Genomic DNA, 72,089 nt, shown 5'->3' with positions numbered 1-72,089 from the left:
CTGGTGAACCCTCACCTAAGTCTGGAGTTCTAGGGGGGATCCTGATGGGGGTTGAGGGGGTGGGGCCAGCAGTGGAGCAGTTGTGGAGGGAGTGGGCAGCCCCTGGTGGATTAACTGAATTTCACAGAAAGAGTAGAACCACCATGGGAGGCCTGGGGGGCTCGGTTGGTTGAGCATCTGACTCTTGATTTTGGCTCATGGTCTCAGGGCTGTGAGACTGAGCCCCGTGTCAAGCTCTAGGCTCTGTGCTCAGTGTGGGGTCTGCTTGGGATTCAGGCTCCCTCTCCCCTCCCCCACTCCTGCTCACTCTCTCCCAAATAAATAATCTTTAAAAAACGGGGAACCACCTGAAAACCTTTTGGTCAACTAGGAGGGGACGCCAACAGTCAATTAATGATCACAAATAACTTATAATGCTGAGTAAATTGCTGAAGGCCAGAAAAATCCCCCACGTGAAATCACAGAGAGGTAAGGGAGTATCACGCATTGTGGGCAGAATGAGCCATTGAAGGGATTCTCGCAGAATGGACCTAATTTCGGGTGATGTGATAATCTCGGTAGATAATGGGAATTCAGTGAGCTAGAGTATCTCTCTGCTTCTTTTGAGCATTTGTGGCTTCTCCATAAAAACTGTCTCAGAGAAAACCAGCTCATTTTATAACCATGTATTACAGTTCTATTTGCTTCTATTTTTTTTCCCAGTGAAATCATACACGAAGTAATTATTAATAGCTCAATGTCAAGACAGGAGGAAGTATTGATCTGAAGAAAGCACTTTTCTCAATTGCTACCAGCTTTGGAAATTGAAATTGACAACAAGCCTTCTGATTCTTGCAAGAAATAACACGGGAATCGATAAAAGAAGGCTCATCAGGGCCTGAACAAAGAAATGGGTTGGGAAAGAAAAGCTGAGACAGTAAATGAAAAGTGGCACAGTCGGGTGTTTGAGTGGACAAGAGTGTCAAGGAGAGAGGCTCCCGGCACCACGAGGCCCGGCTTGGATGCCCGAGGGAACACTGCTGGGGCCCACTGGTCATCCATAGGGGCGCCACAGTAGCCTTCCCCAGGGGTGCTGTCGCTGTCCTACCCAGGGCTCTACCCTGAAATCTTCTCGGTAAATTCCCTGCCTTGTCGGGGGAGCTGGGGAGCTGCTCCCTCCACTCCCAGGAGGGTGCCTGGAATCTGTTACAGCAAAACTTAGTGATAAAAGAAGGTGGCCTAGGGATCCCTGGGTGGCGCAGCGGTTTAGCGCCTGCCTTTGTGGCCCAGGGCGCGATCCTGGAGACCCAGGATCGAATCCCCCGTCGGGCTCCCAGTGCATGGAGCCTGCTTCTCCCTCTGTCTATGTCTCTGCCTCTCTCTCTCTGTGTGTGACTATCATAAATAAATAAAAATTAAAAAAAAAAAGATTAAAAAAAAAAAAAAAAAAAAGAAGGTGGCCTAGCGCTTTCCCAGGTCAGAGAAGGAAATCTGCAGGTCTCACGTGCTCCTAAGGTAGATGATGCGGGAGCGGTAAGGCAGGAGGGGCTGCTTCCAGGCTGTCCTAACGGGTCCTGAAATTCCAAGCTGGTTCAGTTAATCCCCATGCAGCTGGCTTCCAAAACCCACCACCGATCTCAAGATCTTTTGGCTTTAAAACTCCCATTGTCTATAGAAGTTGGTGTGAGCTTTTAGAGCCATGTCATTAGGCGGGGAGGGAAAAAGACTATTCTTTAGAGCACTTTTAGATTCACGGAAAAACTGAGCCAAGTCGAGTTTTCAGACTCCATGCCCACGCACTGCTGCCAGTGCTGGGTTTTGTTACAATGGAGGGACTGACACTGATGTGTCACCATTGTCAAAGTCTGTAGCTTGCATTAGGGTCTGCCCTGGGTTTGGACAGGTGTGTAAGGACTCTGCACCCACAGAGTAGTTTCCTTGCCCCCGAAATCATCTGTTTGTGTAGGAAGAGGGCAGCTTGTGGGGAATGCAGAGAAGAGCATCAGGGTCAGAGATGCATTGGAAACGACCAGAGAAGAGGGTGGATTCGGTTCCCCCATCCTTGGGGGGGCCTTTCAGGCCAGTGCCACAGCCAACTGTGGGTTCAAAGGACAGGGCTTTCTATCTGTTCATTTCTTATAGTCCCAGTGCCTGGCACATAATAAATGTTCAATAAACGTATGTCAGATGAACAAGCCAGGCTTAACATAAAGAATAGGGAATTTAAGTTGAGGGTGAAGGCTTTCCCAGCCCTGATTGTTATCAGTTCCTGGAACTGATTACGAAATCCTATCTCTGCAGGAAACCAAGCCTCTGGAGCCAGCCCGATTCAACACAGATTTTGTGAGTGTTAGAAATAAGGGGTGTTTGGAAAAAAAAAAAAGAAATAAGAGGCATTTGGGACTAAACAACTGGTTTCTTATATTATCTAGTCTAGGGAAGCAGCAGAGGGAGGCAGGGGCGTCTGGGTGGCTCAGTGGTTGAGCGTCTGCCTCCGGCTCAGGTCGTGATCCTGGGGTCCTGGGATCGAATCCTGAATCAGGCTTCCCGCAGGGAGCCTGCTTCTCTGCCTGTGTCTCTGTCTCTCTTTGCGTTTCTCATGAATAAATAAAATCTTTAAAAAATTAAAAAACGGGGGAAGGCAATCCAATCAGAAAGGTGGAAGTATGCTCAGCGGAGCTGCCCCCAGGCTGGCTGAGCATGAGACTTCCCAGGAGAGCCAGCCTGCAGGCCCCACCCCAAGCCTTCCCAATCAGGTCTCTGGGGCTCGCTCTGGAATCTGCCTTTAAAAAAAACAAACCTTCCCCATGTGATTCTAATGATCATCTGGTGGGTTCGCCAGATGCTGGTATAGAAAAATCATCAAGTAGGACGTTTTAAAAACAGACTAATGCCCATCCGTTTAAAGTGATGTTGATATAGTTCTCTGGAGGCTGGAGCCAACTTTATGCTGGTAAATCGAGGCAGGTCTGCTGGGGTGGGTGAGAGTGCTCCTGCCCCCTGGCAATCTGCAGATTAATTCCCACCCTGAGCACTACCCTCCAGAGAAGCAAACACACATTTCAGGGAGATTATCCTGAAATCCACCTGCTTTGTCTCCTGTAGCCTCTATAACGAAGTACCACCACCACCTGAGTGGCTTGAAACCACACACATTTATTTGCTTACGTTTCTGGAGGCCAGAAGTCCTGGTGCTGGCAGGGGTGGGGACTGGTTCCTCCTGAGATTCCCAGGGAGAGCGCCCTTCGTCTCCTCCTCCTGCCGTGGGCAGCTGCTGCACACCCACCTCCTCGTCTTCACAAGCGGATCGTCCTCTCCCTCCCTTCGAAGGAAAGACACCTGCGTCGCTCCGAAGGTCGGCCAGGCCTCCAGGGCCCTCTCCATCTCAAGGCCCTTAGTTTGTTCACAACTGCAAAGTCCCTTCCATCACATCAGGAAGCAACCACTGGTTCCGGGACTTAGGATGGGGACATTGTGGGGGTCGCCGGCCAGCCGGCCAGCCCCCCATCGCGCCAGTCCGGAGGACCCAACAGACGCCGGCAGTTCACAAGCTCATGTCCTGAGCGTGACTCCAATGAGCCGCGCCGAGCGGTGAGCATTTTATTGGATGGGGGAAGTGAGCTGCGGAGCCCGGGACAGGGCTGGGAACGCAAAGCCCGGGGCGGGCAGCAGGGGGGCCAGTGTCACCGGCTTGTGCAGGGATGTGTCCGAGCTAGAGGCGAGGCCGCTGGACTCCTCTTGCGAGCCTGAGGCCACCGGCGCGGGTGCCGGGTGCAGGGTGCCCGGGGCCAGAGACACGGAGCCACATGTTCCCGCTGTCAGCAGGCGTCATCGCTCGGGCCTGTGCATGGGGTTGGCTCGCTGCTCAGCGCCCAGGTTCCACAACGGAAATCCTCGATTGTTGCTTTGTGTGTTTTGTCCTTTTAACCCAAAGCCACGCTGCTTGGAGAAACCGCGCTCTTGGAGGTGCGCAGGCGGCGCGTGGCCCAGAGCGCAGGTTACAAGTCACCGTGGGGGGGCAGGCAAGGCCGTGGTCTTTACAAGCACCTCAAGATGGTGATCAGAAAGTCTTAAATCGCTATCAAAAAAGAGACTTTTTTTCCTCCTTAAAGCAATAAGGGAATAATATTTTTGTCTGGGACACCAAATAAAGTCACAGACCATGAAAACCTCCTCTGGGCAGCTAATGCTTGGGGCCGATTGAGAATGAGCGGCCGCAGCCCCTACCCTGAGCCTGTAGGAATTTGCTCTCTCTCCGTGAGCTTTCCAGAGGGAAAATGAGCTGTGGGGCTGGTGTGAGGCCAAGAGGTACCCGGGGACGTTATCGCCACCAGGGCCCCTGGGGCAGGGGCCAGAACCTCAGCAGCCGCTGTCTCGCAGGGGACAGGGGAATGCAGGGGTGCTGACCTGTGCGCCCCCGCCTCGCCGGCTCCATCCCGCCCCCTCTGGCCACTCTCAGAGGAGATGCGCCCCACGTTACACCGAGACCTGACCAGCCGCACTGGGGTCCGTGCGAGAGGCCCGCAGAGGCGACGAGGACACTCACACGTCCGCTGGCCGGGTGGGTGGCCGTGAACCACAGCCAGACCGGATCTGGTGCCCGGACTTCATGGCCCTGTACTGCCCTGCGCAGGTGGATTCACGTCGTGTCACCCGCATGCTTGTGAGCCTCAGACTCCCGTCCGGATCAGGTGCTGTCCCCATGAGGGGCCCGGGGTGCAGAGCCTGTTACACAGCCCAGGCCCAGGGCGCCCAGGGTCTGGCACAGATGTGTGCTTGGGTGAGAGCCAACTGGGTGGCTTCCTGGAGCCTGAGACGGCGTTGGCGTGAGCCCTGCGGTCCGGGTCGCTGCCTACGTGCCCGGGACCCGACTTGTTTCCTGGCTGGAGATGGTCATTGTCTTCACACAACATGGCGACATGAGGACCATCATGTCAACCCAGTCTCGGTGTCAGATACTCCCCCAGCGTCACCAGCTCTGAACCTGAGGAGCTGGGCCCAGAGCCCCTTCCTCCAGTTGCCCACTGCTGCCTGTTGCTGGGGGGGGGGGGAGGCTCTGGTCTGCAGAGCTGCTGCTCGGCGCCGGGAGGGGGTGGGGGGCGGCAGGGGGGAAGAGCTGCTGCAGCCCCAGGGCTCATATAGCCCAGATTCTTGTGTCCGTGTGAAGTGATGTGGTCTGGAGGCTTTATCTAGCAAGTGGCCATGTGGCTGGACACCAATGACAACAGTGGAGAGATGCTCTGGGGTCTGGTCCTTGTCCAAGTCAAAGGGCAGGAAGCTGGGGAAAGTAGAGCCCAGGCCGCAGGGCCCTGAGGATCCGCCTGAGAAAACACACGAGGAAGGATGACCCCGTCTGCAGCATTACTGAGTCCCAGCAGTCGGCGGCCCGCAGAGCTTTGGGGGAGGCTCCCGTCCCCCCAAAATGCAAGGCTTTGTCCAGAGCACACAGTGAGCCGTTCACTATACTGCGTCTGTCTGCAGGGAGCCAAGCGTTCTTCACAAGGGAACAACCTACAACGTCCTGACGATCCACCCAGCCAGGTCCTCGCAGGAGGGCAGGGGTGAGGAGCCTCCGGAGCCTGGTCCAGGGCACCCATCTGCTCATGGGGCTCCACCCTCACACCCTCATCGCCTTCCCAAGCCCTGGCTCCTAATGCTTTTGCCTGGGGGTTCGGCTTCTAGGTATGAATTTTGAGGGACCCTAACAACCATTCAGAGTGATATCCTCTTGAAAATGCTAATCCTCGAAGCTTCGGTCCTGAGACAGGCACCACGGCACCATTTCCCCACTGCCTTCCCCACGCGGCAGGTGCACCTTGGTGGTTGAAGACTGGTCTGCACTGGGAGGCTGGGGGCTGCTCGGCTCCTCCGGGATCCCCACTAGCCTCTGGGGTGCAGGCTTCCCCAACAGCTTGGGGCATGAACCCAGGTTCTTTCTCTCTGTGCTCAGAGAGAGGGGATGATAGTGAGTACAAGGCAGCAGATCCTTGTTGGTCATTCTGTATTTTTTCCCTCCCTATATTGATAACCAGCAAAAGAGGTCTTTTGGGTGCTGTTACCTGTTAGTGGTTGTTACTGCTTTTTGTTTTTGTTCTGCACCCTCAGGGGTTGGGACAGGGTGCCCACATCTTGGGCCACCAAGCTGGGGGGTTCTAGAGAGGGCAGGAGAAGTGCATTCCCAGTGTTGAGCCCCCTCGGTGGGTGGGGTGGCGGTGGAGACCGGGGCTCCCAGGAAGGCAGGACTGTCAGTGTGACAGCACCCCATGGAGAGCCGTGATGACAGCCAGCATGGGATGAGGGGTGCAGAGGGGGGCCTGTCCCTTGGGGCTCAGCCATAGGACACAGAGCTCTGTGGAGGGCTGACAGGGGCTGCTGGATCCCATGTAGCAACCCCACTCATTGACGAGCCCCGTGGACATTCGTGCTTGAGGCTTTGCTCGAACTTACCCCATGACTCATGTCTTGCCTCGTGGCCACAGGGCCGGGAGCTAACCAGTGTCCTTGGACTGGGGAAGGAGTGGGCATCGTCCTGTTGTCCTGTCGCCTGAGCCCCTGGGTCAGCAGGCGCATAAGGAGCTGATCAAAATCAATTGCTGGAAAATGCTTCTAAAGGCTCTGTCCCTCCCTCTTTCCCGGGGCCCCCACACTCTCTACCCCACCCATCTCTCCTTTCTTCTCCTTCTTCCTCCCCTTCTCACTTCTCTGCTCCCTGTAAGGCCATAAGACTGTCACGTGGGGACAGGCTGGGCACCCTCCCCCGCCAGCTCCTTTATCCTGGCTTGGGGGGGCTGCCCTGCAGGACCCGCGGTGGGAGAAGACACCCCCACAGTACGCAGCCCTGGGAACTGGATACCCTGCACAGCGGTGGGCCACCCGCCTAGAGCCGCTTCAAGCTATTTGGGTCATCAATTAGATCAAACGAGGCATTATAGTCCAGTGAATGGCAGGCTCTGAATAGATGTGAAAGTCGCTTTAGCTGGAGTCCCAGCGTCCCAGAATCCAGGGGTCGGAAAGGACCTCAAGCCATCTGTCTAATCAGATCAGCTAACTGCTGGAATTCCCTCCAGCAGAATCCCTGGTCCTCAATACCTGAGCTTCTCGAGCACCCAGGAACTCAATACCAAGCAAGGGGGCCTGGGTAGGGTGTTTTAAGTGGTAGAAAAATTTCTCAGATGAGTCAGAATCAGTTTCCTTGTAGTTTCTATCCATGAATTTTATTTTACCTCCGAGGCCATGCAGAATAATTCTCCTTCTGATTCCATAGTCCTTTGCTCAGCAAACCTTCAGGAGGTTCCAGAGTGCCCTAGTGGCCAAGAACAGGGGCTCTGGACCCAGACAGACCTCAGGCAGAACTCCCATTTCCAGTGAGTGACCCTGGGCAAGTGACTAATGTCAGTGGGCACCAGGCTCTGCATTTTTAAGTGGGGGTTGAAGACATACCTACTTCCAGAAATTATGTGAGTTGTAGGGGACATCTGGGCAGCACGTGCAAGGAGCAGCTGCCTGTTGCTTGAGCACCTACATGGGGCCTGGCACAAGGTTGGATTCTGGGATCCAAAGGAGGCATAGAGGCTGCCCCTCCACCTGCCCAGTGGAGCCCTGCAGCTGGCAGGCTTGGAGAATAGACTATGGACGCCTGGACAGCATCTTTGGGTTTCTGCTTTTCAAGCTGGACTTGGTTGTTCTATTAATTGAAAATCCCAACTCTGACCTGTGAACTTGGACTTTTGGTCAACACGACATGGTGAGTGGAGCTCATATAGGAGACCCTCAACCCCACCCCTGACCCGCCATCACAGGGTGGCCATGCTCCAAACAGAAAAATGCTGGATAAAACAACAACAGGGATGCCTGGGAGGCTCAGTGGTTGAGCGTCTGCCTTCAGCTCAGGGTGTGATCCTGGGGTCCCAGGATCGAGTCATGCATCGGGCTCCCTGCATGGAGCCTGCTTCTCCCTCTGCCTGTGTCTTGGCCTCTCTCTCTCTGTGTCTCTTGTGAATAAATAAATAAAATCTTAAAAAACAAAACAAACAACAATAACAACACACTTAGAAATGCAGATCCAGGCTGAAAATTCTCCAGAGCCAAAGAGAAGGGAACTCAAAGCCACAGCTGAGAACCAGAATGGAAACTCCGTGGTGTGACAGGTCCTCAGAACTGCCTCACCTGCAGTGATGAGACCACAGGCGCCCTCTCTCCACTGCCGGTCCCCCACACTCAGCGCAGGGAAGGAATCTGACATTCATGGGGAACCTGGGAAGGCTGTCCCATCTGTGAGCAGCGTTCAGGAAATTCTGTTTATCTGCTAGGGGATATGGCTCAGAAGCGCGCCTCTCCCTCTGGGTCATAGGTGGAAACAGTCATCAGGGGTCTGGGCCACCCCACCTGAGAGGTGCAGATGCCCTGAGCTGAGAAACTCACACGGGAACCTGGTCCAGCAACGGTGAAGCCCAGGGCATCCTGAAGGACATCCCCACACCCCGGGCAGGTGCAGGGACTACATGTGGAAACCGCTTACACTGCAGTCGACTTCACGGCCAAGTCATACGCATCCTGCAAGGCAACAAGGTGCTGTGGGAGCACAAACAGATGCAGGGGTGAGGATGAAGAACCTCCCTGGAAGCCCGGGGAAAGAGCAGTCTGGGAGAGACGTCGATGTACATATCCTGGAAATCCCAAAACACAGGAGGCATTGAACAGCACAGGAAGACCCAGGAAGAATGAGTAGAAATTCTAGGAATGGGGAGTATGGTTATTCCAAAGAAAACTCAATAGATGGCAGCATGGTATGCTTGATACCATTGAAGAGAGGGCTGATGAATGGAAGAGCTGGAGAAGTCCCCTTTCTGCTCTGACTGCCATTTTGTCAGACAAAATGAAGACCCGGAACTCCTGCCCATGGGATATGCCGACTGGCTGGGACGGGATGACCCCACAAAAGTTCCTGCAGAAGAAAGGAGTGCACAGAATGGGCAAGGTGAATTTGAAGAAACAAAAGCTGAGAGTTTTTAAAATTTAAGGCAGTCTTCAGGGTGAAGAAGCACACAGTGTCCCAGCAGGAAAAGTGAAAACACCTCCACATTTAGATTCACCATCATCAAACTGTGGTATATGAAAGGAGACGAACTTTAGCGAGAAGTAAAGCATCATCCCTTTATAAGGGATGATGACTCAAAACAGGTTTCTCATCAGTAATAAATGCCAGTAAATAATGCTGAGAGAAAATAATTGTCAGCCTGGAGTTCTGTCCTGAGCTACCTTATTAGTCAAGAACAACAGTGAATTATTTTACTTTTGGTCTAAGACCTTTACCAGGCTAAGCCCTTTCTGAAATAATTACTACAGGGTGTATCCAGCAAGAAGGGAATGGGACTCCTGCAAGACAATAGGACAATTTGTTAAAAAGAATGAATTGGGGGAAACTTAAAGTGGGATTAAGACAATAAACTAAAAATAATGTGGAAAATGGAGGGCAATGGGGAATGAACACATTTTTAGGGGGTGGTTTTGTTCCAGAAAATTATAGGCATTTTAACTAAATTTGATTTCTAATGTGAAGAATGAACTACAGGAAGATTTCATGGGAACCCTACTGTGCAAGGGGAGAGAAGGAGACAGAAAAAAAGAAAGAAAAAGAGGAGTGGGGAGAGAAAGGGAGGGAGGGAGGGAGAGAGCAAGAGAGAGAGAGAGAGAGAGGCATTTATCTTAGGTACTGAAAGTTAAAGGACTTTAGAAGTTCAAGTCGCCCAGACTTTCTGGGGAGAAAAGCCAAGCTTCACCCTGTTATTAAAATTAGAATTCCAGTCTTTTGTCTGGGTAATAAATATTCAGATGGATGCTGACCACCCGGATGCAACTCAAGGGAAATGTACGTTGTGTTCCTTTAGCTCAGCTAGAGAGGATGGCCGCATTGGTGTTCACCCTCACCAGGATATTTGTGGGAGCCCGGGGCATGTGTCATGGACATTTTGGTGGAGGTCATTTGAAACTGGGAGTCACAGTGGCTCACCAGAGGCCAATCCATGCTAACCACATTCTGAAAGAAGCTGTGACCACTAAGCAAACAAGAGAGAGGCAGTCACCAGATACTGCCATCAATGAATTGGATGGAATCAGCATTAGATAATCAGTCAGTACACTACAACTCTACACTGTCTTATTTGCCTTCTCTAGCATTAATACTTGGTAAACTCCCCGAAGCCAGAATCCCCTGGGTTGGAAAAGGGCAAAGCTCCTCCTGATGGCTCATCATTCAGAACAGTTTGATTCAGAGCAATCCAAGCCGGGGTTCTGTGGCGCGTGGAGTCTGCCCAGAGAGGGAGATGCCTCAGAAGTTAACATTCAGAGCTTGTGGGAATAGAATAGAAATAGAAACTGTAACTTCCCCACCAGGAGAGAAAAAAAGAGAGGAACTAAGGAAAAATTGACAAATCAACAGAAAATAGAAATGCAGAAGAAAAGGAACCAAATAGAAAGGAAGGTGAATAGGGAACCAAATGCCATGCAGAACGTAGCCCACGTGGTACTGAATGGGGGATGGAGCCATGCGGTGTAACATAAGAACGAACAACAAATAAAAATCATAAGAGCTGGAAGAAAGTAATAAAACTGTCATTTTTTTTTTAGTAATATGATCGCATATGTAGAAAACTGGAAAGAATTTAGGATTTAGAAAACTCAGGAGAATTTAAGGATAAAAAGAATCAATCAAGAATTAATTTTAATTAATATAAAATGTAGCCTTTTTGTGAGAGGCAACATGATTAGAAAATGTAATTGGAGGCACATGGGTGACTCAGTCTGTGAAGTGTCTGCCTTTGGTTCCGGGCATGATCCTGGGGTCCTGGGATGGAGCCTTGCATTGGGCTCCCTGCTCAGCAGGGGCCTGCTTCTCTCTCTCTCCCTCTGCCTGCTGCTCTCCTTGCTCATGTTCTCTTTCTCTGTGTTAAATAAATACACTACAAATAAATAAATAAAATATTTTTAAAAAAAGAAAAGAAAGTGTGATTGGTGGAGATGCTGTTTATAATAGCAAATCTGCCAACAGGACACTTAGCAATAAATTCAATAAGATGTGTACACCCTTTATGAAGAAAATCATGTAATTTTAAGGACATAAAGGAGACTTAAGTGTAAAGACCTGCAAAGACCATGTATCCAAAGACATAAATATGTCAATTTTTCCTCATAGTTGCTACTGCTGTGTAAAAAATCTCTTTGAATTTAGTGGCATAAAAACCAGCCATCTTTTTATGCTCATAGACTCTGTGCATTATGGTCTGGAAGGCCCAACTGTGGGCACCGCCCTCCTTCTGTGAGGCAGGGAGTCCCATTTCCAAGCTGGCTCCTTCCCTTGCGGTCTGGCGGCTGGTCTGAGTGTGGTCCTGAGCACCTGCATGTGGCCTTGTTGGGACTTGGCCTTCTCATGGATGCCCTGGGTTCCAAGCAGGAGCCTGCAGATGGTATTTGATCCCAAGGTAGAAAGTTCTTGGTCTTCATGGTGAAGAACATTCTTGTTACTGATAACCCTTTCATGCTGTGCTGTGAAAAATGTAGTGGTCCTGAGTAGCAAAAGACAATGTCCTGTTTATACCACACACACATACGTAGCGATGAGGGGTCGGAACCCTGGTGCTCAGGTGCTGTCTGCCATCTCCTCATGGCATGTTTTTATTTTTCGCTCTCACTCCTCCACATGAGTAGGTGTCTCTGTGCATCATGAACCTAAATAGTCTATTTATCTTCTTGATTTGTTCAATTATTATTTGAGATAACATTGTGTACTTATTGCCTGTCTTGGAAAACACAACATGCATGGCATGAAGCCACTGGAGGGAAAGTGACAGTGGCGTTTCTAGAAGGAGAGTGACAATGTCCATGCACGCTGACTATAGGTTTATGGTTCTCGCGATTGCTCTCTCAGAGCGGAAGGTACTACACAGAATAAGGGTAGAAAACATGCAGAGAGAAGCAAGCCTTTCTACTTATTGCCTGGAAATTGAGAAAACGTGTAGTCAATTGTTCATGTAATAAAATGTCCTGGGTTAGTGCAAAATTGACTATTTCTCAGCGGAAGTCATCCTCTTACCATCCCTTCATGGTTACAATAAATATGTATTTGAGAAAAGTCCTCAACATGAGAAGACTTAACTTCCTACCTTTTAGAAAAACTTAAAGATAAAGTGGCAAAATGGCACAAATTAAATGAATTCTTTTCCAGTTGACTTTTGAATGTGATGACACAGCAACTTTTAAAAACTGCTGATACAAAGGTCCAACTAGCACAGGAAATGCCGAGTCATCCCCGGACGTGAGAAAATGCCCGTCAAAACCACAAGGAGGGTCCTTGACTGGCTCCGCCGGTGGAGCATGAGACTCTGAATTTCAGGGTTGTGAGTTTGAGCACCATGTTGGGCACGAAGCCTACTTAAAATTAAGAAGCCACCGCGGTGGGACACCATTCTACACCCACTAGGATGGCTACCATACAACACAACGGAAAATAACCAGTGTCAAGGGGACATGGAAACCCTGGCCTGGCTCACATGCTGCTGGTGGGAGGGCAGCCATGCAGCCTCTGTAGTAAAAGGTTCAGCAGCCCCTCCACGTGTGAGACAGTTACTGTATGCCGCAGCAATTCCACTCCCAGGTACATGCTCACAAGAATTGGAAAAAGGTGTTAAAATGAATACTTGCACACAGAGGTTCATAGCAGTGAGATTCACAACTGCTATGAGGTAGAGACAGCCAAAATGTCCATTAGCAGGTGACAGTGAGACACAGCATGGGCTCTCCCCACAATGGGATGTCGCTCGGCCATCAAAAGGGATGAAGCACTGTCACACGCTACCATGAGGATGAGCCCTGAAAATGTTATACATGGAGGAAGCCAGATACCAAAGGCTGCATGTCGTAGAGATGCCTCTCGTGGGATATGCCCAGAGCCAGCAAATCCAGGGGGACAGAATTGCGGGGGTGGTTGGGGAGAGGGAGACAGGAGGGACGGCTGAACGGGGTAGGGGTTTTATTTTGGGGTGATGACAAAGTAACTAGTCACCCCTAGTAACTAGTAATAAAATCAAATCTTAAAAAAAAATCAAATCTTAATTTCATTGAAGGAGGGGTGCACTAGAAAGCAGAGATACAGTATTTTTCCATCACGCAGCTCAGGGTAGACGAAAGTTCCCTGGACAGGCTCCTCCCGGAGACGGTGCCTTCCAGCCGGGCTCTGGACACTGGGCTGCATCAGAGTCAGAGTGCAGAGATACGGCTGCTGTGCCTCCTGCCAAACGAAACAAAAAATACAACCCTCAAAACTAAAAAACAACAACAAAAAAAGCCCCAGAGATATATTTCATACACACAGAGCCTGATTTTTGGGAGCGAGAATCCTCTGGTAGCCAGGGTCCACGGGCTCCCCTGAGAAGGCTGGTTCCATCCCCATTCTGTGGGGGCAAAATTTCCAGATGTGGCTGGGAGTGAAAAATGGGCGTCATCCCCTTTTCAGAAGAGAGGCAGCGGTGGTGGAGGTGGGAAGAGGATGGGGGCCGGGCAGCGAGGGCTCCGGGCCCTGAGGAGCTGGGAGGAGACGGCTGTGCAGCTGCTGCATGGGTCTCCCCTTCTGGAAATGTGTCCAGGAGGAATCAGAGCCCCAGGGGTGCAAGTCTGAACACTGTGGCTAACCCGTTTTCTCCGTGGCAATGCCCCGCTCTTTACCTGCGGATTTTGTTCTGCCTTAAGACTCCATTCCAATGGGAACTCCGTGGGAACCCCTCAATGCTTGCCCAGCCAGAACCCACCCCACTCGCCTCAATGGCTCATAGACCTTTCTGTAGCTCCTCACTGACCTTTGTTAGGTCAGTAATCACAGGGTTCTTGTGTTCACTCCACTCCCGCCTTCAGGCTGGAATAAGCACATGCATCAGAGACTGTTGGGCTGGTCTGCAACAGCCATTCTCTCCTTCCTTAAAAATAGAATCTTAATTTTATTGAAGGAGGGGTATACTTTTTTGGTCCTTTCCCACCTTCCTCATTCCAGATGCCCGGAAAGCTTATGTGATGACTGGACTTCCAGCAGCTCTCTTGGATAATTAGGTGTTCTTGAATACGGAAGTCACTGGTTGGATAGTGAAGCAGAAATCTTCAGGGTGCCTGGATCTTATCATCATGGACCTGTCATGGGCCATCATGGACCAGTCTTGGACTGCTTATGGACTTGCTTCACATGAGACAGGAATACATATATATGTCATGTAAACCACTATTATTTTGGATATTTCCATTATATGCAGCCCAAGTTGAATGTTTAGTGGCACACTTGCATATTCTTGCACCCAAAATCCTCCCACAAATTCCAGAAGCATGGATGAGTAATGTTCATTTTACTGAACGTCGGAGAAGGATGTTATGTTATTGCAAATCACAAGAATTCCAAAAATCCCCTTGAAAACACTTCTGTTTTTTTGCCAAAATTCTTTCCCCAAAGCAGTGATGTCATCCCTATTCTTTCTCACTCATGCCAGATCTCTTGAGCTTAACCCACCTTTCACTCCCACAACCCACCCTCAAAGTTTTGTCAACCTACACACTCTAGCCCCGTCACCTGCTGAGTAGGATGAGACCACCAGTGGCTCACCAAGTATGTCCCCTGGGGCCTCCAGTCATTCTTCCACAGTTGAGATTATAATTACTTCTATCTTTGCAGCCACTACCCTTCCTAACCCCCGCCCCTGCTCACATGATGGGGTCCCTCAGTGTGCAGAACTCTGCATGCATCTACGTATCCCCAGTGCCCAGCACAGCACCTGGTACACTATGGCACAAATCATGGGCAGCGTTCTCCTCAATCCACCTGGTTGTCTTTTTTGTGGTCACACCTGCCACTGTAGCCTCCACAGTAAATGAAGTCCGCTCTGTATTCGCCACATAAAGAATCTGCTGTACCAAGGTTATACCCTGAGTCACTGGGTGTTCTTCACACCTCTTGACCTACACTTAGGGGGCTGTATATTGCCTCCTTTTTGGTTCCCTTCTAAATAGAGTGCAGGATGGGAGGACCAACTTCAATTGTTTTGTGAGCTACAAATATTGAAGCTAACGTGTATATAGGCTATGTGTTTCTTGTGGGCTTTGCTCTGCGCTTTCATTGGCTTTATCCCAAGCCTCTTGGGCAGTTATTTTTGGCTCATTCAGTAATTGGCTTTAAATCAATTTTTTCTGTTCCAAGTGCTTAATATAGGGCTTGTCCACATGTAGTGTTCATGGTATTATTGGGAACTGTCTCTTGTAAGTAAATCTTTCTGTACCTAATCAGTTGTCTCCTTGTGGGTGCTGTATATACTCCATTTGCCTAGCCCAAAAGAGAATTTTTTAAAGATTTATTTATCAGAGAGAGAGAGTAAGTGCAGGGAGAGGGTCAGAGGGAGAGGGAGAGAGATCAGAGGGAGAGGGAGAGAGAAAATCTCAAGCAGATTCTCTGCTGAGCGTGGAGCCTGACACGGAGCTTGAACTCACCGCCCAGGAGCCAAAACCAAGAGTTGGATGCTTAACCGACTGAGCCACCCAGGTGCCCTGGCCAGGGGCTAGGTGTGGGGTATTCAGGCTGGTGCACTGGTCACAGGAGACTCAGACTGTTTCATATCTTCTCTCTGATTTCTTCTCTTTCTGTATAATTTCCCACTGTTGCTGTAGCAAATAACCACACACCTAATGGCTTACCACATACTTACACACTTAAGACAACCCAGATGAATTGTCTTACAGATGTGGAGAAGTCTGATATGGGTCCAGTGGGCTAAAATCAAGGTGCCAGCAGGATTGTGTTCCTGCCAGGGGCTCTAGGGGGAACTCTGTTTCCTTGTTTTCCCCAGCTTCTAGAGGCCACTCAGGTCCTTGGCTCATGGTTCCTTCCTCTTTCTTAAACCAAAAACATGCTACCTCCAAATCTCTCTCTCCCCTCTGCTCCATCCTCATGTCTTCTCTCAGCCTCCTGCCTCTGTCTCCCCCTAGAAAGACCCACCCAAATATTCCAAGATAATGTCCCTAAGATTCTTAATCACATCTGCAAAGTATGCCATATAGGGTAGCATATCGTTTCTGGGAATTAGGACCGTGCGGCCCTCATTCTATCACCCCTCCCTGACACTCTGAGACCCAGAGGCAAGTCCTGCATTGCTTCTTGTAATTTTTGCCCCTCCCACCCTCAGACCCAACACAGGCTCTCCATCCAGTGCCCGGAAGATGGTCAGGCGTTAAGTCTGATAAAAAGCTTCTCTTGGCCGTTGCTTACGGCTGCACTGTCTGCAGAGAGCCCACATCCCTCCCTCCGCTGCCATCCTTGTTTTTATCTTGATTTCTCTATTATCAACTTCCATCTCCTTTTTGTGTTTTTTGATTGCATGAGAAAACTCCAGAGCTTAGCAGAGTAAAGTGATGGGTAGGGTGCCCGCCCGTTTCCTCTGGATCTGTTCCCCCCCATGCAGCTGTGGGCAGGGAGGGACGAGGCAGTTCCACCGTAAGTGGGGCGGTCTGGAACTAGATTATTTTAAGCACAGAAATGTGCTAGAACTTCAAATCATTGTTGCATCTGCTGGCTTTTTCCCCTTTTAGGCTGGCTTCTTTAATAGTTCTCCGATCTTCCCTTGAAAAATAATAGCCTCTACATAACTCTGTGGCTGGAAACACAAGGTGAGCCCACTAAGCCCACCAGTTGTTTAGGAAATGTGAGTTTTAAGATTAGGAAGAAAAAAAAAAAAGAAAAGAAAGAAAAGAAAAGAAAAGAAAAGAAAAGAAAAGAAAGAAAAGAAAAGAAAAGAAAAGAAAAGAAAAGAAAAGAAAAGAAAAGAAAGAAAAGAAAAGAAAAGAAAAGAAAAGAAAAAAGAACATGTTGCTTGGGTAGCTGGAGATCCTCAACAGGAATGTATGAACACTATTCTGTCTTAAAGGTGACAGTTTCAGGCAGCCCCTGTGGTACAGAGGTTTAGCGCCGCCTGGAGTGTGATCCTGGAGGCCCCGGATCGAGTCCCATGTCGGGCCCCGGATCGAGTCCCATGTCGGGCTCCCTGCATGGAGCCTGCTTCTCTCTCTGCCTCTCTCTCTCTCTCTCCCTATCTCTCTGTGTGTCTCTATAAATAAATAAAAATATTAAAAAAAAGAGGTGACAGTTTCAAAGCCTAGGAATTTTCACTAAAAACAAAATCCAAAGTAGTTCATAGTCCCTCTTTTTTACCTTAAGTTTTTCCCCACATCTCAAAAGATTCTGCTTTTATACAGCGAACTATGGGGGTGGGCGTGGGAAATGCACACACACCCCGGTTCAAACCCTGAGCTTGACAACAGCAGTGAGTACAGGCAGAGCCAGCCTTAGGTACTTCTACAACTGCCCGAGCTTCCCTGGGAAGGCCCCGCCTGCCTGGAGGTGGTGGGTACCCTGGTCCCAGCACCAGCTCCGCGGCATCACCCAGGGACTGGGGAGCATGTGGGTCCCGGCCCCAACTCAAAGGTCCCTACAGCACAATCAGGGGGTCTGGTCTGCGGGAGCTGTCATCCTCAGGGCCACCTCTCATGGCTGAGTCAGGAGATTCAAGAGCAGGATCCTTCTTCCCGCCTTTCCTCACCCATGTGGACACATTAAATTCCGCAATTAGCAATGCATTCCTTTTATATATTTTTAAAAATATTTTATTTATATATTCATGAGAGACACACACACACACACAGAGGCACAGGCAGAGGGAGAAGCAGGCTCCTCGCAGGGAGCCTGACGTGGGACTCGATCCCGGGTCTCCAGGATCAGGCCCTGGGCTAAAGGCGGTGCTAAACCACTGAGCTACCTGGGCTGCCCGACATTCCTTTTATATTAATGATCATCTACCCCTTTTTAAAATAGATGAGGTTAAGAAACACTGTCACTTACGTTGTGCTCTTTTGGGGACCTGCCAGGGCACCCCTCAGACCAGCAGCTGTTTTGACTGCATAACTGAGCAAAAAGGGTCACAGCTCCAGCACAGGATACTTTGAATCATTTAAAAAATATAGGACCTTCTAAGCAATACTATTTTAATGTCTGGCAGGAGATGTAAAAGTATGAGGAGGACAGGATTTACCGTGTCAGAGGAAAATAATACAAGAGATTTGCACATTCTACCTGTGACAGTCTACTAGGGTGAAGGGTTTCCTTCTGTCGCTAATGGCGTGGACAGTTACAGAGCGTGACCACTTGATACTGGGTTATACTCAGTTTTGTGCTGAGGAAGTGCCTCCTACATTTTACGCGCACAGTCGAACCTGATGGAAGGCTGTGAGCGTTCCACTCTCACATACTCCATGTGATTTGTGGGAGTCACCTAGCTCGGCTTGTCTGGAGCAGAGCCACCTTCTCATGGAGAGGTGCTAGAAATAAGTATCTTAAAAGCACTTAAAAGTGCCTTTTGCAATTGCAAGGTGATCTAAGTCACGAATGCTTGTTAATCATTATTTCCCCCAGGCTCTTAATATCTCCAGGTGCCAGAGAAATGCAAGATTAAATTAAACATTAGCAACTACCTTAAGTGCTGCATTTTCAGTGCTGACACATTAACTGTGGTATTTCAAGTTGGGAAACACGAGACCAATATATATAAATTGGAATCCTAAGTACTCAACTGTGCTCTCCCTGGGAGCTCTTATAATAGATGGAAGCAGCAATGCTTCTTGAGGATATGCCCAGAGATCTGGAACTGGGCAAATGTTTCCCAAGTCGAACAAGAGAACATGGTGTGTGTTAGAGGCTTGTAGCATTTTTTTCTTTCCTTTGTGTTCTCGTGGTTTTGGAATCTGTCCCTCTTTCTCTCGTAGTGGGGGCTGCAGCCCCACGCTGGTGTAGGCGAGGGCCCTGGGCTTTAGCGGTGCCCCTGAGCAGACACCTGCCTCCCCCATACCGGCCTATTGTGATATTGTTTAGATCAGTGTGTAATATTTAAACTATTAAATATTTAATAGACTGAAGAATATTCATCAATGAGCAATTTGCTGTACAAAGTTTTGTTTTCCTTGAACTTAATAATTTTTTTTACTTATTTGGCTTTCATGTTTTTATTATGAATTCAGCCTCAAACTCTTCTCCATCTGTCCAAATCTCCTCTCAAGACACGTCAAAGTGCTGATTTCATTTTTCTGAGCATGCCGGAGACCTCTGCTCTGCTCGGGTCTGATGGTTGCCTGCCAGCCAGGTGAACAGCTCACACCTGGGAGCGCCCTTTGTGGGCCCTCTGCAGACTCTCATATCCTTCCTGTCCTGGGTTTCTTACTTCCTGTGTCCCCCATCTTCCACTTTCTCATTTTAGGGGAGCACATTTCCCAGTATTTTTCCAAGTAAGGGAGCGTGGGAGTTAATTTATTTTACACCTTGCATGACTGAAATGTCTTGATCTCTCTGACACATGGGTGACAGTTTGGCTGGACACAGACTTCTGAAGCAGAAATTTAATTTTCCTTCTGAATACTGGAGAATTGACTTCATTGCCTTCTAGCTTCCACCGTGAGCTGCGAGGTTTCCTGATCGCTGCCTGTGTGAATGCCACCTATTCTCTCTCTCTGGACATTTGTAGGATGTTTTTATTTGCTTCCAGTGTTGTGAAATTTCAATCATCATGTTGGGTGCTTGGTGGGTCCTTCCAGTCAGGACACTCATGTCTTGTACTTCCAGGAAATTTTCTTGAATTATTTCTTTGATGATTTCCTTTCTTAAGCATATTGTTTGCATTTTCTTCCCAAATATTAGGTTTCCTGAACTTCTTCTCTCATTTCTTATCTTTTCTCTTCTCTTCCCATATTTTTGTTTTTGCTCTATTTCCTGGAGATTTCCTGACTTTTACCTCCTAATACTTCTACTGAGTTCTCCATCTTGCTGTCACATTTTAATATCTATGAGTTCTGTGTTGTTCTTATTCACAGTTAAAATATTTTCCCTCATCTCTTTGAGAATACCAACGACAGTACTTCTGGTTCTCTTCTTCCCTCCATGCGCTTGTCTCCTCTGTTGGTCTTCCTTTCATGTCAGATGTCACAGATGTCTGGCGAGCTTCAGATTTAAAGATTGGGAACTCAGGGGATCCCTGGGTGGCGCAGCGGTTTGGCGCCTGCCTTTGGCCCAGGGCGCGATCCTGGAGACCCGGGATCGAATCCCACGTCAGGCTCCCGGTGCATGGAGCCTGCTTCTCCCTCTGCCTATGTCTCTGCCTCTCTCTCTCTCTCTCTCTGTATGACTATCATAAATAAATAATAAAAAAATAAAATTAAAAAAAAAAGATTGGGAACTGAGAAGCTCTGAGGATCTGAGTGGGTTCTGTGGATGTAGGGTTCACTGTGGGGAGATCTGTTGAGCTCTGCCACAGGGGAACCTGTGATGCTGATATTCATGTTTAGGAATTTCCTCTTGAGCTGGTCAGCTTCCCCAGAAAAATCTTTTTCAATCTCTTGCCTGGGGGACTTAGTTCTAGGAGAAAGGCTGATGATCTCTGTACCCATCACTGTTCTCCAGAGAAGCAGAGCCAATGGGATTAGCGTAAGTATATTCAGAGATTTATCCTAAGGAATTGGCCTTTGTGATTGTGGGCTTGGCATGTCAGAAATCCATGAGGCAGGCTGGCAGGCTGCAAATGCAGGCAGGGTTGATGTTACCATCTTCAGGCAGGATTTCTTTTCTTTTCTTTTTTTTTTTTCTGGGAAACCTCAGTCTTGCTCTTAAGGCCTCCAGCTGATTGGGTGAGGCCCATAAACATTACCAAGGGTAATCTGCTGTATTGAAAGTTGACTGATTGTAGGTGGTAACCACATCTCCAAAATACCTTCACAGCAACACTCAGTGTTTGATTAAGTAACTGGAGACTGTGACCTAGCCAAGCTGACACATAAGAGGAATCACCAGTCTTCCTATCTGATTATGTTGTAATTAATTCATCAATAAATAATAATTAATTAATTCAATAAATATTTATTGAGCAGCTAGTCTATTGACTCGGCCTTTAACCCTGTCTTTGGTGTGTACCCTGCTCTCTGCTGGGCTTGGTGCCTCACGGAACAGCTGTCCACATCCGCAGAGCAGAGAACCCCCGGCTCACCCAGGGGATGGGGTGTCAGGACATCTGGACGACAGAACAGGGAAGGAAATGGGTTTGCATGTAGACAAACTTCTCGTTTTATTGCCTCACTTCACCCACTCCATCCCAGGCAGGCAGTGATCTGTCACCTGTCCAGATGCTTTTCAGATTTTAAAACCACATTGGTACTTGAGTCAATCAGCTGCTCTGTAAACACTTCATTAGTAGCCGTTCGCTGTTGATGCGACACTTCAACTGCTTTCCTGGCAAACAGGTGGTCTGTGCTCCCCAAACTCTGTGTGGAGAGCTTCACCCCCAAACTGGCATCTTCAGACTGAAAGTGTCAGTCATTGTATTCTGTTGGGGATTCGTGCCAGCGCTCTGGTGACCGTTCCCCGGGCTGATACCATTAACCAGCAGCAGCTGAAAGGCATTTCCCAGCTTCTGTCTGGACCCACACAGTAGGTCTACACACCCGGGTTTTGTGCATCCAGCCTCTCGGCCACCCAGGATAGAGTGGTACAGGGTAAATGCCCCTCAACTCACACAGACGTGGGGTGTCCTGCAAAGTTACATGGAAACGCCACTTCCCTAGACAATGCCCAGATTTCCCAGTCTCTGTATTTGCCTTTGCATCCACGCTCCGGCTCCCGTTTATCAAAACCTGAGCCGTTCTTCAGGGCAGGGCGGCCACCTTGCTGGGTCTGTGGCACTTCCTCTGCCATCTCAGGCCGCACGCTCCCTCTTAAAACATCCCAGGCAGGTCCAAGGCCAATGACATTTAAGGCTCCCTGGTCCAGGAATCTGAACGCCAGCAGCCTGCATGTTAGCCCCCAGCGAGGGGGGCAGCTGCCATTATGACCAGGTGGGTGGGGGAGCACCCAGGGCACATGCCAGGGCAGGTGTGAGGAACAGGCTTTGTCTCTCCCTCCTTGCCCCTGACCCCCCTCAGAGGGGGATGTGGGGAGGAGCAGAACCTGCCCCCTGCCCCCCCCCACTTTCCTCACCAGGCCTCCCCGACACACACACACACACACACACACACACACACACCCCATAACACCCGCCCCCCTCGGGCCATGATTCCAGCCTGCCCTGTGGGAGGAGGGGGCGGGGGCTGCCCATCAAACATGAGACTCACATCTTCAAACCGGTATGACTGTACCTTACAGGACACAAATGAAACTTTCCAAAAACTCGCGGTTACCCGAAAGCTGCGCAGCTGGACTAGGTGTCGGGAGGGTGGCTGCTGAGCCGCGGGCGGGTGTGGACAACACAGTCCGGGGCCGTTGAAGCAACAAGCTGAATCTGCTCCTCGGCTTGCTGCAGGATAGGCCACTGTTCCTGACTGCGGCTGCTCCTAACCCACCATGCCTGCGGGTTGGTGGGGGGAATGGCCTCCTCCAGCCTGCAAGCTCCCGTCCCCCCCAAACCAGCTGAAGCGGGGTGGGGGGCCCTCAGGAGCTCTCGCAAGGCCTGTTCCTTTGTTCCCAGGAGCCCCAGCCCCAGCCTTCAGGATCTCTTGGGCGGCGGCATGTCTTCTTTCTGCCTTCCTCCCTGGGTGAGCTCCCCGCAAACAAGGAGGGCGGCACTCCTGCTTCTGTGACCTCACGGAGGCTGTGGACAGGGGTGCGCCCTCCCCGTGCTGCGGGTGCGCCCGGATTCTCCGCGGCCCAGCGGCCTTGTCAGCCGCCCTCGAGGCCCAGGGCGCCACGGGCTGGGCTGACTCCCGGCCTGCGAACTACTGGGCCCGGCATGTGAGCAAGACACGGCAGTTCCGTTCAGAGCTGTTCCCTGCGGTTCGACAACAGGCAAGAAGATGGTCGCAGCCCTGTAGCGACAGCCTTCCCGTCCCGCCCTGCCTGGGCCTCGGGGGGGCCACGGGCTCGGGCTCGGGGTGTTCCCCCGCCCGGGCAGCCCGCGCGGACTCGGACTCGATGCGTCCTGTGGCTTTGGGAGCTGACTCGAGTCATGCGCTTATTTGCTCTCGGCTGTACTGAGGGCCTCGAGGTCCTGTCGCTCCTCAGCTGCATTCTCACCTGAGATTGGGCCCCCGAGGAGCCAGTCGGTGTTGGAAGTGCCTTGTACACACGGGCCCTGTCGGGTACTTGCGGAAGGACGAGGACGGGGTGCGGGGCAGGGCTTCTGCCTTTATTTCCCTGCACTGCCGCCTCGCACGGGCAGGTGACCGGGCCTGCGGTCAGTAGCCAGAGAGGAAAGGCGGTGGACTGTGGAGTGACATCCCCAGAGGCCTGACCGTGGGGCAGGGGAATTTAGGGGCACGGCCTCCTCCTCCCTTCGCCGTTTACTTCACAAAATTACCAAGTGCCCTCGAATCAGCATCCGGCCTTCAGTGAAGTCTGGAGCCCATCCAGGACCCCCCAGCTGGACCCCAACCCACCATCACCCCTTCTGTCCCACAGCGTGTCCCCACTAACCCCCCTCAGGCCACCCGGGGACTGCCTGTGCCCACCTGGACCTGTAAGCTTCCAGCATCTTCCTTTGCCCGTCCTGTCTGCTTCAGGAGGCCCGGCCAGCCCAGGCGGAGTGCAGCCGTCTGCACTGCCCACTAGGCTCTCCTGGCTGTGCCGTGAGTCAGAGCTGTGTTCCCACGTAGGCACACCCTGCAGAAGAGCGACTCTGGGTCACAGAGCTCACTCTCAGAGCCCTGTACCTATGGGGACCCCATGGCCAGGGCACCCACTGCAGCGTTGCAGGCTCGAGATCTCTCCGCATCAACACTGCCAGCATTTGGGGGGGGGGGATGCCTCTGCTGTCAGGGGTTGAAGGAGCAGCCTCCATGGCCTCGCTGGGTGCCGATCCCTCTCTAGTAATTTCCACCACTGCTTTCTTAAAAACACATTCTTCTCTGGATTTCTTCAACATGATCTCAGAGTAAGCCCTGTGGGATCCCTCGTCTTACCTTGTGCCAATGCAAACTACTGGATCCACCTGGGGAACAGGTGAGGGCTGCTCCACTGAAAACCACTAGCAGCCTTTGAGGTAACATGCAGACTACAGTGAAGATCTCTGCACTGTGATGTGAGGGACAGTGGCATCCAGAGCCCGGCCTCCCTGCAGGAGTCCCCACTGACGACCGCTGGCCACTGCCACCTGCTGGGTCCAGATGTGACAGGAGCAGGGCCAGTGGCCTAAGGACAGGGACACGGTCACTCGCAGGGATGCTGAGCTGTGGCCCTGGCTTGGCAGCCCCATGGGACATGGAGGTTCCCAATGGTCCTTAGGGACATCCAAGAACGTAGGACATCTTCTTTCATCAGGGCTGACGCTGAGTCAGGACTCGTGGAATTCAAAACCGGAACCTGATGGAGAAATAGAATAAAATGTGAGGGTTCAAACAGAACTTCTCAAGATATCCACAGAAGCACATGCGATCTTCTCAGATGTGCGACAGATGTGGCTAGAAATTTCCAGTTAAAGAGTGTGGGTAGACACCAAGGTTTTAAGTCCCCCAAGAAGAAATAAGCTTCAACAGAGAATAAAAAGTGCCCTCAGGCTGGTCTCGATTAAAGTTGCTGCAGGCTACCTCATGACTTCTTGACTGCTTTATAGCCTGTCCTATCTCACATCCTCTTTCCAAGGACAATGTTCTGGATGACAGGGAAAAAAACAACAAAACAACTCCCTGTTTTCTTCTGTTTAAATACTACTAAATTCCCTAGAATTTGTGACTTTAAGAACTTAGAGGAATTTAAACTACAGACTCCAAAATTTCTTCAGTTTTACCAGTTGTTCCTTTGATGGTTAGGTCATGAGGCAGAGACCTGTACACTGTTCCCTGAGGAGAACTTTGATGTAATGAAAGAGGATCTCATCTTTACAATGAGTTCTCTACAGAGACCAGTGTCCCAAAACTTAGGATTACAGTGCTGTGAGAACACTTTCCAGGCACCATTATGGCTTAAGAGCAGAAGGTAGGGGGGTTAGGAGCTGGCGTTAGACATCAATAGGCACCAATGCAAATTCAGGGTCTGCATTTATGTCCTAGCTACTCACGGCAGGTGAAGCAGAATCCACAATTCCCTGCTCATGTTCCCTGCCTGACACATGATTCTCTTCCCCATTGAAAACAGTAACAAAAGGTGATGCCCCTGGGGGGAGACCAGACACCAAGTTATTTGTATATATATATATGTATATATACAACTTATTTGTATATATCCTTATTGAAGACAGAATGGTAATTATGATTCTAATTATAATGGTAATTATAATTATAAAGTTCCTGCAATATCTTAAGAGGTAAGAGGTTGAATCAGTCTTTGAAGCTGAATGTCTTTTTCTTCTGGGAAGCCACCCCAATGGGGAGAGACCCTCTTCTGGGAAGGAGATGTTTGAAACCATGTGGCTCTGGCTCCAGGGAGGCTAAACTCCTCTGCATAACACTGTAAAGGTTGTAATTATCGTGGTCAGCGTCTCTTTTCTACAGACTGTGATTCTTTAGAGTGATTTTCTTTCCCAAATATGGATTTGGACTACAATGTGCCAATATTTTATTGCTTATTTTTGTGGAGTCGGTGCATAGTTCTTCACAAGCAGTGTCGAGAAAAAAATCTGCAGACTGCAGGAAATGCATGCAGGCCTGACCTCTTCACTCCTATGTACTGGAGAGAGATCACTGAAAAAGAAAGAAAGAAAGAAAAAACCCAAAGAAGTCAGATAAGGCATGGTAAGATCATCTAAAAAAGGGAAGGGAACCAACTGGGCTTGGGGTGGCCTCATGCACAGACCATATCCTGGGCTACAAAACAGGTCTTAATAAATTTAAAATGAATGGCCAGAGTAGCATTAGAAAACAATGACAGAGATCTGCAAAGGCCACAAATATTTGGAAATTAGAAGCTTGTTTAATAGCACGTGTATAGCACTGAACGCTTACATCAGAAAAGAGAAAGATCCAATACCTGTGATCTAAGCTTCCATTTTATCAGTTAACCACTAAGTCTTGGCACCTGGCAACTCTACTTTCTGGATGTTTCTTAACCAGTTTATTTCTCCATTTCATGCACTGCAGTCCCCTAAGCAATCCCCCGTCTCCAGTCTTGCCTTCCTCCAACCTAAATTTCCAGTCCCTCCTGGCCACCTGTTCTCCCTACTTTCTGCCTTGCATTTCAGCCCTGCTGATCTTCTCTGGCTTCTTGGAGTTCTCATGCCTTCCTCTGGGTCTTTTCTCACACTCGTCCCTCTGCCTACACCACCCTTACCTCCAGTTTACACCACTAAGTCCCCATCCATAGAAATATCCTAGCTTAGACGACCTAAATAAAATCTTCAATCAAAAAAAAAAAAAATATCCTAGCTTAAACTTCCCTTCCTTCTGGGAGCCATGCTCCTGCTATTGCTTCCATGATAGATCCTTGAGCTTCCTATGTGATAGCATTAAACAATCCTCAAAACATCTTGCATTGTGTCTCTTCCCCACTGGATGAGGGAACAGCAACCAGGCCCTTTATATTTGATATTGCAATATCTGGCTTCTAGCATAACTTCTGTGCATAGTACATGCTAAATAAATAGGACCAATAAAGTTTGTGCTTACAGGTTGATGAGGTCAGGATTTTTGGATTACAGCTTGTGGTCAACATCACCTTCCTGGCATCCACTTGCTCTTCCAGCTTGACAGCAGTCCTGAATTCTATTTGGGAATCTGCATAGTTCCGGGAAGCATATACTTACCCTGACTCCAGCAGTTACTTAAATATTCACCATTGAGAAAGTTGATAGGCTTGTGGCTTCAACTGTTTGAAGCTGCAATTTCTCAGTTAAATGAGTTATTGGGATTCCCTAAAAGGCTCCAGGGCCCTCCTGTTTCGTCATCTTCCTATCATGAAGGTGCCGGGTGACTGCTCTGGCAGTATTCCTGTCATGTTTCCTGGCAGGACTATTCAGAAGAATCTGGGCCATCGTCCAGTGCTCTAGAAAGAGCGTAAGCAACAACTTGGCACATGTCAGAGTGAAACATGCTTAACACCCTGAGGAGATGCAACAGATAAGAATAAAAAAGGAAAACCAATGTGGAATTAATCTAAATTTAAACAGTATCACTCCTTCAATATTTTTGCATGTATCCAGCAAAAGGAAATGACTGTCTGGCCAAAAGATAAAATGCTATGTCTTGCTCCATCTATTTTCCAAAATAACATGAAATGTCTTTTTACTGATAATACAAATAGTTCATGTTTATTATCAACATTTGGGACATTTTAAAAAGGCACAGAAAAGAGAAACATCACCTAAAACAGCATACAAAGTAACTACTGGTAATGTTCTGATACATTTCCTTGCAGAAGTTTTCATACATGTAATGCAGATGTACATTTTCATTTTTTATTTTTTTAAAGATTTATTTGTTTATTCAGAGAGAGAGAGAGGCAGAAACACAGGCAGAGGGAGAAGCAGGCTCCATGCAGGAAGCCTGACATGGGACTCGATCCCAGGTCTCCAGGACCACACCCTGGGGTGTAGGCGGCACTAAACTGCTGTGCCACCGGGGATGCCCACATTTTCCTTTTCAAAATTCAAATGCATGTTTTTGTATTTTAATAATAAAAAGTTGCTTTAAAAAAAAAGCAAGATGGGACTGTAAAGCAACAGAATGATTTTTTCCTTAGAATTATAATAATGTGAACTATGCCTACTCTGTGTATCTTGGTTCCCTCACTGTTGAGTTAAAGGAAGGAGACTTGTCGGCCAAGATCTCTTTCTGTTCTTACACTCTCTCATTCAGCACGGAGCAGGCTGGTTTGGAAAGACCTTGAGAGGACATCTGGTCTATCTCCATACTTTTAGAAGAATTGCCAGTTAATTAAAACCAGCCCAGACAAAAGTGAACCAGTTTGATTTGGAAATCCCACACTCCCTCTCCCCAGGAAGAAATTACACAGCCTTGTTATATGATTAAATGTCCGAAAATTCTTCCTTCTGACTTACAGAGCTGGTTTACACTTTGGTTTCAAACAATGGGACAACACATTCAGAGTTGGGAGGTTTGGGGAGACTAAGCCTAAATGGAGCTGCCTGTTGGAAATGTCATGGCTCCCAGCACCCAGAGAGAACACTGTACCTGTTCCTAGAGCACAACAGGGTGGAGGTGCCACAGGTAGCACGTATGTGGACGTGAATGCTGGGCTAATGTGCTCTTGGACCAAATAAAACGTCTGTCAAGTTAATGGTGCAAATACAGCGTTCAGTAATCTCTTAAGGGAGAACATGCCTGATGTGTGTCAATGTTCCTATACGGCAGGGACACGCAGAACTGTACGTTTCAACAGAACTATTTTCTGATAATGTGGAAGAAGCATTCTTACACAAGATCCCCAAGATCAAACTGCACTTGAAATCAGGTTAACTAGAGCTAAATGTAATCACTGTGTGACCTAACTGGGTGCATGCAACCTGGTGTATTGAATATCCTACTTTGTTATTTTCATTCTCAATTTCATCCAGTTATTTCCTTAGGGACCACAGAGCAATAGTAGGCAGCAAAGTAATGAAATGTGGTTAAAGAGAAGTAGGACTAAAAATACTTTGCTTTGTTTCATCTTAGCAGCCCCATATATAGCGTGGCTTATTTCAGTTTACAAAGTCCCAAAACTAGTTCTTAAGGAGGAAAAAGGCAAGCTGAATTTATTGCTGTGGGAAACACAGAGCTTGCTCAATTTTATAACATAGAAGTTCTTTGTTTTATAGATATGCCATGAATGTCTGGGTCATAATCATTAACTGCCATTTATAGTGGATGCCAAAGCAAGCCCACTGAAGTTCATGGGGACCTCCTGAGCTGGTACATGGTGCGGGTGGCACTGCACCGATGGCCCGACCAGCCCTCAGCTCGGTGGCATCCTCGTCGTCGTCGTCTACAAGGCAATTGCGTGGCCTGGATGAGATTAGCATGGGAATGTGGTGACACCAGATGCACTCTGGAAGCCTTAACCATGATCTCCAAGGGGACAGGCTGTTCTGATAAGTGAGAGAAACCTACACTGGTTTCTCAAATACGGTCTTGGTGCCATAAGCTGGGAGGAGTTTTGGGCGCTGGCCTAACCCAACTAAGAGTGATTCTCGAGGAAAACAAAGGAGAAAGGGCCAGGATTCCCCTCCTGTACTCCTCAGTTCTTGAAAGGCTTTTTCAAATGTCTGAGCTCCATGCATCACTGCCAAACCCTCCCTCCATCTAGATTCACTGAGGGGGGGTGAGAAGTGTCTAAAGGGAGCAAGTTTAGTGTCTAAAGGGGGCAGTGAGGCAGAGAAAAACCTGAGAACTGCTAATGTGAAGAAAGGCTGAGAAGGGTTGTGTGTGTTCAGAGATGGCTAATACCCATGAAAATGATCACGTGAACGTGTCCTCCAAATCCTTTTTTCTCACACACTTAGAAAATCTTGAAAATCGTGGCATCATGTGCTCTAGCAGGAAGAACACGGCCCTGAGCCAGTTATCTGGGTCCTCTGCGTCACAGACAGAGGCAGGGAGTGCCATGGGGCCTGACAGAAGGCCAGGGAGAGGAGGAGAGGAGGAGAGGCCACGAAGACACGAGTCCCTTGGGCTGGAAACGCGGGCTGCCAGGGAGGGCCCCTGCCCTGGTGTTGGGGGCGACAGCCCTCCCAGGGGAGCGAGCTTCAGTCTGTGGGAAGCACTGGTGCACCGCCTGGGGACAGATCTGGGGCTCCATCACCTCCCAGCACAGGGAGATTGGTGTTTCCCACCTGGCACCAGACTGAGCATCACAGATGTCCCCAAGCCCTGCGGCATTGGACCCCGGGGGCCAGGCCTCCCCACCCCCCTGCATGCTGAACGGTTCTCCTCTGGCACCACTGGACAGCAGGCCAGGGTGGCCGGCAGCGCGGCAGTCCCTGTCCCCTCTTCCGTGGTCCTGTTCTCAGGGGCTGGCCGGGCAGCGTGGCTTGGGACTCAGTCCTCCAGCATTCCCACACTGCACAGTTGGGTCTGTCGTCGACTGCTGTGTGGCACATTAACCCCGAAACTCAGTGGCTTAAAACCACTGTGAATATTTCTTTTTTTTTTTTCACTGTGAATATTTCTTTGCCATGCTTTGTGTGTCGGGATTCGAGTGGCGTGGCAGGGGACGTGACCACCGCACCCCAAGTAGCAGAAGGGAGCATCGCCGGGAGGCGCCTTGCAAGTTCCTAATAATGCTCCTGAGATATTGAATGAAGTCCATTTCCCGTCGACTCTCCTCCTCCAATTTGCAGTAACTGAATTCTGTGCCCCCAAACCCCATTCCCAGTTTAGCTTTTTTGTAACTATGTATTTCCTGTTTCTTTTTTTTTTTCCCCCAGCAGGGGTGGGGGCATTTCTCTCCTCTCTTTAAGGTTTACATGATGTGCTAGGACTTGGCTATTTAACACTCCTATTGCACAGTATGGTTACTTATATTGTTTTTCAAGTTAATAAAGGAATGGCTTTCGAATGCACTGCTGATCTTTATATTGAACCCCGAAGCATATCCATGAAATAATAAAAAACAAAACACCTTAGACTCATATTGGTCACAGGTAGCTGCCATGGAACTGCCCTCCTCGAATTTTCCTCAGGACAATCCCTCAGCATCCTCATTATGTGGATAAGATTGAATAAAACTAGGTTGGAAGCAGAGATTATAGTTTTATTTTTTTGGAGCTCACATGAATTGACCTTAGAACTGAGGTCCACAAGATAAATGATAACTGTAGACCTAAGTTCAATTCACTCTTCTTTTCACACTAACCATTTTTGGCTAAAACTTCTCAAACTGCCAGACCTAATTGGACCACTTCGTTCCACGCTGTAGCGCTGCATTTCTGTTGCCCTCTGCCCTTACCACTTAACCCACACACCTCTGTTGGGATTTTTTATTTTATTTTATTTTATGATAGTCACAGAGAGAGAGAGAGGCAGAGACACAGGCAGAGGGAGAAGCAGGCTCCATGCACCGGGAGCCTGATGTGGGATTCGATTCCGGGTCTCCAAGATCGCGCCCTGGGCCAAAGGCAGGCGCCAAACCGCTGCGCCACCCAGGGATCCCTGTTGGGATTTTTTTTGAGCCTGGTGTCTTCCTCTGCTGCCGTCTTGCAACCGCCCATCCCTGCACCCATGTAGAGCAGCTCATTCTGAGAGTCCTGGGCACCTGCCATACTTCAGAGAACTGTCAGATGCCATCCTCACAAACTACAGCCCCATTTTACTATCTTAGGGTCCCAAAGGAGAGTCCCTTCAGTCTTCTACACTCTGTGAAGGCTATCTTTTTCCATTTTATTTTCCTCTTTAAAAAAACAATCCTCTGTGTAATATAACACACACATTGAAAAGCACATAAACATGTAGCTACAGTTCAATGAGCAGTGAAGTCAATGCCTGTATTACTACCAGCCAGGACAAGAAAGAACAGATATCACCAGTATTCTAGAAGGACTGCCCTACCACCTACCTACTCCTACCAGACTCCCACCTCTCCCTCATGACACATCACTGTGCTGAACTTTTAAATGATAATGTCCTTTTACTTATAATTTTTACACTGTTCTTTTGCTTGATCTGGCTTGGGTTCATCTAACAGATGATCGGTTCATTTACTATACATTAAAGTTTGGTAAGAAAACCATTTTTTTTTAAAGCTCCAATGAAATTATTGTCCATCCATTGCTTTTTTTTTTTTCCCAGAGGCATATGTAGGTTGCAGAAACCTTTATCTTGCTTATGTTATTTTTAAGGATTATATGGTTGTCTGCAGAGAATTAACAATTATATCATCAAAGACTTCTTTGTCTAATATATTGCAGCCTTTAAACAACATCAAAAGGAAAAATAAAATATTATTGTGGCAAAAAAAAGTCCATAAACAATATGGTTAAATTTTCTGTTTTTCAACTTCACATGAATGGAAGCTCATTCACATTTTTTTTTTTTTAAAGATTTTACTTATTTATTCATGAGAGACACACACACACAGAGGCAGAGACACAGGCAGAGGGAGAAGCAGGCTCCATGCAGGGAGCCCAGTGCTGAATTCGATCCCGGGCCCCGGAATCACACCCTGAGCCGAAGGCAGATGCTCAACTACTGAGCCACCCAGGCATCCCTGCAGTTGTGATTTTGAGCCATGCTTCAACATGTTTATTTTTAGAACTTAAGCTTATTCTAAAATTGATATGGGCATGCAGACGTCAGAGATAAAGACTCAACAGAAAAACAAGAAGAGAGAAACTTGCTCTCCAGATAGCAAGATTTCTACAAAGCTATAATAATTAAAACAGTATAGTATTGGTGTCCAGATCGCCAAACCACCAAAACAGAGGAGCTCAGAAGTAAGTCGTATATAAACAGGATTTCATACTATTACAGTTCTCACAATGTCCCAAAGGCAATCTAAATGGCGATTATGAATCTTACTAACATGGTAAGAAGTGAGATGCGAGGGGATCCCTGGGTGGCTCAGTGGTTTAGCCTCTAAAATCTTAAAAAGAAAAACCACAACTGCATCTTTTCACTATCCAGTTTCCAGTCTATGAACAGGGCACAGGTCTCCATTTACTTCAATATTCTTTAATACCATTCAAAAACATTTGGTTTTCTCCCTAAAGTTTTTGATATCTCTGATATTTTAAATTAAATTCTTGGTTTACATTTTCTTGGATCACCCTGGTGGATTGAGGCCGAGGTCTGTGGGGCTTACGTTTCCCCCTGCTCTTCTCACACTAAAGCAGTGCACCCGCCCCCTCCCCGGGTCTCCTGGGGTTGGTGGCTGAAGGCTCACCACCCCTTACACACAGCCTCCCACAGAGTGAGGTGGGCATGTCCATCAGGCTCCCCGCCTTTGGCAGGGGCTGGGCTGTTTCATTTCTATTCCCCTTGCTCTTCAACATCATCAGAACACAGCTCCATTCCCAGTCTGGGCTATCCAATATCTTAAGTGCAAAAGTGATTTTAAATTGTTTATCTTTCTGGTTTTCTCTTAGCATTTACAACTGGTAATTCTTTATGTCATTTTGGTTCTTGAATGTTTCTATGAACTTAAAAAAAATGTATCCAGCATTACTGGTTGTTTTCTGTGACAGGTTTAGTTTAAATAAACTAAACTAGCCTGCCGTTATCAGAAACAAGAACTCTTTGAGGAAGCTAGTTTTCAAATTCTGACTCAGATCAAAACAAGTTCACCAGGTCCACAGCTGAAGAGAGAAGAGGGTAGGGGAAGCCCTCTGCTTCATACAAGTCCCATATTTATTTATCTCAGTATGGTAACATTGGTATGGAGCAAAACTTGGAATGGATTTGGAAAAAAAAAAACATTTTAAATAAAACTTTTAATGGGTTAAACACTAGGTTTATAAAATTCCATTGTATTATTCATTTTAGCTAAATGATTATGTTGATTATGTTTCCTCTAAGTGCAGACCCAGGATTTTAAGGCAGCTCAACTCATGGTTTTCAGAGATTTAAATATTTTATTCCTAAATTATTTTAGAGGCGAGATAAGTAGATATATAATAAACCACAGAATCAGTTATGTTTTGCCAAGTTTCTCCTTAATTGTAACTGCAGATTTCTACTATTTTTACATAGGAATACAGGCTTTTAACTAGAAATAATTCCCATCGACGCTTTGGAAAAGAGCTAGTGGAACAAAATTTAAAAATATTATGCACATACTATATGTAATTTCTTTCATGGCTAAATGTCAATAGCAAAACATTCTTTGAATATTTAAATTTCTAAATTTAAAAATATAATGAATATTATAGCAGTCAGGATGATCTTTGTAGAATAAAATATTGATGTATTTTTTTGTGGGAACTAGGAAAATTTTTTCTGGGAGAAAAGAAAAGATACATGCAATATTAAAATCAATCATGAACATTCATCTTAAACACAAAGCTAATAAGCTAAGATGATCAACTGTTTTATGAATTTTTCTGTTAACATTTAGTCGCAGTAGTTTCCAGAATTTTAAAGAATCATAGAGGAAAAAGCTTAAGATGGAAAAATTCTATCCATTTGATATATTTTCACCAGGTATTTGCTCCTAGTTGTACTGAAGTGTTTCATTCTTTTGTTTCAGGTCACAAATGTCCCGTTGATTTGCCATCTCTTCACACCAGCCTTCTTGCAGAGGACCACAGCACTTGCTTCCTGTGCACCTGACCATCTCCCCTTTGAACTGTGGCAGCCACTGGGGACCTCTGGGACCAAAGCCTGCGGTCTCCCAGGTCTCCTCCTGGCCAGTGCACGGATGCTGGCCTTGCCATCTCCACACTCTCCTCTGCTTGGCTCTGGGACACCTCATCTCCTTGCTGATCTGCTCCCTTTCCCCATTCCTTACATGTCAATATTGTGTACTCAAAATTATCACGTTCTTCACTCCTTACACGCACATGCATCTTCAATAGTTTTACGTGGACAATATCCCAAACTCCATTTCCTTGAGCTTTAATACAAGTGTCTATTGTCCATCTTTACCTGGATCTACTAATGCCACTAACTCGGTTCATGTTGGACTGAATCAGCCATCTTCCCATTGTATTTTCCCCGCCATGCCTCCATTTTCTGTATTTTTAAAAGGTGACATTCTTCTTATAGTGGCTCAAGATAGAAAATTCAGCTTCACCTCTGACCCTACCTCACCCAACATGTGCTATCGATAGCCAGCTTCCTTGGTGGCCACTTGTACATCTGTCAGCAACCTTATTTTTTATTCTCTGCTGCCTGAATTAGGATTCTGGAACAGACCCTGGATGGTTTCATTCCCAGGCCTCAAACTCCTTTACCACCGTGACCTGGTTTGCAGTCATTCTGGTCCCCATATGAAGCACATGCTAACCATACCAGTATTCATTGTTTCTAAACATGCATACCTCTTCATGCCTTTTCTCATTTCTTTTTGGAATGCCCTTCCTCATTCCTCTTATGTCCCAAATGTCTGGCGTAACTATTCTTTATCTCTCAAGGTCCCTGGGTACTCAATGCCAATAAGTAAAAGAAACAGAAAATGTGTCCAGAGATACAAGATTATAGAGGCTGTGGGAGAATATAGTCTCAGAAAGGGGATAATCAAAGATAATATTGTTAAGGGTAATTAATAAGGATCCAGAGAACTCCAGTGATGACACTTCTTGAAAGAGATTTCTACACTCAAGATTTCCAATTCTCCTCTCCCTTCAACCCAGTCAGGTTTTTGTCTACATCACTCCATGGAGTTTTCATCGACGGCCTCCACATTGCTAAATGACAATGATCCATCCCCAGTCCTCCTCCAAATCTGAAGCCTGCTCCTTTTCATCTCAAGTGAGATGTAATCAAGCCAAACACTATGGAGTCATCCTAAGCACCTCTCCTTCTCTCAATCCCTAGTCCAGCCACTCATCTCCTCTGCAGTTGCAATGGTGGTACATCACTTTCATCTTTGCTGGATGACTGCAACAGCCTCTGGGCTGGTCTCCGTTTCTTCTCTCACACCCTCCTCTAGTCTCAGTCTGCACTCAACGTAGCAGTCAGAATAAGCCTGTTGAAACCCCAGGTCAGACCATGCCAGTCCTCTGATCCCAAACCCATCTCACTCAGAGTAAATGAGTAACTGTCCTTGCCATGGCTGACAGGCCCAGTATCATTAGTCTTATCTTCTGGACTCCCTTCTCTGGCTCTTTTTACACTAGCCACTCTGGATTCCCTGATGTCTCTTGAACATACATAGCCTGTTCCTTATGCCTAGAGAGCTCATCTCCTTCTGTCTTTGCTCAAGGAAGCCTACTGTAACTGTCTCCCTTACTTTTCTATTTTTTTTTATATACTTGTCACTTTCTGATAAATTACATATTTGTCATGTTTATTGTCTCTCAGTGTTTGCTGATATATCCCAAGGTCATTGTTCACTGATATATCCCAAGAATCTACAATAGTGCTTGCCACAGAGTAGATACTAAATAAATATCTGTTAAATGAAATGATGAAGGAACTTTTGAGAATAGAAGTTCTGTGAAGTGAAAATGATCTAACTAGTTTACATGGGTCCAGAAGCAAATGCATGTAAAGAAACAGAACCATAGGGGATCCCTGGGTGGCTCAGCTGTTTAGCGCCTGCCTTTGGCCCAGGGCACGATCCTAAGTCCCGGGATCGAGTCCCACGTCGGGCTCCCAGCATGAGCCTGTGTCTCTGCCTCTCTCTCTCTCTCTCTATCATAAATAAATAAATAAATAAATAAATAAATAAATAAATAAATAAATAACTCTTAAAAAAAAAAAAAAGAAACAGAACCATAAATGTAAAATAGTTTGGAATTTATCCAAGCCTTTCCATTCCTGTATGTAGTCACTCCAAAACATGAAAAATACATCTATCTGAATACTTTTATTTTCTTATTTAAAATAAAATGCTATATAGTATACAACATGGACCTTTTAAGCATCAATAAATAATGGCCCTGACATCTTTAAACAATTATAAATACTGACCATTCTTAAGTATCAGTGAACACCAATATATTGTTAGTTCCAGCACAACATTAGATGATGTGAAATTTGACAGGGTGCAAACACTGGTTAGTGAGCTGCTTAAGTAATCGACAAACCTATATTTTTTTTTTACCTTTTTGCTATGGTAAGCAACAAATACAAAGAAAATAATATATAATAATGTATAATTTTAGTAATATATAAAAAAATAAAAGTAGAAAAATTCAAATATAGTAAGCAAAAAAACACTGAAATTTAAAATATAAATAGTACATGAAAAGCATTTTTACATTTCTATGAAGATGACTCATAGCATTAATTTTGGCATATTGCCATGTCTTTTATAGTTCTGCATAAAAGCAAACATAAAATTATTTATGGTTTAAAACTGTAATGGTGGGATCCCTGGGTGGCGCAGCGGTTTGGCGCCTGCCTTTGGCCCAGGGCGCGATCCTGGAGATCCGGGATCGAATCCCACATCAGGCTCCCGTTGCATGGAGCCTGCTTCTCCCTCTGCCTGTGTCTCTGCCTCTCTCTCTCTCACTGTGTTCCTATCATAAAAAAAAAAAAAAAAAAAAAAAAAAAAATTTTAAAACTGTAATGGTTCAAAAACTAGCATACAACTGGAATGTGAAGAATGAATTGAGGGCAGGGTAAGGGTGGTGTCCATAATGCATATAAATCACCAAAAATTTAAACAAGATAGCATAATTTAGTTTTCCCTAATTAGATTTGAAATTATCCTGGCTTTCAAATAATAATTTTTAAAATGAGCCAAAATCTTCATTAATTTCTTCAGTGAGTTTGAGCCCAGCAATTTAGTCTGTATCTCTGAACATGAAATAGTAAATAATCAATTTGCTCGTGTATCTCTATAGTAAATCATATATGTATCATACATATATATATGTACATACATACCATGTATACACATATATAATATATATTTTGGTTTAATTAGAATATTGTAAGATGAAAAACAAATCTACTTTATACCAGAAAATAGACTGATCCTCAATACGCAGGCTTTGCCATGTAGATTAACATTGATCTAAATGAAATACTATCCTAAAAATTAGTTTTAGACACTAATAGAGTGGAGGAGGAGCTAGCAAGATTATTTAAAGAGTTGGAAGATACTACACACTAAGCAGTGGATTTATCTTTTTAATTATTTTGCTTAGTCTTTTAACTAAAGCATGATGACTGGACAGTAGCAGGAAGGTGGCTAGGAATGTATGGAACAAAAGGAAAGACTGGTTTCAAGAAGTACATGCTGTGGACAACTGAGTGACCAAAAATATATCCTTATTCATAGTAATTTCTTTAACAAATATTGTCATCACCACTTCACAAACACAATGACATACCATTTGTTTTTTACTGCAGTCTACTAGTTATCATACTAGTTTTAGAATGAGCAAGGCACATTCAAAATGGGCTTTAAACTAGTTGTGTTTGCCTATGAAAATTATAAAAAATATTTTAAAATAGAAATACTCGGGAAAAACAAATGCTTCCAATAAACGATATACAGGTAAATTGATTAACCACATGCAATTTCAAGAGCAAGAACTATATTTACAGTTTTGAAGCAGAGTTTGTATTCACTTTTGCCTTTAATTGCAATGACTCAGTGAGGTAGCAAAAACAGTTAATCACATTAAAAAATCAAAGTTAAACTTCCACTCAGCTCTCTGCTGGGGTTTTAAAAATTTAATGAAGAATTATTTCAGTAGAATATTAATGAGGATTTTTAATTTCTTTTAAATATCTTAGAAGAATTATATCACATTTTGCAAATTAAACATCTAAAATGTTTGAAAGCCAGAATAATACTAATTAGGTGAGAATCTTTGTTTCTTTTTATAAGTTCAGTAATTTATTTGCAATATAGACCAAAATGTCATTGTTAGAATTTGCTTCATTGTACATACACAACCCCTACATCTTTGCCAGGAACCCAGAATAGGCTGGCTAGAGACTAGACTACACAGCCAATGGCAGTTTTGTCATTTCAGTAGCACAGTGCTTGGTCCACTGCCTGGCACAGAGCACATATGTATGGCAGAAGAAATAAATCTTCATGCCAGTATTTTGGTTGTATGATTGAAGGCTTTGGCTGGCTACTTTGTGAAATAGGTTTAATGTTTATTGAGGGATTCCTGTCAGTTTGCATGTTAGACTAAAGTAAAATTTAATGAGTTAGTAAAGATACTGTAGACATGCCAAAAATGGAATGTACAGACATACATTTTTTTCCTTTAAATTATGTTATTCCTTGCCTGGTAGAGAGCTATACTCAAGTGTTTATAGATGACCAATCTGATACTTAATTTTGCTTTAAAATAGTACAGTAAAAAAGTGGATCTGTGAGAAATAGGTGAAATAGAGTGATGAAATATTAGTAATTGTTGAAGTTGAGTATTAGTAATTGAATTGTTGATACTTAGAGGTTCTTTACACTATTATCTGTACTTTGTAAAGCTTGAAATCTTCAATAAAAATAAGTTCAAATAAATCTCCATAAAAATAGGGCAAAATAAAGGTATTTTCAACTAACAATACTGTATACTCAGATATTTAAAAAAAATACCTATTCAAGACAGTTTATACAATATTGTCACCACAGCGAAGAGTTGGATCTAAAATGTGAATCGGTAGGGACAGTTAATATAGTAGACCCACCAGCTACGGAATAAATACTATGCACCCATGACAACAACAATTTTCAAGTGTTAAAGGAGGTTCCACAGCAGTGCGTGGGGCCTGATTCCATGTTCACAAGAGCGTGCAAATGTCCATCCATGTTCAGAGTGATTATCTCTGCAAAGAAGAATTACAGGTGTTGTTTTTTTTTTTCTCTTGAAACTATTTTGTATTACTTAAATTTTTACAGGGGTATTTATTAACTTCATACTTGGCAGAAGTTATTTTCTATAATGATGTCCTGTAATTTTTCTCATTATGTTATTCTTTCTAGGAGTCTTAAATTCAAAGTGGGAAAGTGCTATACTTCTAAAAAATTATGAAATCTGAAATAGATTTTTAAAAATGAAAATGATAAAAATTAAGGCATTCTAGCACACACATTTTTCCTCAACCACTTACTGAGTGCATTAAAATTAAGATGTCAAAAACTACATGAAACACAATATGATTGAAAAAATAGGAACAGAATTAAGCACCTTTTGGTTAAGTGAAATCAGGCTGAAACTCTACTACAGAAAGAAACAGCATTTGTAAGAGAAAAGAAAATGTTTTCTAGTTTGTTCACAGGGAATTTGAATTGAAAATATTCCAGTAATTCTAACACAAAAAAAATATTTGTGGATATTTTCGTAATAGGTTTGTTCTTAAAACAGATGGCAGAATGGAGTAAAATGCGATTTCCAGATGCATGGTTTGTAAATTCAATGCCTTGGACTCAGCACTATCAGCTAAATCTGAAGTTTCACTTTTGCCAGACTGCAATAAGGTGGAGTAAATTTTAACTTAATGATTAACCTATGAAACATCACTTAAGGTTAATTATCTTGGGTAAAAGTCCCAAAGGTACATGTCCTAGTGCCTGTAGAATCTCGCAGTTTTAGATGGTCTGCTACTGCTATGCAGTCTTTTAGTCTGCAAAGACCACAGAGCAGTGTGGGAGACAGCCAGTAGTGGGACTCTCTTCACCTCATCCCTCTGTGGGGGGCCTTTACTATATGCAACAGATTCTGTGTACAATTCTTATTCAAGGGCTGCACTATTCCCAGTATTTCCTATCTCCTTGCTGATTATAAGGCTTCAGGGAATTTAAAAGGAGCTATTTCTTACCAAGAGGTTGGGGATTCCTAAACATGGCAATTCCAATATGGATAATGTTAACAAAAAAATAAATCAAAATATATCACCTAAGTTACCTGGTGCATATTTCCTCCCTTCATATCCATGTTCTAAGCTTTAGGAATGATGAGAGATTTCTGAGCTTTTGATTTGTCCACATCATGTATCTGTAATCAGATTGAAGAATCACTTTGTTAAAATTAACTGTATATACTTGCAGCTGTGTTATGGTAGTCATTCTATTTTTGATTATATTTCCAGATGATCTGGGGCAAATCATTTATATCTTTATTTAGGGGTTTTAAAGGCCTACCATATTATAAATACCCCAGATATTTTTTTTACCTTGTTCCTAGAAAAACTGGACTGTCCATAATGGATGGTATTGGAATGAGGTCTCTTTGAAGTTTTTGAAGATTCCTGACACAATTTTCTTTTAGACCTGTGGGATGTTTTGCTTATTATCAATTTGTGGTCATTTACACCAACTTTTATAGTTTCATTTATTGATTGCCGCTGTAGTACTTGGGCATCTTCTGTTTCTGTATCTGATTCAAAAATGTGTGGTTGTTTTTTTATTTTCACTGACTCATGGCCTTTCCCTAAAATTTGTGTTATATGTTTGCTTGTTAAATGTTCTTTTCCATTCACTTGGAAGTCAACAGCACTGTTTATTACACCTATCCTGTTCTTTGACATCTGAAATACTAAACTATTAGACAGGTGTTTACTTTCATTTAAACTCATAGTTGATGATTCTCCATTAGAAGGGGGATGTTTTATATTTTCACAGGACCCAGTGTTTTTTTCTTGTAGAAGTCTAGAAATCTTCTGATTTAAATTTCTAGTATTCATCTGAATGTTATGATTAGATCTTTTTTTAATAGCTGGATCTAAATTCAGTTTGTCATTTTGCATCACGCTAGTTTTAAGTGAAAAAAATTTAGATTCTGTAACAAGCTGTTTTCTTTTTAGATTGCCAGGTTCTAAGATATTTTTGTTCATCTGTAATGATTGATTTTTGAAAAATGGTATAAATTTAGGGACAATATTATTCTGGGAGGTGAAATTTGTGCCTTGAACTTGAATCTTTCCTCTGTTGGGCTTTGGTACTTCCATATGTACTTGGGGTGCCTTGTCAGGTAGGGCTTTCTTTCTGTTCTGAACAGCTTCTTGCTGGAGCTGCAGAGTTGAGGGCACCCAAGGTTTCTTCAGATGGCTGCCTGAAAGCTCCACCTTGTGGTCCACAGCTACTGAACACCATCGAAGATGCTCAGCCAGAGCAGGTCTTGTGGAAGGGGCCTGAGTCAGAGAGGACCTGAACATTTGTTTAGTGGTCACATTAAACGCCTTGGCTTTGTTTTCCTGAAAAGATAGAGATTAGAAAATTTTTTAAATGTAAAAAACGTTCTTAACGGAACAGAAATAACATACAAAATTTCAAAGTAAGAACATAAACACTATAATACATAAAACAGGAAAGAAAAACAAAAAACCAATGAGTCTTCTTGAGGAAACATGAATGCTTCTAATGGCTTGCATCCTTTTTAAGATACCAACCTTTCAAGATATTTTAAAATGAAGATATATTCTATATAAATCAACTATTAAAACTACAATTAGCTACCTACTGTCCTCCAAACAGGTCCATGCTGCTCTCACTCAGAAAAGTCTTTCCCTCTTCTTTACATTCTTTCCCTTTCAACTTCCTAATAAGGATGTGCTATCAGTGTTTGTCTCTCACACACACACAAAAGTAAAGGGTGGCATTCTTATCTTTCAGCATCCATGTTCCATCTCCCTATGTATATACTAGATTCTTTGAAGGTAGGAACCATGATATATTTATTCTTATATACTTCACAATTTTTAAAGATTTTATTTATTTATTTTAGAGAGAGTGTATGAGTGTATAAGCAGAGGAGGGGCAGAGGGGCAGAAGGAGGGAGAGACTCCCAAGTGACTCCTCACTGCCCAAAGTGGGGCACTATGTCATGATCCTGAGATCATGACGTAAGCTGAAACCAAGAGTTGGATGCTCAACTGACTGAGCCACCCAGGTGCCACTATATTTCACATTCTTACATCATTCACACAGTTACTATGAAATACTTGTTCCAAGAAACTAAATGAATGGAAGAGGTGGTTGCATCTATACCAGACCTTTAATAAGAATAAGTAGGATATTGACTATAGGGCATTGGCTGGCTGTGTCTCCATCATTTTGTATTCTCACTGCTTAAAAGATTGAGGGTAACTGGTAAGCAATTCAACAAGAATCTGCCAGACTGACTTGTCAGACAGCTCGAAGAGAGCCAAGTATTTACAGCCTTTTTTTTTAATGTGATAATATAGATGAAACATAAAATTACCATTTTAATCATTTTTCAATATACAGTTCAGTGGCATTAAGTACATTCTTCATTGTACTCCTGCTGTATAACCATCACCACTATCATTTCCACAACATTTTCTTCATTTCAAAGAGAAACTCTGTAGTTCTCAACAATTCTGGTTTTCTCTATTTCTCTAGAAACTCTATCCTACTCTCTAGGGTCTATGAACTTTCCCCCTCTAGGTATCCTGTGTAAGTGGAAGAACACAATATCTGTCTTTTTGTGTATGGCTTATTTCACTCAGCATGTTTTCAAGGCTCATCCACGTTGTAGCAGGGGTCAGAATTTCCTTTCTTTCTATGACTGAATAATATTTCATTGTATAGAAATCCCACATTTTGTTGATCCATTCACCTGTCAATGGGAAGTGTTTTTTAAAAATACATATCTATCGAGTCCCAGAACCTGGAAAAAAGTGACATGTGACAATAATCTGAAACATGGGATAGGGAGTTCTATTCTCATCTTCCGGCATCAAACAGAGTCACAACTTGAAACAAAATTTTAAAAAATGCTAGGAATAACGTGCAAACCAGAACAAATCGTTTTCCTTTCTCTACTGCTGGTGGCCTAGTTGTTGAGTCGAGTTAAGAGAAGAGTAGTAGAGAGTTTTGGGGGATAAGAGTTGTAAATAAGCAAAGAAAAAGTGAGTGATCCAGTTATTAAGCAGAATAACTAAAATTTGGTGGTTCTAAACAATAATTAGGTCTCCTGTCTCATGATTCTGGGAGCTGACTTGGCTTAATTCAGAGTCTCTCAGGGATTTGCAGTGAGAGGGACTCTGGGATGGGTGTCACTTCCTCACACATATGATGCTAGATGCTGGCTGTAAACTGGACTTCAGGCAACCCCATCATATGGTCTGGGATCCCAGAGCAAGTGTCCTGAGGGAGATAGCTTCCACTTGACCTAGCCTTGGAAGTCATGCAGCATCACCTCTGTCACAGTCCTGCCCAGACACAAGAGGGAACACAGTCTACCCACCCCCAACCTCGTAATAGCATAAGTGTTGCCACTGATCATAAGGGCATGTGGATAGACAATCTTGTGACCATCTTGAAAAATGGAGTACACATCAGAAAGCATGTTGTGTCTAGCTAGAACCCACGTCATCTCTTATCACCCTCAAGCCTCCAATGTCACAGTATGGTTGGCCTACTAAAGGGCTGAAGCTACACAAAAACCTGATACAGGCTTTAGGAAGGCTTAAAGAGGACATATGGCAGGAGATGAAGGAACCATGGCCCAATGCCTACTCCACACCAACTAACAAGGTGCCACAGCATATCCCTGTGGGTCTGAGTTATCACACAGGCTTAACACAGACCTTCCAAGTATAAATACAGTCTTGCTTCACTTTTACATTTCCAATAACATGCCACCCTAAGCCAGAACTATGTAGAGAAAGGAATTCAGAAAAATGTACTTCTATCATACTTAAGTTGACATAATTCAAAGACACCATAGAGAACAATATTCCTTCTCCCACACCGGCTATTCTCTGGGGAAGTGGGAAGACTCCAAGAAAAATCTTGAATGAGGATTGAGTTGATGCTCAAAATAGATGAGCAGGGCTCACCTCTTGTCTGTAGATTTCTCAAGTTGGAGGTTTATTCATGTCAGTAGAGCAAGGAGACACCTTTCTTTCCTTCCCCATAATTTTCAGAGGGAGGGCACAGAAGACCCAGCCAGGTTTCATGACCCTGAGTAAAGGGACAGAGAGGCTGACTAATGAGTAACAGCTGGCTTATAACCCCCTAGAGATTTGCTAGCCTGAATGAAAAAACATGTATCAAAAAGTGGTTTATCTTAGTTTGATAGGGCTACTGTAACAAGCACTGTAACTGAGGGGCTTAAGCAACAGAAATGTATTGCCTCAAAGTTCTGGAGGCTAAACGTCTGAAATCAAGGTGGTGTTAGGGTTGGGGTCATGAAGAAAGTATCTGTTTCAAGCCTCTCCTCTTGGCTTGTAGTTAGATGGTCATTTTCATATTCACATGATGGTCTCCCTGCACATGTATCTGTCCCCAAATTTCTCCTTTATATAACAGTATCAGTCATACTGGATTAGAGGCCCACTCTATTCCAGTATAACCTGATCTTAATTATAAATGCAATGATCCTGTTTCAAACTAGGTCAAATCCTGACACACTGGGAGTGAGGACTTCAATACATGAATATGGGGCAAGGAGGACACAATTCAATCCATAATAGGGCTTGACATGTACTTCTGAAGACAATAAAGAGGTGATGCGGTTGTTCTTCTGAAGACTCTCTGAATAAGGTAGCTAGAAGAAAACCTTATAAATCATCTTCACCAAGATACCACATGAACAGAGACCACCAACATTAGACCAATCCAGGTCAAGAAACAAATGCCTCCCTCTCCCCTGCATTACTCAGCTGTGAATCTCTGATGGATATTGGTGGACTGGAGAGCAACATTCATTCTACCCTCTCTGTCTAGTGTTTCTTTCTAAACTGGTGTCTGGAAAATAAAATGGACAATTTCTCCTTTGCAGTTAGGGTTCAGGATGCATTTTAGAATCAAGGAATCAGAAGCACTCATTCATTATTTGGAAGGAAGAAGTAAGTGAAAGCCGCACTTCTGCAGTTCCTGCTAAAAAGTTCAATTATGAATGCCTCTGGTTTTTCAGTTGCAGAGTTAGCAGAAGCCAAGTATCAAGCTCACTATCTCTATAGGTGACCAGAAACAGCTTAGGGTACTTATTCTCCTGGACCATATTAGGCAAATACACCAAATGCCCTCACCCTACACTGCCTTTTCCTGTACATATACGCTATCATGGGGAGAACAATTCATTAATTTGAATGAAATTCCACCTCAAAGAGATGTTTTATTAGAAGAGACTAGGTCATCTCAATATATTTAGAGAGATTTTTTTCCATTTCATGAGAAAAGCATTCAAGAATTAAGCCATTTTTGACCCCTGCATTTTATAAACTGTAGCAACTTTTAAATATACCTACTACTTGAAATTCCAGAAGAAAAACTCATTCTAGGTAGATTCATATGAGAACAGAATTACTTGCATTCTGACATAAAACTTACATAGAATGTGTCTAAATATGTTTATGTTCACACAGTTTCATCACCATCTGTTTCAGAAACATACATTCGATGAAAATAACTTCCAAAAGCCTGTCTTGCCCCATAGCCTGTTGATGTATTATTTACTCATTCTTTCAATTTCTAAAATATAGTAGATAGCCCAAAGGGTGAAACTTCCAAGTTTATATTCAAAATTTATAAAAAGACTACAGAAAGAACAGCAGGTGAGATCATAAATAATTCATAGAACTTGAAATACTTAAATGGTCAACAAACCAAAGCTTTATGAAGCCATAACTCAACAAATATCTCGTATCTTACTACATTATTACCATTATTCTGCCAGGTGTCACTGACAAATGTGGCTAAGTTGACTTTTAATTTCTAGACCTTCACAAACAACTTACATAACTTGGAGTACATTAACATAAATTGTAGAGGAAAAGCAAGAGCCTTAACTGATACTTAGATATGAATGAATGTCATTTAATGGAGTCCTAGAATTAAGGTAATGATTAAAAGAAACTTGAGGATTGACCAAAATGACTGATAAAATGTGTTTTCCTTATTAAAATCTGGTTCTGTGTATTACGCCACCTGAATGTTTCTTGATTAAAGTTGAACCAGAATTCAGTTAAGCTTAGATCTAACCACAGGTTTGTAGGAAATAGAAGGTTTAGAATATGTTAACTTCAAACGACATAAAGCCACAGTCAGATATAGAATATGGGACATTCTCTAGGGCAAATGGTCCAGTTTTTCTAGCAAGTAACTAGCATAAATAAAAAGGGAAGGGGGTTTAGACTGTTATAAAAGAGACCTAAGAGGACAATAAAATGAAAATACATGGACTGGGGCAGCCCCGGTGGCGCAGCAGTTTAGTGCTGCCTTCAGCCCGGGGGTGTGATCCTGGAGACCTGGGATGGAGTCCCATATTGGGTTCCCTGTATGGAGCCTGCTTCTCCCTCTGCCTGTGTCTCTACCTCTCTCTCTCTCTCTCTCTGTCTCTATAAATAAATAAAATCTTCAAAAAAATTTAAAAAAAAGATAAAATAATTTTTTTAAAAAAAGAAAATACATGGACTGTGCTTAGATTACGATTTAAACAAAGTTCCTAAATCTTTAAGATATATAGGGAATTAGAATATGAACTGGTATTAGATATTAAGAATTATTGCAAATAATGTTTTTAAAAGCTCCTGTCAGAGATGCATACTAAAGTCTTTACAGATGAAATAACATCATATCTTGGGTTTCTTTTAAAATACTCCAGTATACTCCTCACCTAAAACTATGTCAAAGAAGCGCTAGATGATAGGCATATGAGTTTGTTATACTAATTTCTTTTATGTACCTTTGAGGATTTCTATAAATTAAAAAAAGAAAAATAGTTTGGTTAAGCATTCCTGCTAATTTTTTTAAAAGTCAGTTGAGTTTTAACAAATAGTCTGATCAATCTATTTTTCACTTTTTAAACTTAAGCTTTTTAGACTGCATGAATCTCATAGTTTACACATGGTATAGCAGTAGTAGGAACTAACAGTTACTGAGAGCTCACTAAGTACAAGGGACTGTTATTATCTAATCCTAAAACAAAAAACCAAAACACCCTGTGAAGTACTGTAAAGGAACTGGTCACATGCTACTCATATCCCCTTCATAAAAGGGCTACTGCCCCCACTGCTGGGAGTTGGCCCCTGCAAGAACTCCCTAGTTCTAGAAACTTACCTCACCTTAGAACATGCCCGTCCCTGGGTGGCCCAAATCCAATGACAGATGAAGGAATGGGTGTAAAGGCCTGGCTATTTGGACAATGTAAAATCACTATGATGGGCTGTTTTAGCCTTAGAGCTCCTGGAAGATTGGCCAAAGCTTCCTGGTACCCACTTTGCTATTGACTTCTTTTACCCCACCTTCTTCTAGCCTCACCTTCCACAGGTGTTCCAAGTTCAGTCCTCAATAAACATCACCTGCACTAGACTCCAGAGTCAGCTTCCTAGAGAGCTCAATTTGTGACAAATGTTATTACCACTACTACCATGACCTGTTTTACAAGGACACTGAGGCACAAGAAAACCAAATAATTTGCTTAAGATTACACACATAGTAAGCTCTAGAGCTAGAGCTTTTAAACACAGATCTAAACTTTTTCCAATTTTGTGACTGAGAATCTTCCCCTGAGTTTCAGTTCTAATTCTGCAATGTATTTAATTATATGGCTTTGGTTAAATTATTTGGATGCTCTCTGCTTCAGTTTAATTTACAAAAGTGGGAAAACAATTCTTTATTCTTAAGAGTCTGTTTTGAGGATTATGATGAAATAATACACATAAAAGAAGCTGGCACACAGAGGTAATAAAACTGAATAGGATAAATTCTTATTGTTAGGAGCAATACAAAAACCAGATTTTCCAGTTAAGTATTGTTTTACATTTAAGAAGCAAATTTGCACAAGTATATTGTCCAGATTCACTCTTTATAAAACAGTCATGGACTGGAAAAAATAAATATTCAATAAATATGTCCAATAAAAATGAATTATGTAATGACATATTTTCTTCTAAATTCCTCAGATTTGGACTCGGCCAATAACTACTAAAAATGTTATGTCTGGCCAAAACTTTAAGATTCATTATCATAAAGATGTCGATTGGAATTTGTCCACTCACATTTTTTTCTTTTTATTTTAGAGATGTATTTATTCCAGAAAGAGCGAGTGTGTGCATGCAAGGGGGTGAGGGTGGGGGAGCAAAGAGAAAGGGAGAGAGAATCTCCATCACACTCCTTGCTGAGTGCCCAGCCTGATGTGTGGCTCAGTCTCACAACTCTGGAATCATGGCCTGAGCCAAAATCAAGAGTCAGATGCTTAACCCAGTGAGCCACCCAGGTGACCCTCACATTCTTTTAGGAAACGGCCTTGCCTATTGGCTGCCATGTTTTTATACCATTTATACGAAGTGTTCTTGATTCAAGGATACCAAATCCACATGCTGGCTGGTGACAAAGGGGCCTCGCCTGAGAAGATGAATGGGGCCTATCAGATACTGGCCCTGGTGAATTTTATTTGAGGATCATAGAATGACAATTAGCACAGAAGCAGAAGTTGGAAAAACTGCCATGTGCCATAGGCAGTCAATACCATGTGAAACCTGAAATCACTGGAGCAGTGGAAACTATAATAAACAGAGGACACAGTTAAGAAAAAAGATTAAACAGACACAGAAATATTCATATAATTCACATTACATTTCAAACTGCTAAAATTGTTCAACCTTTTGCTTTTACCTTGTATGAAAACACACAACTGTCATTTATAAGAAAAGGTCACTGTTGAAAAATTTAAATTCCTCATTTTTGTTTCTCAAAAACTTCCCTTTCAATTTTATTGTCTATTGACAAAGAAATCTTATTCTAGTGAGTGTGAATATAGGCCAGCATATTTTCTTCATCAGTTTTGCTTAATTGTTGCTACTTCTTTTTTTCATAAGATTTCACTTAGCATATTGTAAGATTTCACTGACAATAAAAATGTTATTGAATGAATTCAATTTCTGTAAATGGAACTATACAAAGGCTTTTTTTAAATCAAGCACACTCAAATGAAGTTGCAGTTCAAAGTAAACTTGAATTTGTATGAGACAAATGTTTCCAAACTATTCTGTAAGATCATTTATTCATTGAAAAATGCTTTTAATGAACACCTATTTTATACTAGGTACTTGGCATAAGAAAATGAACATGATCTCTGCTCTCCAAGAGCTCATGATAAATTAGATCACTAAACAACTATGACTACAATGCCATGTTAAATACAAAAAAGGTAACAAACAGCAGTGACAACTGGTCAAGTACAATAACAAATAGCATTAGGGAAATACTGAACCGACAGAAAATAATTCTAGTACAATGGGTTAGATAGCCCCTCACAGAAAGCAAAAGATCCAAGAGAGGTGCATACTAGATCTTAGAGTGCTCAGAAGGACATGAAATCTCTTACCTGTACATGAGGTTTCATTAGTTCTTGTGTGTAGTAGCATGCCTTAGTTGTCATCTTTATGGGAAAGCCACATATCTGAGGCAATTTAGATTTTAAGTCTGAAAGGAAACTTTTCAACACACCTTCCAAATCTACTCTTGGAAAGAACTGAATGGGCTGACTTCTGATGCAGCTGAGAGGGTATCTGAACACTGTTAAAGAATAGTAGAACATTTTTTTGTACTAAAGAGATGCAATTTTTAAAAAAGATTTATTTATTTATTTTACAGAAAGAGAGAGAGCACATGAACCAGAGGATCAGAGGGAGGAAGAATCTCAAGCAGACTCTGCTGAGTGCAGAGCCTGACACAGGGCTTGATCTCATGACACAGATCACAATCTGAACCGAAACCAGGGGTCGGACACTTAACCGACTACTCTACCCAGGAGCCCCAAGAGATAGGAATTTAAAAAGTATTACAATATTAACTGTTAAAAAGACACACATAACTAAACTATTACACACATAACATATAACTATTTCATATATTGCTTATTTCATATTTTCCAAAGCTAAAAGTATGTTTTATCACAGGGTCTTAATTCATTCTATTTTAACACTCAGTATCAATACTGCTCATTGTGTTGTTATTACAGATTTTTCTATATAGACTGGCAGACTAAGATATTATGAAAATGATTTATAAGAAAGATATTATGACCTTTAGAGGTTACAAAAATAAGTGTTTATAGAAAACAATAAAGAGGTTGCATCTCCAAAAGCTGTAAAAATTCAGTACAAAGAAACAACACACAGTGTATTCAAGCTCCAAAAGCAATTCTTTGAGAAGAGCAGTTGCTTCTTTCTGATGAAAAATACTCTTGACGACTTGGAATAATAATGTCTTTGCCTCTAATGAAAGGGAGTATTTTATCCCTGTCAACATCAATTTTATATTAAGTTTTGGGTTAGGAAGTGTAAAATGCAGAAAGAGAACATTATGGCTCTTCTTCCAATTTGAAACTCCAGCAGAGCTTCAAATCCATACAGAGACTGGAATGTGAAATCAATACTGATTACAATTGAAGAGTTTCACCTGAATACTTTTAATTATTATTAAATTATTTAAAATAATGTTAAGACAGATATTTTCTTAAAGCATTGGGGAGCATTAAGTCCAAGTCAGATCCTCTAAATTTTGCCTGTAAAATTAAATAATCTTCCAAAGAGAAAAATCTTTGTTAAAGACGAATTCTTTTAATTTTACCCTTTCAATGATATCCAAAATACCACTGGAGGGAGCCCTTGGCTAAGGAGAATCATAGGACTATTTTACTGTCTACTAGAAATCCTGTAAACATTTTTCTATCTAAAGTTCCTTTTGTTGCCTAAATTGTTGCAATAGAACTTAAAATAAAAAATATCAAGTTCTTTCTCAAATAAAAATAGAAAAATTCTAAGGAAAACAAAAAATATTCAAGCAGGGGGAGGGGGAGTAGAAGGGAACACAATTTCATTCAGACATAGAGAAGGTTGAAAATGATGACAACACTAGAGCCAGGAGTAAGGATGGATCATGAGGCTGGCAGGGGGCTTCTGTTATAAGTAGTGTGCAAAAGGATACGTGAAGATTCTTTCTCCTATCATTTTGAAGTAGATGCTGCAGTAAATTTTAGTATTTCCACAATCTTCTGGAAGTTTATAGCCATACTAAAAATTAGGAACAAAGATAAAGTTCTTTTGAGAGAAAGCTAAACTAAGATTAAATTATATGAAGCAAAATTAAATAGTTCCTACCATAATACACATTTCTATTTCTTACCAAGTCATCCCAGTGCATCCGGAAATCTTCATATGAGTGAAAAGGACAGTCAGGGGGTGTGGTGTGAAGAATACTTATTATTTGTCCCCTTTTCATACTAAGAAAAATAGGAGTTGATAAAGTATTATGAGCCAGTGTTTGGATATAATTTAACTATGTAATTTAATTTAAAAAAAATACTCAAAAAGATTTAGCAGCCTTCTTTACATAATAAACTAATCATTTGCTACTAGTTCCAAGTACACCATTGTATTAAATCAGAGCCAGAATTGTTAGAAAAAACTAAATTGAATTAATGCAAACAATGTGCCAGTTATAAACAACAAAAACGTTTATTAAGTGTTGCCACACAGAAGTATGCCTGGTAACTCAGACTTTAGGGGGAAGTCTGTTAAGTATTAACTGAATCAGAGTCAAATCTATGTTCCCTATCTACCTCTTCCCTGCTTTGATGATTAAATTATTATGCATATTCTGTTAGTTAATTAAAGTTCTTTTTCCTAAGCAGGTTAAAATTTCATCCCAATAGTCCTATTTATATTAATAACAAGCCATTTTCCCCTAAAGACAGTGCAAACTTAAAACAGCTCCTATCAAATGATAAAGAATCATTAATTATATGTAGCGTTTATAAGGTTTTACTGATATTACTATAATAGTTGTAATTTCATAATTAGATATCTGAAAATTTTACTTTTGTAAAAACTATATTTAATGAAAATATAAGGGTATAATAGAATTGTTTTAGTAATTTAATACAGGAAATTGATGACTTCTGTATGACCTTTTTAAAGTTACAAATTACGTTCAAAAATTCAGTTTCAAAAATTCCTTTATACTTTTGTACACATTGATGCTGAAGCAAAATGAGAGAACTACTACATCTTGGACCTACCTCAGATGCTACAAACTGAAATCTCACCTTGGCAAAACGTAGCACCAGCTGTTTAAAATTGAATGTCCTTCAATGACAGCATTGTTGTTAGTATCAAAATCCTTTATAATACTCTGGGAAATACCAAATTCTCTTAGCTTTAAATAGAAATAAGATTTAATGCATAACTCCTCAAAAGAATTTGTCAAACAAGAAGAAACACATACACAGTCAATTACAGAGTAGTTTTAAAGGCTTAGTTTAAGTTGGAGGTGTATAATACTTTACATAATGTATTTGATGTTTCAGCTCTCCCTACTTCTCTCTATACAACATATCAAGTATTTCATGCCTTCTCTCATTTTCCAACCCCAAACCTCTATCTTCTACTTATTTCAACTGGCTTTCAATATTTTAATTATGTTAATTTATAGGAAGTTGAATTCCTTCTAAAGCAAAGTATTTGCATTTTGTAAGAATAGTATCTTTTTTTTTTTTTTTTAAACTCTCTAGTTTAAAAAAAATGAGTTAGGGAGTTAGGGAATGAGTTAGGGAGTTGTCCCTCTAGTTTGTCTTCGGGAATGAGAGCAGAGAGCTGATACTCTCATGTATTCCTTTTCTATCTTCTGGAATGCTTTTCCTCTGGTCCTCAGGTGACCTATCCACAGGGTATTTAAGCGGATAGTTTACCAATCCTTTTCTACTTACAGTTTCCTCACTCTGTGGGGCATTTTAATACAGAGTCAAAGATAAGGAGGACAAGTCAAAGATAAGTCCTAAGAGGACACTGTTAGGATGAGAAAGAATAGTTCATAAATCCTCATCCCCTTTTAACCTATCATACAGCTTTTGGGAAATAACATTCTAACTTCATTCTCTATTGCTTTTCAATAAATTCCAGCTAAGCTGGCCAATTTTTCTTTTTACTGCCTAGACAAATCATTAGCATTTTATTTTATTTTTTTAAAGATTTTATTTATTTATTTATGAGAGACACACACAGAGAGAGGCAGAGATACAGGCAGAGGGAGAAGCAGGCTCCATGCAGGGATCCTGACGTGGGACTCGATCCAGGGTATCCAGGATCAGGCCCTGGGCTGAAGGTGGTGTTAAACCACTGAGCCACCCGGGCTGCCCAGCATTTTAATAATATACTTGCCCTTACTGTGATATATCTGAGTTCTACCAGTAAGAAAGAGCCTTATAGGCCTAGAGCTAGAACCATCTCCTCTACATTCAGTGACAGATCTTTCTCTGAAATCTTACAGCATTTATTAAGACTAATGGAAATGAGGCAGCACAGCAGAAAAACATAAATGCAAAAATACAAAGATAAGAACTGCTGGTTATGTTGTGAGGTAAGAGAACAAAGACAGTAAGAATGAATAAGGATTTATATTGTCCTGTACACTGGAGGATAAATCTTGCCCTGTGACATAGTGTGCTTAAAAGCTCAATGGTCTAATCTGTGACCTAAGAAAAGGATGCTCAGTGCTGGGATGGCTATGAATGTCAGGAAAGACTGACTGCAGGTGAATAAATATATTATTTGAGAGAAAACAACCAAAGATTGAATTCAGAGAGGGTAGGTTTTATGTCCAAATGTTCAAAAGTTTATGAGTTCTCTTATACACCCACTTACATAGCTTTAGTTTATATCCTTCTGGCTATTTTCAACACTATTCAGAGACTAAAGCAAATTGCTGCAGAGATCTCCATGGTACCAGCCTTTAAAGTCTCTATCAGCTTTTCTCAACCTGGATATTTTTGAAGACTGGCTATCCACGTGTTCACTATACGCCTCCAAGAGACAGTTAACCTCTTACATTTATTTAACAAATACTTAAAATGTGTCCTTTTCTGAATAGACCTGCACTAACAAGGTACTCAGGAAATATCACTTCTTCCTTATAATGCCAAGCTAAAGGAATTTGGATTTTATTTGCTCCAGGCAATGTTGAGATACTAGAGAACAAAAATAAGACAAAACCTAGACTCTCAAAGAGATCACAAAACTTAATAGGAACAGAAACATGTATGAAACTAATTTTTACAAGAGTCAGAACATGAAAATTGCCGTATCAAAAATTTAGGTAAAGTGAGATTTAGAGGAGCTGATATCAATTATAATTTAGGGAATCAACTACAGAACACTTCTGAAAGAGATTGAGGAAGACACAAAGAGATGGAAAAATATTCCATGCTCATGGATTGGAAGGATTAATATTGTGAAAATGTCAATGCTACCCAGGGCAATTTACACATTTAATGCAATTCCTATCAAAATACCAAAATATCAAAATGGACTTTTCTTCAGAGAGTTGGAACAAATTATCTTAAGATTTGTGTGGAATCAGAAAAGACCCCGAATAGCCAGGGGAATATTAAAAAAGAAAACCATAGCTGGGGGCATCACAATGCCAGATTTCAGGTTGTACTACAAAGCTGTGGTCATCAAAACAGTGTGGTACTGGCACAAAAATAGATACATAGATCAATGGAACAGAATAGAGAATCCAGAAGCAGACCCCCAACTTTATGGTCAACTAATATTCAACAAAGCAGGAAAGACTATCCACTAGAAAAAAGACAGTTTCTTCAATAAATGGTGCTGGGAAAATTGGACATCCACATGCAGAAGAATGAAACTAGACCATTATCTTACACCATACACAAAGATAAACTCAAAATGGATGAAAGATCTAAATGTGATACAAGATTCCATCAAAATCCTAGAGAACACAGGCAACACCCTTTTTGAACTTGGCCACAGTAACTTCTTGCAAGATACATCCATGAAGGCAAGAGAAACAAAAGCAAAAATGAACTATTGGGACCTCATCAAGATAAGAAGCTTTTGCACAGCAAAGGATACAGTCAACAAAACTAAAAGACAACCTACAGAATGGGAGAGAATATTTGCAAATGACGTATCAGATAAAGGGCTAGTTTCCAAAATCTATAAAGAACTTATTAAACTCAACACCAAAGAAACAAACAATCCAATCATGAAATGGGCAAAAGACATGAAGAGAAATCTCACAGAGGAAGACATGGACATGGCCAACATGCACATGAGAAAATGCTCTGCATCACTTGCCATCAGGGAAATACAAATCAAAACCACAATGAGATACCACCTCGCACCAGTGAGAATGGGGAAAATTAACAAGGCAGGAAACCACAAATGTTGGAGAGGATGTGGAGAAAAGGGAACCCTCTTACACTGTTGGTGGGAATGTGAACTGGTGCAGCCACTCTGGAAAACTGTGTGGAGGTTCCTCGAAGAGTTGAAAATAGACCTGCCCTATGACCCAGCAATTGCACTGCTGGGGATTTACCCCAAAGATACAGATGCAGTGAAACGCCAGGACACCTGCACCCCGATGTTTCTAGCAGCAATGTCCACAATAGCCAAACTGTGGAAGGAGCCTCGGTGTCCATCGAAAGATGAATGGATAAAGAAGATGTGGTCTATGTATACAATGGATTATTACTCAGCCATCAGAAACAACAAATACCTACCATTTGCTTCAACGTGGATGGAACTGGAGGGTATTATGCTGAGTGAAATAAGTCAATCGGAGAAGTACAAACATTATATAGTCTCATTCATTTGGGGGAATATAAAAAATACTGAAAGGGAATAAAGGGGAAAGGAGAAAAAATGAGTGGGAAAGATCTGAGAGGGAGACAGAACATGAGAGACTCGGGGATCCCTGGGTGGCGCAGTGATCGCCTGCCTTTGGCCCAGGGCGCGATCCTGGAGATCCGGGATCAAATCCCACGTGGGGCTCCCGGTGCATGGAGCCTGCTTCGCCCTCTGCCTATGTCTCTGCCTCTCTCTCTCTCTCTCTGTGACTATCATAAATAAATAAAATTAAAAAAAAAAAACATGAGAGACTCCTAACTCTGGGAAACGAACAAGGGGTGGTGGAAAGGGCGTTGGGCAGGGGGTTGGGGTGACTGGATGACAGGCACTGAGGGGGGCACTTGATGGGATGAGCACTGGGTGTTATGCTATATGTTGGCAAGATGAACTCCAATAAAAAATAAACAAACATAAAATAAATGAACAGAAAAAGTGTGTATTGAGCATATAATGTTGAGCAGAAGAGAAGGGTGCATCTTCCCCATTTCTGATGTTCGTTTCCATGCTGAGAAAGTTCTAATACATATTCCTGAAGTCTCTCTGCCCTTCCATTCATTCATCCCTAGGCAGATCAGGTGACTTATCTGGTTGGTAAAACTGGGACAGTTCCTTTCCCTTCCTCTTGGGAACTGGTCTGTTGGCACAAAGTAGTACACTGCATTGTCATACTGGGAATCGTGCCTGATCTCTTAAGAGAGCCTGGGGGTTTATTACTCCCACAGGTAGGCAGGGAATCTACCTAATTCTAGGGTTCAGATAGGCCACATTCTCTAATAACTTTTTTTCTAACAATGAACAGGATGACCATTTATCTATTAAAATAATAAAATGGGAGACTAAACTTGAACATTCCTTAGGCAGACAAAACCAGCTAAGCCACATAAATAAAACCTAATCTAGCTCATTCTGTAACACAAATGAAATTTAACTTCAATTATTTCTTGTAAATGCGTCTAAAAATCATAAAACTTATATTGTTTTCCAAAATGGAGTAAGATAATCGCTTTTAACTAATCCCCTGTCATTTGGAAAACCCCATTACTATAACCAATCATTATAAAGATAAAATAGCTCCCACGTATTCATTACATAAGCTGTCCTGCAACAACACCCTTCTGAGTTTCATAACACTGTTGGTTTGAAGACTCTTGGTTCACAGACTATTCTTCTATGTACAATAAACTCCAAAAATACAATTTTAAATGATCTGATTTTATTTTAACATACCCTCCAGTTTATGTATGTTGGGCCAGTATCCCAGTAGGTTAGTTTCCCTTTCACTCTCAGAAGTATCCATTTGGGATCATAAATTATATTCTCATCCTAGTAATAAAGATGGTATTCTCATCTCTATAGGCCTTATTCTTCGTCAGTCTCTAACTGATTCAAAACTATATATATAAAACACAAGTATCATCTGTAGAAAATTCAAAGGGCAGTAAGACATGATGTTAGTCCTTAAGAAGCTTATTATAAATTTGGCATATAAAAATGAGTATAATTCTAAATGTACAAATAAGTGAGCATGATGTAGAACAGAATGAAAGTTTAAAAGAGGCTAGGAGGTCACACTGGCCCCAAGCCTTGCAAAGGTTCCTCATCAGTGCAAGACAGTCATGTCATCCTGCCCATTCCATTTACTGTTATGCAGGTCATTTTCCCTACTGGCTCACACAATTCTTGAGGGCCAGAAAGTAGATCCTATTTATTTTTAACTTGCCTATTGCCTCAACACAGTAGAAATAAAAAAACTAAAGTTAAGGAGAAGTATGAATGGAGTTAGCATTGGATCTGGCCCTTAAAGGATAGGCAGGATATATAGCTAATGGGAGGATCACTTTAGGCAAAGGAGGAATCATCTGTCTTAACATGGACACTACTGATACTTTGGGCTGGATAATCTTGTGTTGGGGTGGAGGTAGGGTTGCTGTCCCATGCACTGTAGGATTTTTTTTAGCAGCATCCCTAGCCTAAAACCACTAAATACCAGTAGCAACACACCCATTCCCCTTTGTCATAACCAAATTTTTCTGTAGACATCACTAAATGGCTCATGGGGAACAAAATAATTCATTTTCTTCTCCACCCTCCTCTACTGAGAACCACTGCCACAGAAGAAGGAAAATAATATTTGAGTTACTATTAATGTATAAGTTTCCATGCTGGATGCTATGAGAATTAGTAAAATAAAAGACCTATTCTACTAAGAAGGGAAAAAGTATTAATGTATATTGTTTTTTACAAATATAAAAAATGCTACCAGAATGCTAATGAAGGGATATTATACTTAGTATGAGCTGAAACAGTCTTTTTAATATTTGGAGGTGAAAGAAGAGGCAGAAGAGGTGAATGCTGAAGCACAGTAGGGTTGTGGAGAGTCTCTACTGTCATCTAAAAAGATTTCTGAGCTAGAGAATACTACGATTAAAGCTGTGTCAGAGGTGCCTGGGTGGCTCAGTCGGATAAGCATCTGCCTTCGGCTCAGGTCATGATCTCAGGGTCCTGGGACTGAGCCCTGCATCAGGCTCCCTGCTCAGTGGGGAGTCTGCTTCTCCCTCTCCCTCTGCCCCTCACCCCTGCTTGTGTTCTCTCTCTCAAATAAATAAAATCTTTAAAATAATTTAAAAATCTGTATTAAACTAACGGAATATTTTCTTTGAGTAAACAGATTTAGAACAGTATCAATATGTCAAGCATTTAATAATATGGATTTTGGTAATAAAACCCTTCTTATCACTCTTCTTGTTAAAAATTAAAGCCTACTAGCATGTTGCTAATAAAGCATACAGTAAGTATAATAAAGTTAATTACAGAAATCAAAATATATGGTACCTCAGGTGGTGGCAATCTGATTGTGTAAGCTTCTATACTTAGACAAACTTGAGTTTCGGTTACATTGATGTCTAATACTGAAAACAAAATATTTAACTGTGATTTTCTGGAATTATTACTTCATTTTATTAAAATTTAGTAACAAAAAACAGCTTTAACTTAAATTTATTCACATTAGAAGCTCAATTAAGAATATGTACTCTTTTCCATTCATGGTAAAATCCAAAAAAAATCACAATATTTGAGAGTCTGCAGATGAGCCAGGTTTGGAACAACACAGATATATGGACATGTATGTGTTGGTGACAGGCATCACAGGGCAAGGCTATAGTAAGAATGAGACATCCCACAGTTGAGAGAAAAATTCAACAAGCAACTTTTAGAAGCCTGATTTCTATTACATATGAAAAATGGAGACTGTGTTCTTATATCAGGAGAGGTGCCATGCCAAGCTCCTAACTCCATAGTCTTTTCATGAAGACCCATCAATATACCAGCAGATATAATACGGATCTCATAAAGCCCCAAGGCTTCTACCTTGCATTCACATAATTAGAATCACTTACATAAGTCAGAAAGTGGTTATCTTGGGAAAGGGTAATACTTGGAAGAAAGCATGAGGGGATCCCTGGGGTACTGGTAATGTTCTGTTTCTTGATTTGAGAAATAGTTATGAGAATATGTTTAGTCTGTGAAAATTCAATGAGCCATACATTTATAATTTGCAAGGTCTGCTATAGAATATTACATTTGGTAAAACTAAAAGAAAATTTCTAACACAAGAGTGAGGAATTTTGCTCTTCTAAACCTTACCTTTAACATCTGACAGTATAGTGTCTTGACAGTTTGGGTATGAAACTGAATTTCTGTAATGAAACTATTTGTTCAGAGCTAGAGCACAATGACTGCCACTGTCGAACTTAAACATAACATTAGGGCAAAGAGTGCAAACAGGCTTCAGCCTGAAAGTCAACTCAAATCAAATAGTTGTGGAGTAAAGGTGCTAGCTCAGGATTTAAGGCTATGCCCAAATTGCGGTGAAAGCTGTACCGTCTGCTATCTGTGGACTACTGTTTTTATGAACAGGTCTACTTGCAAAAAAGGCCATGCTTATCAATGAAAGAATCAGACCACTCTATAAACTGTGTATTTTAGATCTGTCTCTTTAAACAACCTTTTTTTTTTTCTCTCTTTGAAGGAAAAGAAGAATTATGTTCTCATAAGAAATATATCTTTTACTTACGACAGTACTAAAGAATTTTCAATGATATGACTCTGTAAAGTATACAGTGCCTGAAAATTTAACTTCAGAGTGGAAATTGTAATTAAGTAGAGAAATTAAAATTATAGATTTTATTCCTATTAAAAAAATTAAATTTTTTCTCTAATAATTAAGAACATATATTGTGACCCAGAGAGATGTACTGGGTCAAATTGTGATTATAATAATACCTGATTAAATTCTGATAATCATCAATATTGTAACAACCCAACATTCCATAACATTTTAATGACTATAACCATATTAACGTTTTATCTAATGACATATACATTTTTACTTACCAACAGCACTTTGCTTTCCCATTTGAGAAAGAAATTCTCTTCCTTAAAAAATTCATAGGGTATTCCATATTATTATAACTTATAAACCATGGTTGATAAATAAAACTTTTTTATGTTTACTTATCAAAGCAAAGGAAAATACTTTAAAATGTAGTTTTACACAAAGGAATATCTAAAGACAATTCAGAAAAAAAATATGACCACTCAAAAAGTATTTTTTCAATTAAAAAGACAGAAATACCCAATTCTTCCTTCTAATATTTATTTCCTGGCATAAAAATACTTATAAAATGGTCAGACCTCAGTATAAAATCCAGAATAGCCTTTTGGTTCCAACAATTGTTAGTAATTTGTATTTACTTTATTATAATGCTCCATAGCTTATATTTATTCCTTCTTAAACATCAAGTATTACATAATTTAAAAAAATTCTTTGAAAGAAACATCAGGAGGCCTCTGGATATCATCCTAAGTAAAAGATGACATGATGTTACGGACTTGCCTGAGAAGGCTTAATTGGGACTATGCTTTAAAAACTATTCCCTAAAAATAATATATCTTGAAATTTAAAACAGATGCCTAGAATAGAAGTAATCTAGTTTAGAAACCTCCAATGACTGAAAGAGATGAAGTCACCTTGCACCAAGAGATGGCCAGTTTTATTCCAGGCTGGAGCAAGTCTAGACATGAGTGAATATGAAAGGCAATTTTGAAGAATTACAGGAATTACTCTTTGTGGAGCCTCTACCTAAACATATTAAAGAATAAAACATAGGAAAATTTACAGCAATTAGTATATTTCTATAACTCAAAGAAAATGTGTTTAGATCACCATCCAAAAAACTGGGTTATTTTGGATATGAGTTATAGTCATCACTACAGCTAATCCTATCTGATTCTAAAGTTAAAGAAGCATTCAAACGTATTTGCTCTGAAGCCATGAAGACTATCATGTCGCAATAGCCAAATTCTCCCTCCTTATCTTGGACCAATAAGCCTAAATACTTAGAGTTCTTGAGCTAGGTCCCTACACTATACTTTGAATTCTGCTCTGCACAGAGGAAACCAGCCCAGAGCTGTATTAGAATTTTCATTGTTGTTTACTCTAATTCTACATCAGAAAACAAATACTTTCATGGGCACACATGAGACGAGCAGACTATCTCCTCTACCTGTAGTGAATTTTTAAAAATCAAGACTTTTACTTCTGACTAAGAAGAAGTAATACAATCTAGATTTATCCTCCCACTTGAGGTAACTAAAAAACTGAGCAAGTTACAGGAAACAATGGTTTCCAAGACACTGGACATCCAGCAACAAAGAGGAGCAATCCTTAAGAGGAAATCTACAATTACCTCCAGCATGTTGATTAAAGAGCAGTTTCTAGGCTGTGGTGCAGTGAGGAGGAACCCTGGAAGAGCCAGTGGGCTATCTTAGATGAGGAGACAGCTGAGAGCTCAGGAGGCCAAGGGAGCTAGTTTTGGGGGCAAAGTATTAGAGGAGACAGAGCTGCACAGAGAGCAAACTCTTATGACCAGCAGAGTCCCACTTGAGTCATCAGCTGAGCATGGATTAGCACGTGCATGTAAGGAAAATATCCAGGCTAGGGAAAAAAAAACAAGGTTTTCTTCTATACAAACATCCTCACAAATACAGTACAAAAGAAAATGCTGCCACTGCCACTCTTAGCCAGACAGGTAGGAAAATGAGAGGACCAAGGAGAATTATTTCCCAATATTATTCACCCCCCATTTTTGTACCATTTTGGTTCCTGGTCAATTTTCCCAGGATACAAGTAACCAAACTGTTGGCAATGAAGACTAAATCCATTCAATTTGTTTCGTAGATATTTTAATTCAGGATAATATCAATAGGACTTCAAGCAGCAGGATGAAGCCAACCTGCGACACTAACCTCAAACATGAACACAGGGTTTCAGGGCTAAACTGCTGAACAAATCCCAATAACTACCAGCATCTTCCTTAGAAAGCCAAATGGCATTCTCCTTGATTCTGTATTGACTTTCTTCTTGGACTGAAGCATTAACCCAGATACAGAAGAATGTTATCAGCATATATTTAGTTTTGGCATACAAGGAGAACTGTAGGGCAATTCTGTCATCCATAACCATCCTGACCTGGATGCCATTCAGGCCAAAGATGGCGCCACTGACCACTGCAGCTAAAGTCAGGGCCAAATTTTTATCACGTTTTGATATAACAGGTAGATAGAAAATAAGGATAAAGTAGCTTAACAATACCATCAACCAGTGTGACCCAATTAACATTCATAGACTACTTGACACAAAAGTAGAATACACATTGTTTGTAAGTAGACCAGGGATATTTAACAAGGAAGACCATAAAACAAATTTCAATAAATTAAAAAAAGGTTCAAGTTATACAAAACATGTTCTCTAGCCACAATTATAATAGAAAACAGTAATAGAAGGATCCCTGGAAAATCTGAATATGTGAAAACTACATAACACACTTATACTAACCCATAGTTCAAAGGGGAATTAGAAAGCATTTTGAACTGAGGAAAATCAAAACAAAACAAATACTTAGGAGGAAATTAATAGTAATGACCAAAATGAAAAGCAATGAGATACAAAATAGTACCTACCAAACCAAAAGCTTATTTTTTTGTAATCAATAAACTTGCTAAGCCTCTAGCAAGACAGATTAGGGAGAAAAAAACAAAACAGTCACAACATGACGGATATCAGGAATGACAAGTGACATGACTATAAATTCTACAGCAAAGGAAATTAAAAGGAGTATTATAAGCAACTTTATGTCAACCTATTTAACAAGTAGATGAAATGGACACATCCCTTGAAAGAGATAATTTGAATAGTTCTATTATCTATTAAAGACATTGAAATTGTAGTCAAAAACCTTCCCATAAGGAAAATGTCAGGCCCAGATAATTTAATTAGTGAATTTTATCAAGTATTTATGCAAGAAATAAAAATTCTGTACTAACTCCAGAAACTAAAAAGGTGGACTCTTTTACATGCAAAGCATTAACTTATAAGAAAGATATTTTTTGTTTGCTGACAAAAGAAGTTGAATACAAAGTCACTATAAATAGTATTTGGAATTATTATTCTTTTAAAAACTTACTTTAGCTCCACATTTTTCAATATAGGCATTAAGTTTTCCAGCTTTATAAAATGGTATCTGTAACAACAAAACAACAAAAAGCCACAATTATAAAAACTTAACACAAATATATTACTAAACAATGCAATACATAAAGAATTTAAACATTATCTAGAAGCAGACTCATCATCAGCTTGTCATCCTAATGGCTTCTATGCTTTGGAGAAGCAAGTGATAATCATTCTCTCTCTAAAATAGAATCTATGGGTATGTTCTCAAAGTGAGGAAAAGCCTTTCTGAGAGGGACATGAACCTAGAAAAGGAAAAGGCTAATAAATTTCAGATGATATTTAACAACTTTCTTAGTAAACAGTATCTTCCTAGGCATAAGAAAAATGGACATAAATCCAGAGAATATTCAAAAGGCCAAGGTGCTACAATTAATCAGTGACAGAAACAGAAATCAGAGAAGATATTTTTAACCCAACAGACTGGCAGATATGTAAAGGGAGCTGGTAACTGGAGTTTATGAGGATGTGGAAATACAGATTATCTCAATATGCTATTAAAATGCCATCTAATATATATAAGCTTTTCTGAGAGTGATTTAGCATTACCTAGATTATAGTTTAAAATGTACTGCAATCTCACTTCTAGGAATTTAACCCATAGAAACTATCAAATAAAAGTGATATAATTGCAATGAAGCTTTCTGAAGTGTTATAGTAGTACAACTAGAAACTCAGATGTGCACTAGAAAATATTAACTAGTTATACATACAATGAAATATTTCACAGCCTTAACAATTAAGAAGATATATGTATTGGCATAGAACATTCAGGAGAGGCTGTTCAAGGAGAAATTAAAGGCAAGTTTCAAAATAGTATGTAAAAAAATTCCATTTCCTACTTTAAATATTTTCAAAAAAATTTATAGTATGTAATATCTTTGTAAGAAAACAAAACATTTCTAGATGGTTACTTTCCTTTTTTTATTCTTTTTTTTTTTTAATTCTTGCTAAGATTAGGATGCTTGAATTTATAAGAACTGTGAAACAATGACCACCTTGTTCCAAAAGAGGTAGTGGCATTTGCTTGTCCATCAACAGCTTATCTTATTTATTTTTTAAATATTTTATTTATTTATTCATGACAGACACAGAGAAAGAGAGAGAGGCAGAGACACAGGCAGACGGAGAAGCAGGCTCCATGCAGGGAGCCTGATGTGGGACTCGATCCCGGGTCTCCAGGATCACATCCCGGGCCGAAGGTGGCGACACACTGCGGGCCATCAGGGCTGCCCTGCTTATCTTATTTAATAGCAGTAATGTCCACAATAGCCAAACTGTGGAAGGAGCCTCGGTGTCCATCGAAAGATGAATGGATAAAGAAGATGCGGTCTATGTATACAATGGAATATTACTCAGCCGAAATGACAAATACCCACCATTTGCTTCAACGTGGATGGAACTGGAGGGTATTATGCTGAGTGAAATGAGTCAATCGGAGAAGGACAAACATTATATGGTCTCATTCATTTGGGGAATATAAATAATAGTGAAAGGGAATAGAAGGGAAAGGAGAAGAAATGGGTAGGAAATATCAGAAAGGGAGACAGAACATAAAGACTCCTAACTCTGGGAAACGAACTAGGGGTGGTGGAAGGGGAGGAGGGCAGGGGGTGGGGGTGAATGGGTGACGGGTACTGAGGGGGGCACTTGACGGGATGAGCACTGGGTATTAATCTGTATGTTGGCAAATTGAACACCAATAAAAAATAAATTATTAAAAAAAGACAACAAAAATGAGAAAATATAAGATATATACCTATATAACCTACACGAAAAATAAAGGAGCTAAAGATTTTTTTGATGGTTTGTTAGTATTAATAAACGTTCATTTCACTAGATTCTGAAGAATTAAAATCTCAGAAAAAGATTTTCAGAAATATTTTTGACAAAAATCTCAGGATAATATAATTTTTATAAAATTTTTTGGCATTTCATTATCATTCCCAGTGACATACAGCACTGGGAAATACGTTTCTCATTCTAATTTTATTATTTGTAATTTTTTTAAAGTTCTAAATTAAAAAAAAAATTCGATCTAAGTTCTTTAAAAACAATTGGAAAAACGTTGGAATGAGAAACTTCTTCCTTTTATATTAAGTGGAATTCTAAAGAATAAAATACAAAATAATGGTTAAGCCCATGCTATCTTAAAAACATGCTGTAATATTTTTTCATGAGTAGTCTTATATTAGCATTTGTGACAAAAAACTAAATATTAAATTAAAACCACAAAAAATGAATTTTAAACATCAGGTATATCAAAGTTGAAGTCTATAAATGGTTGAGTCAATCTACAACGCAGGTAATTTGGCTTCATAAACTACCTTAAATTAGAGCTATAATTAATATCTGAATTATTGCTTATCAATATTGCTCCCAATAATTAGTAATAATAAGTCTTAAAATTCTAAAATACTAACCGCCATCACTACCCAAATTTGGCTTAATATTCCAGGCACAGGTGATACAAGAATATCTTGGTGCATATATAGCAATTGCCTGTGGGAAATGAAACACAGAATTTTATTTTATTTTATTTATTTTATTTTATTTATTTTTGAAACACATAATTTTAAAGTGGACTTCCCCCTTGATTTTACTTTATCAGAACATTTTGAAAATTGCTTAGTTCTATCTAAAAGTTTACATTGTTTTCTAGGGAAGGAGTGTGTTATTGACTTCTCTCTCTCTCCCCATGCTTAACTTGGTAACGTGAACATTTAGCCTTTCAGCCAAGATTTAAGAATGTTACAAGGTTTCAGAAATTGATATGAAAACTTGTCCCTGCCTCTGAGTTTCCCAATCTCTTTCATCCATAACTTCTTCAGCTGTAACTCCATTTCTGTCCAAATAGAGATTTGAAGATGTCTAAATATTGTTAAGAATCCAGCTTTTCTAACTTCTATTTCTTCTGTTTTCCATTTTTTAAGTAGTGGTCAGGAGGCACTGGAGGCAAGAGTCCAAGGATTCATCTATCAGTGATCAACTACTTCAATGTTAGAACTATTGACTAGATGCTTTTCCTTCAAAAAGGAAATTTTTTCCAAGCCAAAAATAAAAGTGATTTTATTTTAGCATTCAACAGCCAAATGAACTCACAATAAAATCACAATTCAAAATATCAATAGGTTTGTTTCAAAGGTCAATGAAAAGGTGGATAAAACACATGAAAAACTTCAAAATCAACCATCAAGAAAACAAACTGCAAAAAATATGAGAGTGTGTGGCAGGGAGAAGTTCCCTTAAAAAGTAAGATGGGCCAGTTTGTTTCTGGTCAGAACCCTGGCACAGAGCCAGGCACAGTAAGTACTTGGTTTTACAAGGGCTGCCTTTATCTGACACAGCTAAGTCTCTTCTCAACCTGTTCCAGCCTCTTTAGCAGTTACTGGGACAGAGTCAAGACACGTCACTCTGCGGGGATGACTACCTTCAATTTGAGGGTAGTCGACAGAAAATCTCAGGTTTTCCACCTATTTGTTTCCAAAAGAAGTCAGGTAAATGTTCAATAGGTATCAAACTACACCTTAGCACACAGCATACAGGCTCCTGGATGTACTTGAGTGGGAAAATAAACCAGAAGGAAAGTTTTGTAAATAAGAGCAAAATGGGAGGACATTCCAAGAGTGTCTTATTTCTGATTCCTAGCAATCTTATGTTTGTTCCTCTCCAAGAAATTCAGTGACAGATCTAATCTTATCAGGTATTCTAAGAGTCCTTCTTTGAGTGACTCAAACAATTAATTTTTTTTTAATTTTTTTAAATTTATTTATTTACGATAGAGAGAGAGAGAGAGAGAGAGAGAGAGGGGCAGAGACACAGGCAGAGGGAGAAGCAGGCTCCATGCACCGGGAGCCCGACGTGGGACTCGATCCCGGGTCTCCAGGATCGCGCCCTGGGCCAAAGGCAGGCGCCAAACTGCTGCACCACCCAGGAATCCCAAACAATTTAAAGGACAAATACATGGTGGGTCTTCAGCAATCATGAAGTTATACTTCAGACTTCACCCAAGCTGTTTTTCAAAGACTATCCTGGGTCAGACATTTCAAAATAGTTCTTAGAGAAATACTCTTTAGAAATCTTATGTTGACCTGCAAATTAAACTGCATTTTTCTAAAATGTTTATAGTATCTCTTAAAGTGCCCATAAACAGTTGGTATTCAGTGAATATTCATTAATCTCTACCTCTAAGTTTTTGAGAGCCTGATTTATCAATATCCATAAAAGATTTATATTAAAAAGGGTCACAAACATAAAAACTCGTGATATTCAATCTCAAGTATTTTAAGTCCTCCCCTAAATGTAATCCAACATACCTGGCCAGAACAAAACTGAATTTCTTTATTTAAAATCATATACACAGATTAAATGAAAGACTATTTTGTTTTAAAGGAGATACTTCTAAAACAGCTCTTACAGGTCTCAAAAAATTTAGAAAGCCTTACTTATAAAATGTTTTACCTGCACATCTTCATTTGTGTACTCCTAATTTCAGTATCTGCCACCTGATTACTCAATATTATCTTGACAGCACAGAGTCTGTATAAATCTGGAGGTGTGATGAAGAACAGTGATTGCTGTCTAGGATCATTCATGTTTTCCCGTTGACTGAATGTTTCAGCTCTCAGGCCTTTAAAAATAAGCAGCAATCAAATGGTCATAAACTGTCTTACCAAAAGGGTTTTACTACCAACTCACCACAGAATATTTGATATTGTGTTGGAATAAGATAATAAAAACAAATTAGCAGGCTTTAACATTTAAATATCACTAACATTTTACCTGTAAGAATTGTTTGGGGGGCTTGGGGGGGCTCAGTCAGTTGAGCAACTGACTCTTGATTTTGGCTTAGGTCATGATCTCAACGTTGTGAGGTCAAGCCCAAGGTGGGCTCTGTGCAGTGGGGAGTCTGCTTGAAATGCTCTCTCCTTCTGCCCCCCCAACATACACTTGTGCTCGCTTGCTCTCAAAATTTTTATTAAAAAAAAACCCCAATTGTTTAACCTGTTAAAGCTTCTTGGTACAAATTTTATCAAGATGTAATATAAATAAAGGATGCCTGGGTGGTGGCTCAGTGGTTGAGTGTCTGCCCTCAGTTTAGGGCATGATCCTGGAGTCCTGGGATTAAGTCTTGAATCAGGCTTTCCATGGGAATCCTGCTTCTCCCTCTGCCTATGTCTCTGCCTTTGCATCTCTCATGAGTTAAATGAAATCTTAAAAAAAAAAAAAGATGCAATACAAATAACCTCCAATTCACCTTTTTATATTATAATATTCAGTGGTTTTTATTATGTTCAGGTATGCAACCATCATAATACATATTAGAAAATTTCCATCAATCTCAAATTAGAAGCCTGAAGTTCTAGAAGTAAAATAATTTGAATACAATAAAATGAAAATAAGCTATTTATTAAATACCTATTCTAAACTAGATACTAGATATATTTTTATCTTATTATCTTTACTTAATAAACTTCCAAACTTCTTGGCTATCTTGTTTCATTTGGTTTTCAGAAAAGAAAAAAAGAGGCATCCCTGGGTGGCACAGCTGTTTGGCGCCTGCCTTTGACCCAGGGCGCGATCCTGGAGACCCGGTATCGAATCCCATGTCGGGCTTCCGGTGCATGGAGCCTGCTTCTCCCTCTGCCTGTGTCTCTGCCTCTCTCTCTCTATCATAAATAAATAAAAATTTAAAAAGAAAAAAAGATTTCCTATGATAATTTTTTGAATATCTAAATGTATAGCAAAGTCTATTGTTTCAGGTTAGCTCATAAAGCACCTCAAGGTTGAATATATTTTTCATCTTTTTATATGAAAAGTATTTACTAAAGTCTCTAATTTTTGTTATTTTCTTTTTCCATAATTACTTAGCTTGAAAACTTGTTTGGAACATATTTTATACTTGATAGTTCACATAATATCTCTGAAGTCTATCCTATGTATTAGAGAAAACTGGAATGTTAAAGTAGCTGAGTTAATTAAAAAAATAAAATAAAAAATAAAGTAGCTGAGTTAAGCTCAATTTCGGTCCTGTGCACACATAGAGCAGGGGGAAGGTAACGGAGACTCGAATACTTCAAATTTTTTAAACATCAATATATTTTCTCCCTTTAAGAAGAAAAGTAATCATATATCTGCCCTGGAATCTGAGGTAAGACCAGTCTTACGTGTGATCTCAGAAACCAAGTGTGTTGTGTCATGAGGACTGCCGGCAGGGCCCTTCTGGCTGGTCGCACAGCATCCTCATTCGAGAACCAGTGTTTGAGATGTTCATCTCTAGAGGGCCACTCGCTTCTTTTAAAATGGGAAACACTTAGAAATGTTAACACAAATTCCCACCAGGTGTTGATGACCTCGTTAATAGGATTGACACCATCAAGAAAATCTTCCTTCTCCTTTTCTCCTCTAGCTCCCATTTTAACACGTATTGTTCTGAAAAGTTTACTTTTTCATTGAAGAAAGCGCTCCGGGGAGAGGGAGCAGGAGCTCCCCACTGAGCAGGGAGCCCGATGCGGGGCAGGACCCCAGAGCCCTGCGGCACACATGTCACCGAGTCACCCAGGCGCCCCTTTAAGTGAAAAGTTAAGTGACAAGTTCCAAAGCAAAGACAACCTACTTCCCAATTTTGCCTAAAATTCTTTCTCTGAATCATTACCCTAAACGGCATCAAAAGTGAAGGTGCCAGAACACAAAGAGCCCACCAGGCCCTGGGCCATAATTCGTTAGTGTCACTTCCAACACATTTCCCACTAGAATGACTGGTTTTCCCTTGACCGGCTTCCAGCAGCGGCGGGTGAACAGCTGCGGGCCTTCAAAGGCTGCTCAGAGAGCTCAGGGCGGCCTGCCTCGGGCGCGGTCAGGTTCAGGACCCCAGACAGGCGGCTGGCAGGGCTCGTCCCCATCAGCAGGTGCAGCGACGCAGCGGAGCGGTAGGCCTCGCCTCCCCTCCCCTCCCCGTCCCCCTCCCGTCCCTGCGCGGCCTTCCCTCCCCCGCTCCCCTGGGGCCTCGTGTTCTCCCCTGCGGTGCCGGACCGCGTAGGGAGCAGCTCCCAGAGTTTTGTGCAGCTCCCACACGCTGCCTCCAGGAGTCAGCGGGGCACATGGCCACCCGGGGCTCCGTCCCACCCGGCTCCTCCAGCACAACCGGCCCACAGAGACCCGCCGCGCTTGGCGGGGCACCGACACGGGCCCCCACGCAGACTGCCCCCTGAGGGGGGCGCACAGGCCTTCTCCCTGCTGGTGAGGATGGGCTGCCGCGGACGGCAGGGCCTGCCTCGCCCAGAGCTCTCCCAGCCTGGCCGCTAAGGCACCTTCGCCTTCCGCTACGAGGGCCGCGTCCTCAGCCGCCTCCTCCGCGCTCTCCTCACAGCCCTCTGGCGGCTGCTCCCAGCATGCCCCGCGCTCTTTCCCAGCATGCCCACAGCCCCGACACGCCCCCGTCGCGCGGCCTCCTGGCACGAGGGCGCTCCTCGCTGTCCTCGAGGCTGCTTCCGCACGCCGCACGAACCACGTGCTGCCGCCAGCGTGCCCCGTGTGTGCCACGTGACCCTCTCCCAGCATGCCTGCCGCCCGGCCGCAGCCGCTGTGCTCCGGGCTGCCGGCGTGCCCTGTGCGCCACATGCGCTCTCCGGGCCTGCCCACGCTCCTCAGCCGCCGCCTCTGCGCCGTCCTTGCTGCTCCTGGCGCTGCTCCCTGCGTGCGTGCGGCACGTGCACGCTCCCGCCATGCCCTGCGCGCCCCAGCTCTTCCCGCCGACGCCGCTGACGGGGCACGTGCCGACGGTAGCTGCAGTTCCCTCACAGAGGCGCTGGGCTTGGGGCCAGCACGCGACGCCTGGCAGCCTAGCGGGAGCGGATGCGCCGATTTTCCGGGCCCACAGAGACAAGCGCGCCCTTTGCGTCCCTGAAAGGCCCGTGGCAACCGAACCGCCCCGGACTGGAAGGTTCCGCTGTGCTCTGGCACCGCAGCCGGGTGCCAGCGCCTCTGGGCACCTCTCCCTCCTGGGACAGGTATTTAGGAAGCGCCTGCTGTGTTACTGGAGGTTTTCCAGGAGTTGGTGATGGACCACGAAGCAAACAGTGCTCCCTGTGCTCGCGGACCTTGCATCTTACGTGGTGACTGAGGGACAGAAGACGGGACAAATGAGCAGCACCTGAGGGGGTGGTTGGCGGTGGGTGCACCGAGAACCATAAAGTGGGGCGGAAAGCCAAGGGGTGTTGGGAGAGGTCAGCAGGCCTCGAGAAGACACGAGGCCGCGGGTGGCTACACCGGGTAGGCGGGGAGGCGTCCAGGGGCCGAGGCAGGACGGTGGCCGGCGGGCGTCCTGGAGCCCCTAGCGGGGAAGCAGGATGCGCAGTGCTAGCCCCAGGCCGTGCAG

At 42.6% G+C, this 72,089-nt stretch overlaps 1 protein-coding gene across 1 annotated transcript; it reads right to left on the bottom strand.

Annotated features, from left to right (window-relative positions):
* Positions 1-40,454: 40,454 nt before the first annotated feature.
* On the bottom strand, positions 40,455-68,307 carry C24H18orf63 (chromosome 24 C18orf63 homolog). Its single transcript, XM_041739446.1, has 12 exons — positions 68,174-68,307; positions 66,136-66,214; positions 63,666-63,722; positions 61,171-61,282; positions 60,535-60,576; positions 58,972-59,048; positions 52,536-52,645; positions 51,614-51,710; positions 51,416-51,501; positions 49,812-49,995; positions 40,690-41,709; positions 40,455-40,511 (listed from the first exon to the last, which is right to left on the bottom strand). Exons 1-12 carry the CDS (start codon positions 68,305-68,307, stop codon positions 40,455-40,457), a joined length of 2,055 nt encoding a protein of 684 aa, XP_041595380.1.
* Between the last annotated feature and the right edge of the window lie 3,782 nt (positions 68,308-72,089).

Source organism: Vulpes lagopus, chromosome 24 (assembly GCF_018345385.1).
Source record: "Vulpes lagopus strain Blue_001 chromosome 24, ASM1834538v1, whole genome shotgun sequence".
Lineage (NCBI taxonomy): Eukaryota > Metazoa > Chordata > Mammalia > Carnivora > Canidae > Vulpes > Vulpes lagopus.
Note: the sequence above shows the minus strand (reverse complement) of the source record. Positions and strands in the feature narration are given on the sequence as shown.

Coding starts and splice junctions, on each gene's coding strand:
- C24H18orf63 (XM_041739446.1), bottom strand. CDS start 68,307: ATGAATGATCCTAGACAGCAATCACTGTTCTTCATCACACCTCCAGAT. Junction 51,711..52,535: donor TGGTGCTACGTTTTGCCAAG/GTGAGATTTCAG, acceptor TATTTTTCTTAG/TATGAAAAGGGGACAAATAA. Junction 49,996..51,415: donor ATAGGAGAAAGAATCTTCAC/GTATCCTTTTGC, acceptor AACAGTGTTCAG/ATACCCTCTCAGCTGCATCA.